This window comes from Aulonocara sp. 'chitande type north' Nkhata Bay, linkage group LG6, assembly GCF_057382095.1.
Source record: "Aulonocara sp. 'chitande type north' Nkhata Bay isolate Kocher_YH1m ecotype deep benthic linkage group LG6, A_spYH_male_GT1.1, whole genome shotgun sequence".
NCBI lineage: Eukaryota > Metazoa > Chordata > Actinopteri > Cichliformes > Cichlidae > Aulonocara > Aulonocara sp. 'chitande type north' Nkhata Bay.
In genome coordinates this window covers 9,883,681-9,955,769 of record NC_141349.1, presented here as the reverse complement: position 1 = coordinate 9,955,769, position 72,089 = coordinate 9,883,681, and the positions used below count along the sequence as shown (strand labels likewise).

Here is a 72,089-nt window from a genome sequence, read left to right as displayed (position 1 = left end):
GTTCAAGCTACAAACCTATCACGTACATTCATGATAAAGTAAATACCACAACACAACATGGACAGTAAGAAGTAAACTGAATTGTCTTAGAACTTATTATATTCTTTAAGCTTAAAAGCAACACCCAGGATTAGACTGTTTGTGTTTTAAGCCTTTTATTCAAAGCTAGTATGTGTCAACACTTCTTTCTGCCAGCAGCATTATTGAAGTGACACTTTAACGACACTTTACCTGCTGATGCTTCACATCACAATCTTTATGACGAAAAAGCTCAGATGTCTGTGCTGTCACTTGTTATGAAAATGGACAGAACCTGGGCTCAGGCTTCCTCTTCTTCTTTCCTTCTTCTTTAATAATAACCATAGATCAGTAAAACAGCCATATTTTTAAACAATGATTGTGATGAAGAGAATTTTTTTTTTCCAGTGTGCATGAACTCAAAATCTTTTGAGTTTAAATCTTTTTTGTTTATCAACAACTGGGCAAATCCAAACTTGATGTACCAGGTCAACTCAGCTCCTGTCTTGACCTCCCCTCTGCCGAGCGTACACACACACACACACACACACACACACTGTATCATCATAAATGCCATGATATCTTTCTTGTTCAAATAGTTTATTCACTTAACAAAGAGGTAGCTCGGAAACTCAGTAAGAAGGAGGAAAAATAGTTTAAGGACACTTTCTCAAATAAAGAGGATTTCATCATCTTTCTGTTCATAATACAGGCTAAATAAAAGAAGAGATACATCAGAAACAAATCAGTAGATCCAGAAATTATAGAGGCTAACTCTTTTCAGCTGTAGAGGTACACTTCATGTACTCATTAGCCTACAGTTCAAATGCCTGTGTTAGGGTGCATTGTTTCAGTTTCATTACGTCTTCTTGCAGTTACATGATAATTATTATGCTGGAGTGATCAAAGCTCATAAACATCTGAGTTACACAATGAGTCTTTCAAATGTGTGGAATATCCCAGCTGTAACCTTTGCTTTCAGTTTGGTTAAATTCATCATTCAGATTACAGACTAAACAACAAGTACAGTAGGTCTTCCACTCAGCAATTAAAAATAGCAACACTCATGTAAGGCTTTATTCTCCATAGAGTCAACATTAAGCAACATTAAATAACGGATCTTTCATCTGAAATAATTACAGTTTGTATAAATTTACACTGAAGACCAAAATACACACACATACATAAAACCCATAAATCACTTAAACCTATTAAAACACATGGAAAATTATCTCATTTGTTGTGCTATTCAAAGATGTGTATGTGTGTGTATTCAGGCCAAGTCATAAAGAAAACAATAGAGGTCAATATACTTTATGTTCTACAGTCGCTGCAGATTAATGAAATATAGTGGAAACCTGAAGATCCTAGGTATAGTAGTTTGTGGGAAATAAATACAGTGAAGTGACCATTTAGCTCTTGTGGCATGAAACTGCTTAGTGCATTATTATTTGATTTTCTACAATATGATATTTGTTTAATAATTGATTTAGTGCATAAAATAGTTGATAAATAAAATGTTAAATATCTAATCATCATATCAAAAATCATATATTTGGAGGGAGTGTCTTTGACACATGCTGACTGCATTCTTCTTATAACCAGAACAGGAAGTGAGATCAGAGGAGAACAAGAGTGAGCAGTTTGGTGAAAGGAACAGGAAGGATGAAGAAGAGGTGAACATCCACACAGTTTAAAAGGAGACATCATGGCACAATAAGAGCACAAGCTCTAAGATGAAGACTAGTAATGATTAAAAACTGCACTAAATAGTATCATTCTGTGACTTCACACTTTAGGTAGTGCATAACATTTACCACTTTATATTAATTTTACTATATGTTTAAATAAATAAAAACAAATAACTTTAAAAGGTGCTGTTATTGAGTGAAAACTCAAAAGACTTCAGGGCTGTTGTAAGCCCTGTATGCTTCAAGATCCTAGCAACACCCTCGCCAGCAGCAGCAAACTGATATTACATATGCCCACATTCATCTATGGTGATCGCTCATAACTAAGCAGGGTGCTATGCTCTTATCAAACGACGCCTTTAAAATAATTATTACAAGAATATATTTTTCGTTATTGTTTTAGTTGAATATAAAATGTTTGTGTGTGATTGTCAGTACAAAGAGGAAGCGCGGACAGAGAGACTGGAACTAACAGAGATCAGGTGGATTTTTCACAAAATCTACATGCATTAAATGGATGCGTTGTGTGCTTTTCAGTAGCACTCTGCTATTAATGTGAATAATAGCATTTAGCAGCATTCACATCACTGTAAACTTGAACAGGATGAATGCTACTATACTGATGTGACAGACTACAAATCTGTTCTCCACTCTCTGAATTGGTGTACACGAGTCTCTGTGCTGAGTCTGCTCAACAAAGTGTTTGGGTTTGCATGAATTCAAAAGCTGCCATTTAAAACCAGCTCTATTACCAGTTTGCTTCTTGTGCAGGTGGAGTCGCAGGGGGATTTTGAACTGTCTGTATTGTATAATGGTACTTTAAATACTTGATGATTTGGTGGACTGGCCTCTATGTGGTTAAGAGACTGAAACAATGCCGTGCAGGTTTCTCCTCTGATCTGCTTTTTCTTAAACTGTTTTTGAAATTTACTGGTCAACATGACTGTGCCATTGCATCGGCACAGTGACCACCGTAAAGCTGATGTATTATATTAAAATCTGTTATTCTTAGACACTGCTGTAGGTCATCCAAAAATTACATTTCTTTTGAAGGCAACACTAAAAGCATGACATTAAGACTGAGCTGAGCCCTCCTAAAGGTTTGATGCTGGAGTCGCCCCTGATTGAGTGCTTCTCACACATTTATGATTTTGAACAATTTACAGAAAATAATATCAACAGTAAGTACTTTTAAAGATTAAACATATAATAATAGTTGCTAAATTCATGCAAGTCAAATAACTGATTGATCAACTACAGAAACAAAATTGTACTTCATGTGTTTCATGAGCACAAATCTTCATCTGTAAAATAACAACTAAAGATGTCAGATATTTGTAGTGAAGTTAAATGTACCAATTTCCACTTAGAAGCAGCGGAGAAGAAGCCACAAATGTGATGGAAAGACCAAATAAAATAAAATAAAGTACAAATTCCTTACATTTGTACTTTACTGTAGTAATTGTACTTAATATCATCTGGCAAAAAGGACCCAACAACCTTCATGCAAACTTCACAGTTTCTGAACAACTGAATGATCTACTTGACGCCTGAAACTACATTGAAAACACACATGACATATTTATATTTTAACAATCGAAAGTTCACATGTAGAAACAATTCACACCGAAGCAGCTTCTTGCAGAGCGGACTGTTTATTTTGAATGTTATTTTAATTTTATTATTTTCCATTACTCCGTGTAATGACTTGATTTATCCAACCAATGTAAGAGCAGACCTTCAGAGAAATAGTTGGTCTGGTACAGGCAGGTTCACAACCACCAACAAGCACACCATGAATCTTGTTGTTTTTGGCCATCACTCCACCACCAGAATCACCCTGAGAGAGAAAACATAAATATTTTGTACCAAAACATCTGATAATGATACAGATAAAATGTTGGCAGCATGGTAACTCACCTTACATATGTCCACTCGAGGTTCTTTGTAACACATCGTGTTTCCATTTGGCCATAAGAATGCTGAATTACATGGATGGAGGTTAAGCCCACAGTTAACAACATGCATCTTTGCACACTGGAGATGAGGCGGTGTGCCAGAGACTAGAGAAAAAAATGTAAAAAACAAAAGCTACTGCATGTTTCATGCAAGGAAATCAGATATTGAAAGAAACATGATTTGCCTCATTTCTGGAACAAAATGTGTTCTTTAAAAGAAGCTGAGCAGCATTTAAAAAGGAGGGAAATTGACAGTATATCCACAAAAAAATGAAATAAATACTTTATGTCATCACAGTTTTCAAATAAAATGAAAAAGTAACTATAACAGGCACACAAGACAAAATCAAAGTATAATATAAACTAAAAAATTGTGAAATAATCAAAACAATACTGGTCTTACGTTTGTTGTAGTTTACATCAACCGTATAGCCACCATGGCCTGCAATCTGAATGACATCCATCCTACAAATTAAAAAATAAATAAAATTCCATCTCCATGTCTGCAGGCTGAGTATTTCCAGTTCACTCTAAGTCAGCTAATCTTTTCAGATTCAAACATTTTATTAAAACATTACATTTCCTTCCATTTCCTCATGCTCGTGTTTTATTGTCAGTTATTATAGATCATGGATGTAGCTCCTAAGCAGGTACCTAAAATCAAAACCAGAACCCTCTGCTCAATATTCAAGTCTCAGTTACATTATTGTTAATAAAGAAGCTCTGCAGTCACTAATGGGGGTTTGTAACTTCAAAAGCATGATGTCATTTTGTTCATAGACTACAGATGTTGCTACATTTTTTTGCTCTTCCTGGAAGTTTAAAAACTAAACAAGAAAAATACATATTATGTCAACATATTCCAGAATTCAAACTTTACACTTAAAAGGTTACTCAAAACTCACTTTTTGCGACGTGTACATTTAGGGAAGACAACAGGCTTAATCTTATTCTCTGGTGGGTCGATTTTCAGAAGCATGATGTCATGTTTTCCTGTTTGGTCCTCAAAGATTTTGTGATCAATAATTGTCACCATTCTTCCTGGACCTGGATGAATTCCTACATATGCAGACATAGTCCTAAACAATGGAAATGGTAAAAGAACAAAATACCAGTAATGATTTTTGTCTCTGGACTGGTTTTTTTAAAATATGTGAAACAGTCATTTCTCACCATCCAGGTTGATCTTTCCAGCAGTGAGCTGCAGTTAGAACCCACTGGCTGTGGATCAGAGAGGATGTACTTCCTGAGGCAGCTGAAGAAATTCAACCTGCCAACACGGACGATGACGCAATTCTACACTGCAATCATCGAGTCCATCCTCACCTCCTCCATCACTGTGTGGTACGCTGGAGCCACTATCAGGGACAAACAGAGACTGCAGCGTGTTGTGCGCTCTGCTGAGAAGGTGATTGGCTGCAGACTCCCATCTCTGCAGGACCTGTACACCTCCAGGACACTGGGGCGTGCAGCTCGGATCACAGCTGACCCTTCTCACCCTGGACACAGTCTGTTTGACCTGCTCCCCTCAGGCAGGAGGCTCCGGTCCATTCGCACCAAAACCTCTCGCCATAAGAACAGTTTCTTCCCCTCTGCTGTCGGACACATGAACAATAACCGTATGACTGTTCCCACCATTAACACATGACCCTACGCTGTGTTCACTGCATCATTCCATGTTTGGCACTGATCACCACCTGCACTCATGTATATATCATGTATATATCTATCTACTTAGCACTTTTAATTCTTACTCTTATTTTTATTTTCATGTCTATTTAAACGTAATTTATAACAGTATGTTTGCACTGAAGCACCGCAGCAATTTCCTAATGTTGTAAACCTGCTCAACATTTGGCAATAAAACCCTTTCTGATTTCTGAACTAGCTTGTAGCAGTATTTCTCTCTTTCTCTTTCTTTCCCACACATGCATGAGCGCGCAGTGGCGTGTGAGCACCTACAGAGTTAGTTTTTTGAATATATTTCAAATATGGACCCAAATGCAGAACTCAGGAGACAAAGGATGAACTCAAAGATCAGCTTCAATGCAGTAGCAAAAAATACAAAAACACAGTGGCAGGGCAGCAGCAGGGAAACTGGATACTAGCAAAACCAGGGAAACACTGAGGAAGGAAACAATACAGAGAGGGAGGACACAGCAACCAATTAAGACAAACTGAGGGAGTAAATACACAAGGAGCTCAGGACAAACAGCTGGGAGGGCAGCTGAAGCTAAATAAGAAAACGAGACAAGCGACGTAAAACAAAATAAAAACCACAAGAGACAACAGACTAACACAATAAGTAACTTGGTGTGCAAGAACAGAAACACAGACGTGACACAGAACGCAGGACAATGGAGGAAAATAAACTCACTGAACTATTTTTACAAATTACAAAAGGAGATAGTCTGAGAAATAAGCTCGAGGCTACAAAATTCAAAGTAACCAGAACAAACTAAGCATAAAGATGAAAGGTGAAAATTTAAATCACAAATAAACTAAGAAACAAATTGAAACTATTTAATAATAACAGCAGTATCTTGGGCTACGTCCACACGTACCCGGGTACTTTTGAAAACGCAGATCTTTCTATGCGTTTGCACCTTTCGTCCACACGTAAACGGCGTTTTCGGTCACTGAAAACAGAGACTTTTAAAAGCTCCAACCAGGGTGGATATTTTTGAAAACTCAGTTTTTGCGTTTACGTGTGGACGAGAAAAACGGAGAAAACGCAGCGTCAAAGGTGTGCGCATTTTTTGACGTCACACTGTGCGCCAGGTTATTGTTTCGGTGAAATGAATTTCTACAATGGCGGACTTACACAAAATACCATTACTGTTCATTTTACTCTCTGCAGTGTTTAAATGCTTACACAGTTACTGTCCCTCCACACATAGGACTCAGTTCTGCTTCTATGCGCCATCTTTGTTTACTCTTTCCCACCAAGGCTGACTTCTGATTGGCCAACATTTCTACACGGATAGGAATATAGCGCCATCTGCTGCTTTGGCATGTTCCTAGCAGCATTTTCCTTCGTTTTTGTGGACGGGATTTTTTTTAAAAACGAAAAATCTCCGTTTTCAAAAACACCCGTGTACGTGTGGACGTAGCCTTGTTTTGTGTTTCTAGCTTCTAGGGATTCTAGAAATGGAAAAATGTACTTGATGGAAGGGAAGAGCAGTCATGCTGTCAAAATGTAAAGTAAAACATGAGTTGAATCTATTAATTTACACACTTTTCTTATTTGCCTTTCCATCATACTGTATCATAATGTGCTATTTCTTCACTGCTGTGCTGAATTTCACAATAGAAGACGACCATTTGGCAGCCACTGTGCAGAGCTGTGGCCCAACTCCAAATGTGACCAGAGCTCTTATCCATCCATTTAGTGGGTTTATCAGCAGTGATCAGTCCCATAGATATGGGCTAGTCGGGCTTTCTACACCTGCTAGTCAGTTCAGAAGGTTGTTATCATCCATTCAGATGGAGGATCACTAACAGGAGGATGGGAAGACTCCAGAATCCATTCTCACTGATCTCCGGTGGATACGGCAGTGTTTACAAGTGAGATGATTTAAAGCATTTATAGAGTGACTATAAAAAGTCAGCGAGTGTCAGTAATCACTCAGTCAGTGTTGGGAAAGTTACCTTTAAAATGTATTCCACTACAAATGACAGAATGCATGCCCCAAGCTGTAGTTTGTAATGTATCCCATTAAGTTACTCAATGTGAGTAACGTATTCTGAATACTTTCAATTACTTAATATATTAAAAGTCTAAAGAGCTCGGAAAGAAAAGCGTCTGGACTTCTTTAAGCTGCTTGAAAACGTTTCACCTCTCATCCGAGAACATCTTCAAGTAACTTAAAGAGGTCCAGACGCTTTTCTTTCCAAGCTTGTTAGACTACGATGACCTGATGACTGAGAACCTTCACAGACTTAATATAAGAGCTTTGAGATGCATTTGTAGATATTATTACGTGTTTTACAGTCTTTATGGTGCTAGCTTAAAGTTACGATGTAAAGGTTAGGTTATATTGTGGTAAAGCTGTTACTATTTAAATGGTGTCTAGACAGAAATATTAACTCCTGTTATAACTAAGTTGCTAAGTTACTAGTTAATGAAGTTACCAGTAACATGGTTAATCGCATCCACAGATTCACAGTAAAGATCCCGATTAGCTTCAATGGATCTATAATAAATTTCTGCTAGTTCTAGCGCTTCATTTAAACCGTATGATACTCATACTTACCCAGAGTCAGTGTAAAATAAAATTCTACCTAAGTCTGACTCCTTTAATCCTGCATGACAAACTTCAGGATGCAGGTTTATTGACCCTCTTTCCTGCTGGCACACCTGTGACACCTGAGAGTCAGCTAGAAACTTACAGGAATGTTTACATCATGCAAAGACTGATAGACTCTGTAATACTGTAAATGATCAGTAACTTAGGTTAATACTAAACATTTGTGCCTCTCTGTCTGTGCTGAACCATTTAGAATCAGGTTTTGAGTCAGGCTGCATTGAGTGTGGGACTTAAAAGCATTAGGCTTGAAGATGGTATGAAAATCTCTACTTACCTTCTACGCTATATTTTTGTTACTGATTTATTAATACATTTTACATTGTTTCTTTTGTTTATCAGTAGAGAGAACACAGATTTCAGAGGCGCAAAGAGAAGCACTGTTGCTTCATACTTAATACTTTAAAGCTGCATTAGGGGAAGACAAGAAGCAGAAGTACTTCCAGGCACAGCCACAGTGAGGGAGCAGACACCTTACACTGAGTTCAGAGAAGTCAGAATTTCAAGAAGCGTCTGAAACAGTGTCTTTTGACCCAGCGTTTTAAGTTTTAGTTTATTTTTTATGTTTATGGTTTATTTTTAAGTTCATTAGGTTATCTAAGCTCATTTGTTTATTTAGTGTCTTCTACCCCTGTGTTTTAGTCTCCCTTTGCCCTCTTATGTTATCAAGTTTATATTGTCTTGTCTGCGTCTCATGTTTCCTGTTTTACTTTGAAGGTCTGTGTCCTATGTCAGTGTAGTCAGCGTTGCTTCCTTTGTCTCGTTATGTCAGACTAGTGTCAGCTGTTTCCCCATGTGTTTCCACTCCCCCCTAATCATGTGTATTTATTCTGTGTGTTTCTGTTCATTCTTTGTCAGGTTGTCTGTTGTTCCATGTCTCCAGGAGTGTCCATGTTTATGTTTTTGCAACGTTCAAGGTTTTGTTCTTTGCATTTAGTTTTCCCAGTTTACTTCTAGTTAGGTTCTTTCTTGTGTGCATCTGCCTTTTGTTTTTGTACTCTTTTATCAGCCACATTAAACAGCTCGCTTTTAACCTGACCGTGTTTTACCCAGCAGACATTTATTTCAGTGACTTTTTTGGATTTAACGGACTTTGGATTATTTCCTGTGCAGGAGGAGGAGAAGGAGGCTATTCGGGCTCAGATGACCCGGATAGCCACGGCTAACCCAAGGTTTCTGGATTTTCTTGCCTGATGATTTAAAGAACTTTGTTACTGCCTCAACCTCAGTAGTAATATAAAGGCACTTTTTTAACTAGTTTAGGAGCATTTCACTTTTCTTTTGTGCTCTGAAAGACACAGAGGCTAATAGTTTTTAAAACAGAGTACCACAAACAACATGTATCCCTTTAGAAATAAACTTTTCTTGCGATACTTCTAAAAACCACATTCTTAACTAGCCACAATAGCACTGTATCGACCCCCCAATGTTCCTTTAATACAACCTATAATTGTCTAGTAGCCACACAAACGCACTGCAACAGTAAGACTTGATGATTAGACAGAGGGGGTTACAGGTAGGGCCCCAACAGTCAGCAAAACAAGTCATAAAACAATAAAAGCTGCACACTTATCAAGAGCATCCCAGCACACACATCCCAACTGTAGTTCCATAGTTTCCACCTTTTTCTTTACAAACTGCTCTTTTCATCTCTCCATGTCAGAGGTCAACTGAAACCAAGTCCAGCTATATAAAAACACCCCATCAGACACACAGTATTTTCCTCAGCACTTCACAACTTTCGCAAGGTATATCGTTTTAACTTTTTTTTTCGGACCCCGGACACAGCGCTGTGAGGTAGTTAGCACACAATTTGGCCATGTAGAAAGCATCGTTTGTTTGGAACGCGTCATCACTGTTCATAAGAGTTTAATTTAATCAAACCTCATTTTAGGATCTACGTGGCTCCTCATCACTCGCCGATTCATCATTTTATTTAAATATCTGAATTTTCAGAATGGTGATCCAAGCGGGACACAGAGGCTGCTAGTTTTAACGCACCAGAATGCCGCAAATATAAATAAAAGCCTGACTATCCCGAGAGCCTAGCCGCAGCGACACTTTTCTTTCAAATGGATGCCTGCAGGTGCGTTGGAGCCGACTTTGCTACCCGCACAGAGCGTTTCTGACAGTCGGGCGCTGCTTATGCAATAAAGAAAAACAACAATACAGCATGTTTCTCTGCTCCAAGACATCCGCGGTCCTTTCACACGGTGAGCATGTCTGTTATACCCAGCGCATAAATGTCTGTATGTCAGCGCTGATTAAACCCTGTTTAAAATGTGACACGTTTGTTGTCCAAAAACATTTCCTCTAAATTTGCAAAGTTACTGATTTAAAATCTGCTCTAAGAAATATTTCCTGTGATCTAAAATTTGGCACATTTATATTTGTGTCTGGTAACAACAGCAGCTAATGTGCTGTACAGCTGATTCTTTTGAGGGTGTAGCGCCTTCAAAGGTTGACGTAGGCACCATGTAGAGTTATAAAACTGGGTTTATTCTGGTCTCGACGACCCGGGAGAACTGCTCAAAGAAGAAAACTATTTTTTTAAAACATCACATCAAAATGCATTCTTCTACTTTGTGTAAATCAATCACAACGTAATTAATCACAGAAAATAAAACATTTAAAGAACACAAACAAAGTAAGCTGACCTCCAGGAGGGGCTAAATAGTCCTTTGTGGCCTTACTATCTTTTTCTAACTTATTTCTTGCACTTATTTAATTTTGAACATTACTTTTTCCATGTGTGGAGCTAACCATGTGTGCTAGCAAAAAAGGGGTTGGGTGGAGACCCAAAAATGCAACCAACTCTACATTCCACTGTTCATCACCAGATGGTGCAAAAGCGCAAGATCCAGACATAAAGCATCAAATCCACACAGAGGGTTTTTATCATTATTATTATTTATTTAACTAACTTTTTAAATGTTTCACACATTAAACATTAATGCATGAATGGATGTGTATTTTAAAATGAAATACTTACAGAAGACATTGTTAATTATTAACAGCTTAATTATTGTGCTTTGTATATGCTACATGTATATATAGTACATGCAGTATGACAGGAACACAGAGGTTTAGTGCCAGACTTCACATAAAAAGTATCAACTATGTTAGGATCCATGATTATCATGTGTGGTGCTAGTTTACATTAGTGGCTCCTCTCATGAAGGTGTGTGGATCTCTCACCTCTCTCCAAATTGTGGTTGTGTGTTTGATGCTGAAACAGATGAAGACTGCTGATTGGCTGAAGTAGGGTACAATATATATTTTTGGTTTTTGGTTTGGGCAGTGCTCACCGCTACATTAAATAAACTGCTGCTCGTGTGTGTTTGTAGGTTCTCAGTCATCAAGCTCATGGTTGTCTAAGGAGCCTGGAAACACTTCAGCCACCTGGAAATACCCAGCCTGCAGAGTACATCATACGATTTATTGATTTATTTTGTGTTCATGTCACATGGATGGATGTGAAATTAATTTATGATTGTTTTGTTTTTTGTCTGTTTCTAGAGGAGACGTCGTTCAGGTTGCAGGACTTGGTGGTTATAGAGTAAATGCCACCGGCCACACATGTAAGACCAGATTTTGTTTGATTATTTCACAGTTAATGCTAGAATCTGATTTCGGTTTCTGTGACTGTTTTATTCTTACATTTATGTTTTTGTTTAATACTGAATGAAGAACAAGTTTTTTTCTTTTTGTAAATTTTGGAGTAGATATACTGTGCGCCAAGTTCCTTGTTTAAAAATCATTTGGAAACATAACAAAAGATGAAACATCATTCTACTCACAATTTTAGCTTTTGAAAGATTATGAATAACCTTTGTTCTTTTCCTTTTTCTCTAGTCCCTGATGAACCACCTAATCTTCAGTGTGCAGACATGTGTGTTGCTGACTGTGAGCCTACCAGATACTCTCAGTGTACTGCATATGTGCCATATAACAACAGGCTGTGTCTGGAAGAACATCAAGTAGATGCACGTGGGATTAGTTGACTGCTAATATTACTGTATATCATCTGTGTATGTTTTAGATATTTTGGGGAGCACAAACTACATTTCTCTTCTCTCGGGGTGATTCTGGTGGTGGAGTGATTTACAACAACATGATTTATGGTGTAATCAGTTCTGGTTTTGAACGTGTCTGTACTGGACCAACTGTTACTGTGAATGTTTGTTCTGACATGAACTGGATAAATCAGAAAATTGCTCAAAATAATGGAAAATAACTGAATGAAAATAACATCCAGAATAAACAATCATCTCTACATGAAACTTGTGTGCTGTGTGTTGTTTCTACTCTAGAATATCTTCATGTTAACTGCAAATTGTGAACCTTTTTCTTTGGTCTAAAATATTGTGTCAGATTTGCAGCTTGTGTGTGTTTGAATGTGGTGTCAGGTGTGTAGCAGCTCATCCTGTTGTTCAGAAACTCTCAGACTCACACTGTGAAGATGCAGAAAGGCTTTCTGATCAGACATGCCACCAACCAGCTGCAGGGCCTGAACATGATAAACTTCATAAATCAGAGCTGATTGTTGGGGGTGGAAATGTTTACATGGAGGCTGTTGGCCTCCGTGCACTGAGGGCATTAGAATAAATACAGTAACCATGAAAATAAGTTTTGTTGATAAAATACATTTCTTGAAACCGTCCATTGTTTTGTCCGAACTCTAAACACTGAATCCAATTTTCAAACTAAAAGCAGTGCTTTCAAAATTTTCACTAAAACAAAAAACCTACAAGAACAAAAAATAAACAAAATAAAATTATAGTACATAGCGACATATGTGTTTTATTTCTCATAACACATCATTTCCATCTTGTCTTCAGTCCTGCATTTTTATACTTCTAAGACCAAACTGAAAACTAAACTCTTCATATTCACAAACACTATTTGTTTCAGGATTTCATCATGATTCATTTTCCATATGAGGCAGTGCTTTCAAATTACTTTTGAAGTAGTACAGAGAAATTACTCTTCTCCTCTTCTTTTAAATTGCATCAATATTTTCCAACTGAGCAGTAAAAGGACACGGAAGTCAAACATGAAGCATCAACGTGATGTTTAGATGTCGATTAATATTACAATAAGAGACTAAAGTAACTCGCTTTGAACACTTCAGTTTTCTCTCTTGATGCTGCTGTTTGTTTCCTCCTCCACTTGTATTTTTCTGCACTTCAGTGAATGTGCATAGCGCCCTCTGTTGTATGTTTGGGAGAACTGCACTGCACTGTCATCAAATGAAACTGTGCAGAGGTGGAAAATGAGCAAAGGAAGCACATCAACTGAAGAAGCTTCTTGGATCAGAAGTTAAACATCATCCAGAACCTTAAAGAAGTAAAGTCGCTTTCTTTCCAGGCTCCTTAGACAACCATGACCTGGATGACTGAGAACCTACAAACACACATGAGCAGCAGTTTATTTAATGTGGACCTGAGCAGTGCCCAAAACAACAACCAAACAATTTTTATTGAACCCTACTTCAGCCAATCAGCAGTCTTTATCTGTTTCAGCATCAAACACAAACCACACCTTGAAGAGAGGTGACAAATCCACAAACACCTTCAAATGTAAACACACATCACACATGATGAACATGGATCCTAACATAGTTGATACTTTTTTTTTGTAAAGCCTGATACTAAATGTATGCAGGCCACCTGAACTGCTTCGTCTCGAGTGCCGCCCACTGGGTTGGTCACTAGAACTGTGTGTTGCCATCACTGGAGCCGTGGTTGGTCTTTTAGATTATTTAGACTGGGACTGTTTTTTGTTGATTAGGCGGCATGGTGTCCTGACGGCTGCCTCTGTTGTTTTTTTTCCCAGGAGGAGGAGAGTGGAGCACAGGTGGACAGCAGCCACGGAGCAGAGAGCACGGAGTTTTGGGTGAAGACATGACACAGGAGTCGAGGGAGCTCAAGGGATTATTGTGTTGTCTTATTTACTCCACTGTAAATAAAGAGCACTGTCCATCGCACGAGTCCTGCTTTTGGGTCCTCCTTCCCCACTTCACAAACACTGAAACTAATTATACAGGTAATAATAAAGGAACCAAAAGTTCACATCTATAGCTTTAAATTTGGACAAATCTGTCAACACAACCATCAAGAATAGAATAAAATACAAACAAACACTGAAACTAATGAAAAATTACACATGATATATGAACTGTGGAAACTAACTGAACAATAAAACTCAGAATAAACAAATTCAAACATTATATGAAAGGTATAAACTGATTTGCATCTTATTGATTTGCAGGCTCACTTTGCTCCAGGACTTGACGACTGGCCCAACCCGTACAGTCTTTGTCTCTTAATACTGAATGTTGAAAACTGATACTCATGGACACCTTATTTCAGCCTCTTTACTTTGCATAAGAGACCCAAAGCTTTACATCAACATGATGTTGTCTAGTGGACCAGCACGTCCATTACATGTTTTGCCGTTATTGCTGTTTGTTACGAGTTCAAATATTGAGGGTGAGCACAAAACAATAATGGTCCAGAAGAGCTTCGGTCAAACAATGATTTTAATGAACACGTGCGTGGGGAGATGAACACTGCCCACAGACAGCATCGATCTCCGCCCAACGATACACAAGCAGTTGTTTTATACCATCAGGGTTTACTTTTATGACGCCCCCTCATGCGTCAAGCAGATACAACACAGGCATAAGTTTCAAAACCACAAATGTTCTGTTGACGACTTTTGACACATTTAAAAGGACATCTTCTCCGTCTCGAGGCCAGGTGCTTCCTATTAATCTTCTAACTCTCGCTTATCTCCTGGAACAAACTGTCCCTTAGGCAGACACAATTTTGCAGTCACAAGCTTTTGCAAACTATTATTTGAACTCTTACACCAACAACGCCGTTAAACTCGCCCTCCCAGAAGCCATCGTCCTCGTGGGTCTCTCTGCTCAGGATGGGGATGATGGCGCCTTCTGGGAACGACAGCTCATCTTCCGTTTGTCCCGCGTAGTCGTACAAAGCCTTTGCGAATGAAACTGCAACACAGACAGTGGCAACGAGGGTATTAAACAAAGCAGGAAATCAAAACTCCGATATTATCTGGTGGAGGCGGATCTCACTCCTCGAGTCTCCGTTGACGGAGCCGGTTGGGAGTTCGGTTTCAGGTTCGGTGGAGTTGCTGGAGGACTGGGATCGGGCGTCCAGCGCGGCCAGCGACTGCAGCATGCTCAGCAGGCTGTTGGAGGAGGGCAGCTGCAGGTATTTCTCCGGGACGTAGCCCACCTGTCCGCTACGGTTTCTGGCCTGGAAACACAGACAATGCACACAGACGATGACAACAGCCAAAAATGTTTCAACAGGAAAACTCCTAATGAGAAAAAATAAAGTCAGATGTAAAGAGTAGGGCTGTAACAATATCACTGCATCGTCGCCAGAATTTAATAACAGCCACAAAGAGAATAATAGGAGAGCTTTTGTTCTCTCTTCCTGAATTAACGAGAAATCTAAAATCCTAAACAAGCCTCTGCTGAATTCATGAAGCTTGATTTCATGAACACCGGTGGCCTCCCCTGCCGCTGCTTACTTATTTTCATTCAGATTGAAAACACTCAGAGGTATTGGGATCTCTGTTGGGGCATGCTGTGGGGAATCACAGCACTAAAACAGATCTATATAAATGATATTGCTCACATTTTTATGTATGATTATATTCATTAAAATAAATACCCCATTAAAACACTATATCTGTATATGAAAAGATAATCACCTAAGTAAATATACATAAAATATTGGCTCAACACGTGGAGATGGTCTGTGCCTCCTGAGCCACTGCTCATAAAGGCTAACAGGGACAAAAACAAATACAGTAGCCGTGTTAAGTTCAAGCATTGAGTGCAAATGTACGGTTTTCTGTGTTTTTTTGTTTTGTTTTTTTTCATAGAAATGTTTTTGTTTTGTTTTTGTTTGTTTTTTTTGTTGTCCGGTTTGGATCTTTAGCAATCAGAATTGTTGTCTGAAGGCCAAGAAAGATGCCAAGTGGATTTACTTTACCAAGTGGATCATCATGGCCTTGCCATATTGGTCCATTTGATTGACCTTTATTATAATTATGTATTTATTTTATTTTTGTTTTTTAAAGACGGGACAGACATGACTGGGGGATAGGACAGGGAGAAAGAATGACACAATAAATAAACAATAAACTAGCTAACAATAGATACTTTTTAAATTTCACCTGCTGAGAATGAAAAAAGAAAACAAGCAGAAGAAAACGAGAGCAATAGAATAAACAACATCACGATGATATATGGGAATATAACTGTAAATACTAAATATTAAACATTACTGTGCAGCACGTAAGATCGACAGCGCACAGTGTGCTTTGAGGTAGGAGCCAAAAAGGGTGTAAAACACCAGTCAGTGTCACGCCGCCGGGTATATCAACTTCTCTTTTAAGCTGTGCTTTCTGCTTCACGCTCCGTGCCCACACATGTAACAAGGGCTGCTACAAGGCCCTTTAAAACAGGAAGTAGCATGTGCTGCAGTGAGCTTGAATGGTGTCCCAATGCGCTGAGCAAGCACAGTCCAAGCATGCTAGCCAGGTGTGGTGCGTGATGATAAAGTGGTGACTAAAACTCTATAAAGGACATAACTAATATAACAGCAGGTCAGGGTTACTCTTACAATTTTCTCTGGTAAGAAGTCAAAATCCTTCATATAGAACTCTGAAGTTACCTGGAGAGATGAGATCCTGCTTCATAGTACAGGCCTCAGGGCAACATTTCAAAGTTAACGTGCAAAACAATCAATATATGTATTTGTATGTAACTGACAAAAAAAGGAGAGAAAAGCGTCCAAACACTTCTTGTGTCATTCCAGAGTTGAGGTCGCAGGTTATGGTGCCACCACTGGACTAGCTAATGAGAAAAGAAGGAAGATGATTTTTAACAAATTTGTTGTATTAAGAAAAAAGAAAACAAACCATCCAAACTGTTACTTTATTAGTAAAGAGATGTTGCAGATATTTGTACTGAAATTGTATTTTTCTTCATTTCTAATGTGTTCAAAGCAAAAACAAGCTTTTCCTGTGAGCTCAGACCATTTTATTTCTTTCTGCTGCATTTCTGCATAAAATACAAATCTGCATCATTTTTTAAAAAGTGCTTTAAGCTGAACTAATTGTCCCTTTATTTCTAGAACCTGGTGAATCACCCTCTCTTCACTGTGCAGAGACTGAGGTTGTCAGCTGTACAGAGCTCAATGATATTTTACAGAAATAATTCCCCGAGGTCCACCGAGTCAGGAGCTATCAGCACTGGTTCTGTGGACAAAGTCCTGGGAAAGATATATGTCGAGTGAGTTTGCATGATCCCTCAGCTCACAGCTGCATTTATTAAAAATTCAAAATACAGAAAGATTTTATAAAACTGGGAAACTGTATTTCTGTCTTGCAGGGAGACTCTGGTGGAGGAGTGGTTCATAATGGCAGGATTTATGGGGTCTCTTCTTTTGTGGGAGATCCAGACTTTGTATGCAGAGCACCGGCTGCCTTCATGGACCTCTGTGATCCTGAGTATGCAGATTGGATCAGGAAAACTATCAACCCATAAAAAGCTGTGAGGTGTGGATAACTGTAAACAAGCTGAAATAAATAATCTTTTAGAGTTTAGCTTTGGTTTCTTTTATTCTGTTTGATATAAGCAGTAGAGGATTTCAGAATTTCTGTTTTATTTGCCAAAAGACGTTTTTTCAGCTGCACCCACACACAGTTTCTTTAGATAACTTCAACTGCAGAAAGTAAAAACTCAGCATTAAGTTTCAAATGCAGTTTTAAAGATAATGATAATATGGTGGCCCTGAAGAAAACACCCGTCAATAGAAAAAGCTGCAAAATCCTGCAAAATGTAACAGAAGTTGAATAAAACACAACGGAAATAGAAAAAAATGCAACAGGGCTGAAAAACTGAACAAACAACAAACACAAATTACAACAGAAATAATAACGAGAGCTATCTTTCTATTAAAAATAAAATAAAGTAGAAAAAAAACATTCTCATCCTAAAACTTGGTGACAAAGTGGAACATGGTAAGGAAACACTCACTTAAGTGCTGTCATTACTCAAAGGTTCCTGATAATCATGCATGAAGTGATTTCTGGAGGGGAATGAAACTTAACTGAACTGCTCCCTGTGACATTTTGACCTGTCAAACGCAGGCGTAACTCCTGTTATTCATTGTTGTATTGCAGGTCTGCTGTGCACGACGTCTGTGAATCTGAGTAATTTGGTACAGATGAAGGAATAAGACTGCTCAGATGCTTTGGGTGTCACGTAATGATCCCTCAGGTTTGGGTGTCTTTGGTGCCCGTTGATTTCAATCTACCTGCACATTGAACAGAAATCCTGCCATGACAGAACACACTAATGCCTTTTCAAGGGAGAACCGATCCGAATCTGAGCTGTCAGCCCCAAGTTCTCTGCAGTCATCAAATCAAGCATAATCTGGTTTGAACAGGCTCCCTGCCTCACTGCAAAAGCCTTTTTACCAGCTGCTGTTTGACAAATTGCAAAGCCTCTGAAGAGACTTTAGAAAGGGGGAAAAAGGATACGAAGAAAAAGCTGAACAAAAAGCTATCCATGCACTGTTTAACATTTCACTTGGAGCTTATTGACTGTATTCTATCTGTGGATTGCATTATAGCTTCTCTGAGAGCTTTGCTCCCTGAAGATTTTATGATCTGTGAACACTGAGTCTCTCTTGTGGCTGTAAACCAGTCTGCTCAGCATGGCACTGCATGGCAGAGTTTCTCTCCATTTTTTTGGAATCACCTTTGCTCAGCTGTGCTCCTAACTGATCTCCTGAGTTTGGCTGTATTGGCATTGAATTTGTTGGCTTTTTCAAAAGGTACAAATCAAATATTGTTTATAGACCTGCCCCCTTTTTTATCTACAAAATACAACATTAAGTCTTGAACTGTGCTGTTGTTCTTCTTTTTTTAAAAACATTTTATAGCCTTCCAGTGTTCTAAAAATTAAAAACACAAATATAAGATTATGTAGAATTTTTAATATACAAATACTTAACACTGGAAAATACTAAAACTGTTAACTATAGTACAGAACTTAACAAAATGTCATAAAAAATTATAAATACTGATAAAAAGAATGAATTTTGTTTCCTAAGTTATAAAATACAATCTGTCACATTTTAGAACAAAGTGAACAAAGGAACTTTATATTTTCCTTAAATTATTCGCACTGATATTTTTGAATATGTACAATATGCTTTCCCTGAATTTTAACAGTAACTTTGATTGCTGCCTCCTCCAGTTCCTTATCAAAGAGACTCCACAGGCCAGTTTGAATGAACAGGCTCTTTCCATCCTCCAGCAACACCTCCAGCTGGTTTGGCATTTCTGCCGTGGCCACACCAATGAGGATGTCAGCTCTCTCCTCGACTTTTGTCTGTTGACACAGCATAGGCACACATTTAGCCCAGAAAACGTTGTTTTTTTTTATTATCCAACAAGAAAAAAGAAAACCTATGGTCATCACGTGGTTTCACTAAGTCACCAAGACACATACATACACACATTATGTCTTGATGCATGCTGAATCATCCAGGTAAGTCAATTCCAAAATGGTTAATCATGTTCACCTGGAGAAACAAAAAAAAAAAAAAAAAAACCCTACTCGCCCCTGCGGGCGGTCAATCCTTCAAGCTCGGGTCCTCTACCAGAGGCCTGGGAGCTTGAGGGTTCTGCGCAATATCTTAGTGGTGCGCAGTCCTGGGAACAGCTAACCAACCGGACATAGTGGTGCGGGATCTCTGTCCAGAAGTAGGGTTGCCAACCGTCCCTTAAAATACGGAATCGTCCCGTATTTCGAAACAAAAGTACACGTCCCGTATTGAGCTAATAAGGGACGCACTTTGTCCCGTAATACAGTGAGAATCAAAAGTAGTCTATAAATGTTAATGGAATTAACGCTTTGTTTGAAAACATAATTCCCAGCCCCTCTCCTGCTTTGTGACCAATGAGCTGACAGCACACTTATTCAATTCAATTCAATTTTATTTATATAGCGCCAAATCACAACAAAAGTCGCCTCAAGGCGCTTCATAGATACAGAGAAAAACCCAACAATCATATGACCCCCTATGAGCAAGCACTTTGGCGACAGTGGGAAGGAAAAACTCCCTTTTAACAGGAAGAAACCTCCGGCAGAACCAGGCTCAGGGAGGGGCGGCCATCTGCTGCGACCGGTTGGGGTGAGAGAAGGAAGACAGGATAAAGACATGCTGTGGAAGAGAGACAGAGGTTAATAACAGATATGATTCAATGCAGAGAGGTCTATTAATACATAGTGAGTGAGAAAGGTGACTGGAAAGGAAAAACTTATGACAATTCGAGTATGACAATTCAGATTACCGCTCATCTCACTGGTCGAGGAAAGGTCGCTTGCGGAGAAAATACCGGAAGACAACAGATGACCACAACAAGAAGCATGGCCAACAGGGAAACAAACACCGACACTGCGGTGCAAGTCTCGGACGACAGTACACCTAAAGCTGGGCAGACACTGTGCAATTTTTTTCAGTCACGTTATTCAGCTCCTGCTCAAACTGCACGATTGACTCGCAGGGGTTAGAAGTTGGTAGGTCACGATGCAGGGTCTCACACTATACCGCCCGATGCTCTGATGCGACCTGAGTGCTCACACTGTGCGTCCATAAAATGAAGGTTATAACAGAAAATCTGTCGCTCGCTCTCTCTGTCTTTCACTCACACAGACACACCACCACCATCAACTTTGCTAAATTGCTAATGAAAAACATGATCAGGCAGCTGTGATTGAGCAGCAGTGTAAATCCAACTATTTCCACGGTTGTTGTGGTCGTGATAATTTTGTGATGCCACATCGAAAAGGCTCGGATGAGCTTTCCAAAGTTCTACAAGTTGTGCCTCCATCGCTTGTGTCCAGATCACACGCTGCACAGCTGTGCTGCTCCGTCTTTTTCACCGACGTTTACGTGTTTGCGCGTGAGCAGTGTGAGCGCCTGTGGTGACACCCTCACGAGCGATTGATGATCGGGAGCTGCTCGAGGTGTTAATCGCTTCTCGTTACCCCACGTATACTACACGACGCACGATGAAGGCCAAAATCGGTCCGATCACCAAATCGGTCGCACGACTCAAAAATCGGCTCAAAATAGGCCTAAAACCGCACAGTGTGAGCCCAGCATTAGCGCAGCAATGTTTGTTTCCCCCAGAGAAAGGGAAGAATGGGAAAAGGAAAACACCTGGCTGGAAAAAGTTAATATGGGCATGTGCAGTGAATATCAGCGCTATGTGGCCAGAAGTGTGATAATATAACTTATTTAGTGTAATAAACAACTGCAAGGATAGATGATTACAACAAATAGATGACTAATACATAAAAGTAAAACATAGATGAATAATGATGATGAGTTATGATGCGTATTCATGGGAACAAGCGGGTTTACAAACAGGAGCAGCTGATTAGCTTTAGAAAAGCTGAAATAATACCTCAACTGAAGCCAATTGTACTAAATGCACTAAATGTGCACTGTTACAAGAATATTTTTCCTTCTATTGTTTTCTATAATTTTAAGTTAAGCAGGACAGAGTTCTTTTAAAGAAAGATTTACTTATATTCTCAAAAGTTAAGCATGACAGGCTTCTGTTTAAGAAAGAGACCTGTTTTATTGTGTTAATGTCATTTTGAGCTAAAAATAAATGGCTAAATGATCATTTGTTTCACATGTGTTCATATCACAAAGAATAGAATATGCATCTACTTAAATCAACTTCAAGTCAAATGGTTAAAAAAATAATTTCACACACAAAAAAAGAGCTAGAAAATTCACCAAACTGGGAAGGGTGAAGACAACTGGGTCGCCCGGCCCTGGCCACGAGGTGTCCCTTATTTATTTTTCAGGGAGTTGGCAACCCTATCCAGAAGAGATCTCTGTCCAGAAGAGCGCAGTCCTAGGAACAGCTAAGATACTGCGCAGGACCCACAAGCTCCCAGGCCTCTGGTAGAGGACCCGAGCTTGAAGGATTGACCGCCCGCAGGGGCGAGGGGGGAACTTTTCTATCTATCTATATGTAGTGTTTGTGTGTGTGTGTGTGTAAGATAATATAATATATAATGTTATGTCAAATTTGAAAACATAGTTTTAAACATTTGTTGATAAGACAAACAAAGCTTCTTCATACCTCAATCTGTGTAAAGGCTGTACGCCATATGAGGACTGTCTCTGCTTAACGTGAGAGAGGCTGATGTGGTCTCCCACGTTGAAGTTGTTAGCAGCTGCCTCCCTCCAGAGGCAGATTGTCATGGTAAAACCATCCTGAAATCACAAACATGACAGAATTAAAGATTCATTAATTAAATAACAACAAGTCCAGTAACTAGAAAAAAAAAAGCTCACAGCCTCATACATTCTGTACCAGCAATGTCACATTTGTCACATTAGTTTAACCATTTTCAATATAAAACTTAAATTGCACCATTACCTCCTTCAGCTGGAGGTTTTTAAGGGGAACATGTTGTTTTCCCAACAGCACCTTCTTTACAGCAGAAAACTGAAAAGAAAATTGAAATTTAATGTCAGTAATAGTCAGTGTAGTTATCTGTGATAGGATTTTATTTCTTCAGTAATCTGTTTAGATTATGTTATGGTTGTTGTTAAGTATTCTGCACATGCCATTTATCTTATCAGAAGCAGTTTTATCTGTATCGGTTATTAGGATGTTTTTCATATACTGTGATTATGAAACAGGTTGTAGGAAATCCTTCTGTAAACAATACATTTTGCAACTTAAATGAAAAGTTTGCCAGTTTCAGGTATACAAAATCTATTTGTTTTCCATTATGCCCAATTCAGGGTACTTTTTGACCATTTCTGTTGTATCTGCTTTTATTTTTATTATAAAGGATATATTTAGATGAAGCCTTGTGTGAATTTATATACAGCAGTGTATAAAATAATTATTCTGTTTGTTTTTATTATCAAGTAGAGACTGTTCATTAAAATCTAGCCCTTACAACACAAATGTACGCAGGCACAATGCAAACTGGCTGCAAAAATATCAGAAATGGTCTGAGGTAAATATTTTTTAAAAATTGTGCTTAACAATCTTAACAGAATTTAGTCTCTGCTTGACAGCAAAAACCAAAATTTTAACTGTAAAAAATACTGGCAATAATGGGTTATTTGGAAACCTAAATCCATGTAAATTCTGATGGAACCACAAGTACTTACCTCCACCACCTCCCCTTGAACTGTCATGAGTCCCTCATGTGTGGAGCTCATCTTGAGTGGGGTGAGAGGAACAAGAGGATGCAGAAGATCCTCTGCTTCTTTTACAAGACCTTCCCTCACACTTAGGGTCGGTGCCCTAAAAAAATAAAAAAAAATAAAAAATTGTGTCCTGGCTGTGATACTGATGTTGTAAGGGGGGCCTGTGCCACTGAGTTCATGGCCTCTCATAATGTATGACCCCCCGAGCTGGACTTTAGAGGCATATTCTTCAAACATTGTGATCTTTGTCACAGTCTGGCCATTGGTGATCGCCGCAATGGTGTTCTTCTTTGTCATTAGAGGTGTTGGTGTTCCATCTTTGAAGTCCCAGCTTGTGACCCTTAGCTGGTCACAGGACTTTAAAATTTTCATGTGCAGTGGGGGTGGCCGGGAATATGGCGTGTCAGGGCGGTTGTTCAGAAGCTTTGTCAAAGCCATTCTGAAAAAAAAAAGCAACACAAAAAATATTAAGGGGTTAATACATTTCTGTTATAGCAAGGGTCATATAATATGGTAACACGTGTAGCTTTTGTGCAGTCTTTTTACTTTCTGATGTCAAACAAAACTCATAAATACCTTTCTGAGGTTCCTGCTTAAAAATGACAGGCCAAAAACACAGGCCTGTCTAAAAGTATTTTTTGATATTATACAATGTTGGTTTTAAAATAAAGCTAACAGTTCTAAGACTTCATTGAATTAATCCAAATATTACAGCAGAGACAAGTTGGTGAAAGTAACTTGGGACTGAACTCAAACTCAATATTTTTCTCACCAAACTGTTATTCATTTATTTTTTGTATTTTCTAGCATATAATCTCCTTTGACAATAAACATGAAATCCTCATATGAAGATTATCTGTGCAAAGATTGATGCTGCTGAAGTGAAACAGTGAAATTACAGTTCTATTCACAATTTGGTCTGTGGCTTTGAACTTGTAAAGAGCAGAGATAATGTAACTTTATTGAAATGCCTAAATTGTTTGTTGTTTCAGTATACTTTGAACCCCACCCCACACACACATTAATAATGGATTGGATTTATATAGTGCTTTTCAAGGCACCCAAAGCGCTTTACAATGCCACAATTCATTCACTCTCACATTCACACACTGGTGGAGGCAGCTACAGTTGTAGCCACAGCTGCCCTGGGGCAGACTGACAGAAGCGAGGCTGCCATATCGCGCCATCGGCCCCTCTGGCCAACACCAGTAGGCGGTAGGGTCAAGTGTCTTGCTGTTCATTGAAAGGGTGTTGTTTAGGGTCTGTTAAAAACACATTATGTAGTTGCATCACCAGACCAATGAAATGGTGAAAGCTTGTTAGCATTATTGGAGTTTTGGCTACGTGAGCTTACAACCTCGTAAAATCTGTTGGAATTATGTACAGACAGAAAGTTTTCAATTCATATAAAAATATATGTCAAAGTTAGTATGACTTGTAAATGTAAAGCCTGCTTTACATTTCTCAATAACTTTATCCCTTCATGGTGTTGTTGCTCCCAATATTCTCTTAGACAACCTCTGAGGCCGTCACAGAGCAGCTGTATTTGTACTGACATTAGATTACACACACGTGCACTCTATTTACTCATTAGCACTCATCAGGCAATGTCTGTGGGCAACTGACTGCACTCAGACCAAAGCGGGCTGAATAATTACGCACACCCCACTTTGCAGTCATTTATTTGTAAAAACTGTTTGGAATCATGTATGATTTTCGTTCCACTTCTCACGTGTACACCACTTTGTGTTGGTCTTTCACGTGGAATTCCAATAAAATTGATTCATGTTTGTGGCTGTAATGTGACAAAATGTGGGAAAGTTCAAGGGGGCCGAATACTTTTGCAAGCCACTGTATACAAGATGAGGATGTTTAATAAAAAAATTAAAGATTAAGGACATAAATGTACTTAACATGAATCAAATACAGGAATTGCTGTTAGCTAAAGTCAGCGAGCAGCAGCAACATTCTGAGAAAATCATGACTTAGCACTAATATCCTTAGCTATGCTCATTTTTTTCCAAGTCATATAAATTATTCAAAGCACTTGAACCATTTTTTTAAAGTAATACTGAGAAGTCGAACTTTGAGGTGGATCCACCTTTTTTACACCACCACGTCGTGCCGACATGTATACTCAGCACAGTGATGCATTTAGGCTACGTTCACACTGCAGGTCTTAATGCTCAATTCTGATATTTTGATCAAATCTGATTTTTTTGTCTTCTTGTTCACACTACAAATAAAATGTGACAGCAAATGCGCTCCCGTGTGAACCCTCAAAGCGGCCCGCATTCGCAAAACAAGACGTCACACACAACGCGCTCTGTTTAGACCAATGACTGTAGAAAACAGTATGGTTTGACTGATGGCCCTTAATATAAAGACTTGTTTCGGACTTTACGTTTCCCAATTTTTGCTTTAAGTTATTTACATAATGTAAATGACAAAATAATTATCCTTATTGCTGTTTTAGAGAGCATCGGTGCTTCAAATGATAGTTGCAGATTTCTGTCAGAATCTGCAGATTATACATTATAAATAAAAATGTTCACGTTTCTCCAACGTTGTCTTCCAAACAGTTTCACTAACATCTACACTGGATGGCCAGGTAGTGTTCGCGATGTCTTATTGGGCGCTTCTCCAGCGCTGATAATTGGCATCTGTCTTGTGTCAGTGACGTAAAAGACTGATTTAATGCGACATGACCGTTCAAACAGCAGTCGCTTTCTAAAACATCAGATATGTATCGGATTCAGTACCACATACGAAAGTGACCCAGATCGGATTTGAAAATATTGCATTTGTGCTGTTCACACTGTCATGCCATGATCGGATAAGTGTCGCATAGGGTCAAAAAAGTCGTATTTGATGCGCTTTCACGTGCAGTGTTTTCCGAGCCTACCGAGCCTGAGGACAACTCAGGCTACTCCCCACCCGCGGAGTAGTTACGGGCGCAGAGGCTAGCGGAGCCTCAGCTGGCCTGGAAACTGGAGCAGGGACAAACTGGGCCCTGCTGGGCCGCCGCCGCCCCCCCCCCCCTCACCCGAGGAACAGATACAGGTGCAGGAGACTGCTGGACTACAGCCGCCCTGGGCGGAGGAGCACAGGAAGGCAAAGGAGCAGGCTCAATGAAAACCGGACCATCAAAAATAGGTGACGACCCTTTCCCACCACGTTTAACAGTCTGTGTAGTCTTAGGTTTAGCAGTGTTCACAGTCTCAGAAAAAAACAGACTCGGCAAACTTGGGTTTTAGCTTGTTCCCACCCCAACGAGCAGACCTCGAACTAAAAATCCCAGACGAATGCTTATTGTGATGAACTAGCGTGGGAGGATTCAAACCAAAACTGGCCTCCCAATCCAAATCCTCGTCGAGAAAAGAAATCCCGAAAGTGTCTGAGGTAAGTTCATAGTCTTTACTGTTTAACAGCTCAGGTGGAGTGTGGAAAGTGTAGTCCTTTTGACTCACCACCGGAGGTTGCTCAGACATGTCCATATGACGGTGACGTGAGCGCCGTTTCCTTTGAGCAGAGGTAGCTGGCGGCGTGAGCAACTGAACCTCCGGTGCACAGAACGGTGACGCTGAGGATGAAGCGTGAGCGCCTGAAGCCACGCGGAGGACTCCCAACTGAAGCGGCCGCATCTTGAGTGCCAGCGGAGCAACAGGTGGAGACTTCCGGCAGCTCCGGGGACCGCCGAGAGCCAGCCGAGTGCCATGGAAAATGCGCCCGATGTCAGGGGTGAGCCATGGCTTCCAGCGGAGTTCCTCCTCCAGCTGGGCAAAGGCTGCTCGGCGTCACTCCTGAAGTTCAATGTCTGCTGGGTCCATAGTATGGTCGCGATCTTCTGTTATGAGCGGCTGTGTGCAGACAGGAATAGGACTAGTGATGTGTCCTGTGTGTCGAAGCTTCGAATCGCGCATCGGGTAATCGCGGGGGCGTTTTTCTGAAGCGCGTATCGAGGCTTGCGTTGATTACGTATGCAGTGACGTTCGAGGCCTCGCGGGCAGTCCGTACCACATGACTGATTCGGGAACTGGTTCACCGGTTTGCGCCAGATTCGAAATAAAATGGGCAGCAAAACACAGCTGATTCCCTCATCACATCGTGTTGTGGAATTGGATTACGTACGTGTTACATAGCTACTGGAGTACTGGACACAAATTTCTTTATCCAAACTTGTATAAACTTGCTGTGGTTTTTCTTGCAACCCCTGCTTCATCTGTGCCCTGTGAGAGGATATTTTCAAAAGCAGGAGAAATCCTCTCAAAAAAGAGGAACCGTCTTAAGCCCAGCACTGTGGGAAAGCTGCTATTTTTGAATAAAAACAAATGAAAACTTTTCCCTAGTGTCATGAGCACTGTTATACAAGCACATTCACATCACAACTCCCTCCCTTTTTGTTTCCATGTACATTCCTGTGTTAAGCTGCCAATTTATTATACACAAATATTAAATTAATATAATATAAAATTAGTATAATATTAAATATAACTAATATTTAGAGTTCAGTTATTGGTGTCATGAACAATAGTAATTCCTTTATTCATTCAACTTGAAGTGCCACACACTAGTTTGTGTCATTATTGAGATGTACATAAGAATGATTACGCAGTTACACAATCATCCCAAAAACTGTGTACTGATAGTTTCCACTTTCTCTTTTGTATCAGACATACTGAGACAATATTCAGGATAAATAACCATGAAAAACAATTTATTTATTCGGTTTAGCGGTTTACACATCACATCATTATAATCATTGAGCCCGTTTCACTTGAATTGTCCACTTGATGGCGCAGTAGAGCAAATGAATCATCACAATGCTTCGAACCATGAGTCGACCAGTTGGATGGGAAGCTTCAGTTCATCATGAGGCTTCATCTCACCATCACTAAATAGGACCCAAGGTGCAGACTCCGGAGACAGATATGAACTCAAAACAGCTTTAATGTTAAACTCAAATATAACATAACTGGAAAATATCAAAATACCCTTACACCAGAGGACTGACAGAACACACAGCTAGGTAAACGGTAGATCACGACACAGACACAAAGAAACACAGGGCTTAAATACACTGAGGGAGCAATCAGGGAATGGGTAACAGGAGGGAAACACAGCTGGGGCAAATCAGGCCTAATGAGACAAGGGGAAGCGAAACCACATACATTAACCTCAGACAAGGACCTTCAAAATAAAAAAGGAAACATGACACAGACTGAACTAAAGACACAGACTCGCATGCACTGCAACAGAGGGAACAGAGATGTGGGACCAGGAAATTACAAAATAATATAATAAACTCAAAAACCCTGGGTCAACGACATAAGCAAAAATGACAATCATCAATATAAACCTGACACCGGCTCTAAGAGCCATTTCGTTCATGACCGACACATCACTAAGGAAAATGAACAAGAAGCTGTTCTGAAAATAATTTACCAGAACAGCTGTAAATAATCCCCCAAACTAAAAATTCTAATAATAAACAAAACCACTAAGGCACAGAAGCCTGGAACCATGACAGCAAGACTTAATAAAAGATTGTTTAACTTGGCTTGGTTACACAGATATGTGATTACCTGAAGAATAGTTTAAAAAGAACACACGCAAACACACACATATGGAATAAGTGCAATAGTTGACTCACCAACCCACAGAAGGAGAAGGAGGAACAGACGAGCCATTACTGTCATTCTGCTTGCAGTGAATGCTGTGCTGGGACCTTTTTAAACCTCTTCTCACTGTGCTGGTGGCCATGGAGCCACCAATCACAGAGAATAATTTTATCAACAAAACCCCATTGGCTGGAACGGTCTTCATGCAAATATGCAATATGGGTTTTTTTTATTAAGAAAAATGTTTTGCTTCTCATTAATTTCTTTTTTCAATTCAATTCAATTTTATTTATATAGCGCCAAATCACAACAAAAGTTGCCTCAAGGCGCTTCATAGATACAGAGAAAAACCCAACAATCATATGACCCCCTATGAGCAAGCACTTTGGCGACAGTGGGAAGGAAAAACTCCCTTTTAACAGGAAGAAACCTCCGGCAGAACCAGGCTCAGGGAGGGGCGGCCATCTGCTGCGACCGGTTGGGGTGAGAGAAGGAAGACAGGATAAAAGACATGCTGTGGAAGAGAGACAGAGGTTAATAACAGATATGATTCAATGCAGAGAGGTCTGTTAATACATAGTGAGTGAGAAAGGTGACTGGAAAGGAAAAACTCAATGCATCATGGGAATCCCCCGGCAGCCTACGTCTATTGCAGCATAACTAAGGGAGGATTCAGGATCACCTGGTCCAGCCCTAATTATATGCTTTAGCAAAAAGGAAAGTTTTAAGCCTAATCTTGAAAGTAGAGATAGTGTCTGTCTCCCGAATCCAAACTGGAAGCTGGTTCCACAGAAGAGGGGCCTGAAAACTTCTTCCATGTACTGACAAAGGGAAAGACCCTACAGTATAAGGAGAAGTTACTTTTTTAATACAGTTTGATCACAGCTGGACTGGCCATCAGGTGTACAGGGTGCACCGAAAAAGTGAACGTGTTGGATTTACTTAATTCAGTACTGTACATTGGTTGCACACAATTTTTTTTGCTTTGGGAGAAACGTAAACAACTGTGTTATATCGACACAACTTATTCATATTCATAAACCTGTGCATTTTGTGTTTATAAAACGTGATTGAAACATGTTTAGATGAAGCAAGTTAAGCTCTTGGAATATTTCAATCATTCACAATTTTGTCATTTTATTCCAACACTATTCAGTAACTTTTACCCAATTCTACTTGGTCACTTAAACACTGCATGTTGTCTTCATATTACATAATATTCAGCAAAGTCTAGATTTTGGTTAACATACAAAATTCAATGGATTTACAGGTTGCAGGAGGGCTGGGGCATAACGCAGAAGTTATAGGGTACACCCTGGTTAGGGTGCCAGTCTATCACATAATAGTGATTTCCGGCTCTTTTTAGAGATTTTCGGTTCGGCTCACTAAAAAGAGCCGGCTCTTTCGGCTCCGAACCGGCTCTTCAGATTGTTTTGTTGCTTTAATTAATTTATTATTAACAATAATATAAAATTATGCACAAAAGGAATTACTAACGTAAAAAAAGTGGTTTTATTTATATATGTTTATATATAAATATATGCGGTGTCACCTAGAGACAAAACACGTACAAACTCCAACACACATTTCTAGCATGAACTGAATTTCCAAAGCAAAGCTACTAGATCACTTAAATTACACAATTGAAAGCATGTGTGTATTGTTTGTGTATTTATACACAGGCACTCATATATATATTCAAATAATTTAAAAAAAAAGTTCATTTACCTGTTATTACCACACACCAAATCCGGTCGTTGGTACTTGCTGGCTTGTGTAGCCACAAGATAACAAAGGCTCAACACTGCGCCTAGCATCCTGGAGCACTTCTGTTGTCTTTTGTACGTGTTTTGAGTTTTTATGTGCTTCTGAGTTTTTACGTGCTTCGGAGTTTGTACGTGTTTTGGAGTTTTTACGTGTTTTGGAGTTTGTACATGCTTCAGAGTTCGTACGTGATTTGAAGTTTGTATGTGCTTTGTCTCTAGGGGCCACCGTAAATATACTTTTATTTATTCACTCCACATAAAATGTAATAAATAAATCATATAATACAAAAATCAAACTATTCACATTTCAACTTTTAACTATTTAAATTTTCAGCTTTTTCCTTTTACAAATTTAAAGTGAAAACAACACAAAACACTGCAAACCACAACACAATTAAATATAAATTATAATATGAAAACAAAAAGAACATGCATATTCTCTGCCATATGTACCTACATGAATAAACTTTTTGAATCCTTTATCATCTGCAACCGAAAATAGTTGTGGATGATTACTATACCTTTCTAATGTGATGTTGTTGTCCCTGGCTCTCTTTCTCTCTCTCTCCCTCTGGCTCTGTTCGTGTGCTACTGAGTGTAACTACCGCCCCTCCCCCCTCTGTATAAAGCACAAGGCTCGCGTGCAGAGTGAAGCGGAAAAAAAGTGCGAGAGAGAGAGAGGGTGAGAGAAGAAAAAAAAATACAACCCACGTGACGGCTCGCGATAAGGAGCCGGCTCGCGTCGTTCACGTCAAAGAGCCGGCTCTAAGAGCCATTTCGTTCGCATCACTACTGTGCAAGCCTTTTACCACAAACTTAGTCACTGCTCGTGACATTCGTCTATCATGGCCTGAAAGGAGACGCGACCGGTAGACTGCAGCAAGAACTGCTACCATCTGAGCCAGCCAGACTCTGTCTGTCTCTCTCATCATGGTCACCTAAATGCACAGTAATGGCAGGTTTTGTAATAAGGCAGATCGCGCTAACATAATATGCAATGTTAGTTGATTATTTACCTGCCGCATTAACGGGAGAGGACGTGCTGGGTTGAGATTCACGAATCCGGAGCGGAATTAAAAACATGACATTCATTTAAGGTCATTGCGTGTTTTGTGAGCAAATGCTTTTGCATATTCGTAGTGTTTCCTCCCTTAAATGAAATATCTACTTTCCCAGATAGCAAGGAAACATTGAAACAATGTTGAGTCAATATCAGGCTGTGTCATTGATTCAACGTTGAAGTGTGACGTTGACCTAACGTCACTCTTGCACCCTTTTTTAACGTTGAAACAACGTCAGGTTTTGATGTTGAATCAATGTTGAAACCTGACGTTGATTCAACGTTGTATTTTCTAATACTGTTGACATTGAAACAATGTCAGATTCTGATATTGAAACACTGTTGAGCTATGGTGTTGATTTTCCACCTCTTTCGCATATTTGCTTTTTATTAAAACAACAGTTAAATCATGACTGGAAATCTACCTTTCTTTATAGGTATTTTAACCAATACTAAACTACTGCATGTTTCCATCAATACTTCAACCACCTAAACACATAATTGTACTTATTCCTTAAATTGGACACCCTTTATAAAAAAAACCCAAATGTCTCACAATGTATCATGTCAATACTATTATCCTAAAATAAGAAAGCATTGCATGTGATGTAACAGAGAAAAAAAATAAACAAAAAAAGGTCAATAGGCATGTTTCGTTTGCTAAATACTTTATTAAAAGACAGTTTCCTATTTACGTTTATATGATTCACAGAAGTTTGTAATTTTTTGCATGATGTGCGTCCTGCACCACCCAAACAATCTGGGGCGTATCGGAGCCATTTCTGCACTGCTTGTGCAAAGACTAACTCGGACATAGAGTTTGCCCCTAACTGCTGCGTCAGGCTCCAATCAAGGCAAAGCGTCTCACCTATAGACACATTTTAAGAGATGGAATTAGCGTGTCTCATGTCTTAAATGTGTATGCAAGTGCTTGTGTGTTTAACCAACAGGCCGTTGTTATGTATTTAAATCACATCTGACAGCTACTACACTTTATAGTTACAAAGTGTACATAACCTTTATATACTTACCATTGCCTTATTTGCCTCTTGTGATTGAAGAGCTGGCTCTGCATTGTTTAGCTCCTCAATGTTGTGCAAGGGCAAATCCAGAGGCAGTACCCCAGCATCTACCGATTCATTGCAGCCGGTATTGCGGATGGCTCTGACCTCCTCACGGAGTTCGTTAACAGCTCTCGTCAGGTCTGACAGAAAAAGATACATTTTTTTTAAGTATTTAAGAATACAGACAACTTATCAAAAGTTTCCTTGTGTCACACACAGATATGTACAAAGACACTAGACAGTATTTTATTACCTGGTATTTTCACTCGAGGGGCCCGGGGAAACCATTTCTTTGTGGGCTGCTCATCCTCTGAGTCACTATATGTGTACAGGGGATTTGGTCTAAAGAAAAAAAAGTTGAAAACAGTCATAAGTAATTACAAATGTGCTTTTGGAATATTTTTTCCTAAAGTTACAGTTTGATTTATAACAACACACACAGGAAACGGAGATGTGCAAGAAGGTACAGTATACAAGGGATTTTTGAAGTGCACAAGTGTACACGGCTTTGCATTTATAAAAAAGTTTACAAGCTTCCACTTTTTGGACTATATTATGTGGTGATATTGCAGTATGCAAGCACCACAGATATGTATAAAAGACAAGATCATAAATTCTTAGCAATCAAAGATATGTTTGTGAAATAAAAAAAGTTTTGCTTGTGCTTTCTTTTATGACTGGTCTGAGTTTCAGCTTCGGACTGAAGGTCAGACATATCACAGTGTTCACTTAGATATTTCTGAAGACTGCGTTCTGCTTCGTGAAATGTGTCTGGAAGTACAAACACAATGTATGGCCAGACATAAATTAGGACACGAAAAACTTGTTATTGTTACATTTATACAACACCAATCCAGATGATACCCACCATGGCTTATTAGAAGTCGGACTGGTGCATAGGTGAGCCATGTTGCACCAGGATGAACTCTCCTCTTTACTGCGTCGTGGATCCTGAATGTGTCTCACGGAGGATATGGAGGCCATGACAATTTCTCCCCATTTATCCATGAACTAGGGACTATTTCTGTACCACCAGTGCTAAACTGCACAATGCACCAGTCTTTCATTTTTATCTTTTTTTAATTTGGAGTCCTTTTTTGCCCTGTCTAGGATAAACAGGAAACAGATAATTACAATATATTTCATAGTCACTACAAAACTTGATCTATTGATTGAACTAAATAATAAATAATAGCTTAAAATGTATATAGGCAACAATTACAAGCAAACCCGTATATGTAAGCATTTAAACACTGAAGATAATAAAATTAACAGTATTTTGTCTAAGTCTGCCATTGTAGGAATTCATGGCACCGAGACAAAAACTTGGCGCACAGTGTGGCGTCAAAATAGGCGCACACCTTTGACGCTGCGTTTTCTCCGTCTTCCTCGTCCACACGTAAATGCTAAACGCAGTTTACGTGTGGACAAAAGGTGCAAACGCAAGTTAGGTGAGCGTGCAGCGTAAAGTTTGAATTGAGTGCGAATCGAAGCGGGTGCTCTCCAATCATTAAAAGTAACAAAGTCATTGAACACCTTTATACAGTTACCTTTACGTTTATCAATCATATATCACAGATTTACAATTTTTTGTAGTACTATGCTAAAAAGCAACTACAGAGCGAAAGTCTGGGTCAAGCGCCGAGGCGACGGCAAGAACAAAGGAACCCTCGAAGCGTTAAAGCTAGCTTTGTAAGGGAATATAACGGAAAAGTATGAAACAAAAATGTTTTCTTTGTTGATAGACTTTGTTTGCAGTGCAATGTTGCCGGATTGTAAGATGAAAGTAGACGCAATTTCGGGCTCCCACATTTTATCCGAAACTTTACATTAACAAGTTTGTTTGTTTGTTTTTTACTGTTATTCAAATGCAACCGTGGAAATAACGAATAGAACAAAAGTCATTCATTCTTACCTTATACTAATCGTGGTGCAGGCCAGTGCAGCGCATGAACTGATGCCTTCTCCGGTCAATTCCGCTGAGAGTAAATCTAATGTCCCGCTCTACTGTACAAGACAATGGTTACCTGGAGGGATGTACCAATGTGATAGGGGTGCTGCGGAATAGTCCAAGTGGTAGCAGCTTTAATTTCCCGCTCAACCATAAATTGATGGTTTTTCAACGTGATTGTTGTCACCTTGTCAACTATAAATAGATCAACAATCAACGATGACAGAACAACAGTGAATCAATGTTATTTCAATGTCAGTGTCAGGTTTCATCAGTATTTCAATGTTGTTTCAACATTGGTTTTGTGTTGACATTTCAATCCTGACGATTCTGATGGTTCAGATGGAAAATCAACATCTGTTCAATGTCTCCTTGCTATCTGGGTTGCAAGTATTGCAAGTTGCCCTGTTGTCATCCGTTCTCGTAAAGTATAATCAAACTTTTGAGCATTTGAGCCACCATGTTTCCTGTCAGGTAAGCGACGCTCCGCAACGTGGTGACGTCATTCGGGGCGACTGGAATCGATAAGGGAATCGTTTGCAAAAATGGCACACAATTCCAAGGAATTGAAACAGTGGGAACCAGTTCTCAACAAGAACCGGGTTTCGATACCCATCCCTACCTACCTCAAAGCACACTGTGCGCTGTTGATCTTACGTGCTGCACAATAATGTTTAATATTTAGTATTTACTGTTATATTCCCATAGATCAGACCTTCCCAAAGTGTGGGGCCCGCCCCCTAGGGGGTGCGCAGAGCCATGGTGGGGGGGGGGGGAAACAATGCTTGGACACTGCTAGCAGGGGCACCTACAGAAACGCAAAGCAGGAGATGAAGCATAGCTGAATATGTTTCCAAACCAACTTCATTCTAAGCCAGAAACTAGAGAATATGGTAAAGCATATCTTCCCTTTGGCTTCACCTGCACAAGTGCCAAGGTAGGTCTCCTCAGCAGAATTGCTTTTTCCCTTCGTCGGGAGCAGCGCTGGGGTGTTTAAATCACGGACAAACAGTATCCCATATTCGTGATTTTTAGTTCACAAACACTTGTTGTAATGACTAACTATTCCTGACATTTTGGAGATATACATACTATACTATACTTTATACAGTAAAGTTACAGTTGGATACAAATAATATCAGGCTGATCCTGCCACGATTTGTTCCCCCAATTCAAATCACGGACAAACAGTATCCCACAGTTGTTTATGTTTTTAAACCTATTTTGCACAGAGAGGCATTTTTTGAAAAATGTATTGATAACAATGTTGAATATTATTACAGAGGAAAAAAAACAACTACACGTAAATTAATCACATCGTGACGCCTCTGCCTTTGTAAATGGAGGGACAGTAACTGCGTGTAAAACCTGCATAGTCAGATTAACAGTATTTCGTCTCTATCTACCATTCTGCAATTCATCTCATGTAAACAACGTGGCGCACAGCGTGACGTGAAAAAAGGCACATACCTTTGATGTTGCGTGACGAACTCTGTATTCCTCGTCCACACGTAAACGCAAAAAAAGAAGTTTTAAAAGAATCTCAGTTTTGGTGATTCGAAACGCCGTTTACATGTGGACGAAACGGCTGCGTTTTCAAAAATACCCATGTAGGTGCATAAATTAGTTGGTAGTTTATTTTCTTACTACCTGTAATTTATTGCTGATTACTTGTATTTGCTTAATTGTTTACTAAATGTTTGAGGTGTGAAATAAACCGCAATGGGGCAAAATATGGGTGTGTGTGGTTGGAGGATGTGTTAGTGCGTGTGCGTGCACGCGGGGGAGCGTGAACATTTTTCTTGTAAAACAAAAGGGGGCCCAGCAAAAAAAGTTTGGGAACCACTGCCATTTTTCTTTCTCAACAGGTGATCCATGTGATTGATATATGTATTTTTTTTTGTCTGCTTATTTTGTTGGTTTTTGTTTTTTGCCCTTTATCACCATTCCTCTTCCCCGCTATTTTTCTTTCCCTCTTTCTTTCTCCCCTTTCTTTTCCCCAGTAAAGTCTGTCCCGTATTTAGCAAGTGAAAATAAAATAAAATAAACAATAAAAGGTGAATCAAATAGACCATTACGGCAAGGCTGGGATGGTCCATTCGGTAAAGTAAATCCGTTGGGCAGCTTTCTTCACCTTCAGACAATAACTCTGATGGCAAAAGAGCCAAACGGGACAGGCAATATGATATATTTAACTGAGAATTTTTTATTGTAACAAACAACGATTTATACAGGAAAATAATAACTATTAACAAGGTTGCTCAAACTTTTGCATCCCACTCTAATCCCAACAACAGTGTCCTGAAGGGGGTTTATACTGTAAGGTAGGGCTGCCACGACTTGTCGACTAGTCACGATTACGTCAACTATCAAATCAAATGGTAAATGGTCTGTATTTGTATAGCGCTTTACTAGTCCCTAAGGACCCCAAAGCGCTTTACACATCCAGTCATCCACACATTCACACACTGGGGATGGCAAGCTACATTGTAGCCACAGCCACCCTGGGGCACACTGACAGAGGCGAGGCTGCCGGACACTGGCGCCACCGGGCCCTCTGACCACCACCAGTAGGCAATGGGTGAAGTGTCTCGCCTAAGGACACAACGGCCGAGACTGTCCAAGCCGGGGCTCGAACCAGCAACCTTCCGATTACAAGGCAAACTCCCAACTCTTGAGCCACGAAATCAAATCCTTCAAAGGCTGCATTTGTAGGCCGATTGCGGTACAGCGACTCGACGAAGGCTGTCCAAATTCAAAGACTCCTCCAAATGCGGCCGACAAACGTGTCCTTCATTTCCAGATTTGAAGGATGGGTCGGGTGTATCCTTCGCTGCCCAACCTATCCCAGGATTCATAGTGTGGCCCAGCCAATTCCAGTTTCCAACAATGGCAGCAGCTTCTTAGTTTTAATATTACCTTTATTACTCCTTCTGAAGCTCAATAAGGATAAAACTAAAATCCTCCTTATTGGCACCAAATCCAACCTTTTGAAGGCAAACCACTTCTGACTCACCATCGATAACTCCACAGTTTTCCCTTCTCCTCAGGTTAAGAGCCTTGGTGTCATCCTAGACTGTTCACTTTCCTATAAATCTCACATCAATAATCTCACCTGTTCTGCCTATTTCCATCTACGCAACATTAACAGATTTCGTCCTTCTCTTGTCACCCAGTCTACATCCATTCTTGCCCAGTCTTGTTACTTCCCGCATTGACTACTGCAACTCTCTCTTGCATGGTCTCCCCCAAAAATCCCTCCATAAGATTCAACTGGTTCAGAACTCTGCTGCTCGCATTATCACCAGAACTCCCTCCTACCAGCACATCACTTCAGTTCTTCAGGAACTTCACTGACTCCCAGTGAAATTCTGGATATTCCACAAGCTTCTTCTGCTCACCTTCAAGGCCATTCATAACCTCGCACCTCCTTACCTTTCTGACCTGTTACGCACTACCTTTTCTGTCCGCGCACTTCGATCTTCTTCTTCTATCCAGCTTTCTGTGCCTTCCTTCCGCCTCACCACGATGGGAAGCAGAGCTTTTAGCTGTTCTGCTCCCAGGCTGTGGAACTCTATACCCAGAGGTATAAGAAAGATCTGTTCTCTCACCCAGTTTAAATCTCAATGAGCCTAATCAGGGCCACCTGATCCAGCCATAAATGTATGCTTTATCAAAAATGAAAATTTTAAGCCCAATATTTTTTTTTCTTTTTCTTTTTAAAGAGAGAGTGTTTGTTTTCCGAATCCAAACTGGCAGCTTTTTCCACAGAAGAGGGACCTGACAGCTGAAGGCTCTACCTCCCATTCTCCCCAACTTTAAGGCAATGAATAGTTAATCTAAACAATAAATAAATAAATCCTGAAGTGAGTGTCCTGTAAAGTTTTTGAATAATTTTAAGTGAACTTTTAAATGTTTTGTGCACTTTGATAACAAAATTTAAGAGATACCACTTTGTGCTTTTGTTTGATTATATATCGTCTTTATTTTCTCATCCTAGATAATCTGTTTATATTATTTGTAGAATTTGTAAATGAGCAGCCAAAATGGTTTTCACATAAGCAGCAAAACTGTTTCTCCCCACAACATGCCTTCATAGGTATATCTAAGCCATATGCTTACCATGTAGAGACCTGCTAATGGTTAAGCTTACCTTGTAATTTCTCAAATGTATGTTTTTTTGATATGTCCCTTCAGATTTTCCACAACATGACTGTAAGGACGAGGATGGGCTCACAAATCAGCAGGTCTGTAACCAGGAGAAGAATTCCAGTCTACACCAGGAGGATCCTTCACAGATTAAAGAGGAAGAGGAGGAATTCCGTACCACTGAAGTGGAAAAAACGGTTGTTCTAAAGCAGGAGACTGAAACTTTTCCTGCTCGTGAAGAAAGTGACCACAGTGAACCAGAACCAAGCAATGACCAGCTCCATTCTCACAACTCTCCTGACACAGATCAGGACGAAAGAAAGGATGATAATTCACACAGTATAAACTCAGCGCAAATCGTATCAGGCCTGAGTGTTCAAAATTCCGAGACAGCACATTTATGTAGCACCTGTGGGAAAAGATTTTACAGGTCAGAAACACTGAGTCGACATATGCAAATTCACACACGTGACAAGCCACGTTCTTGCAGAACCTTTCGCAAAAGATTTTTTTGGAAGTCAAAGTTGACTAGACACATGCGAATTCACACAGGTGAGAAACCACATTGTTGTGGCACCTGTGGGAAAAGATTTACTCAGAGGGGTCAGTTAAACAGACACATTCGAATTCACACAGGTGAGAAGCCACATTGTTGTGGCACCTGTGGGAAAAGATTTACTCAGAGGAATCAGTTGAAGATACACATGCAAATTCACACAGGTGATAAGCCACATTGTTGTGGCACCTGTGGGAAAAGATTTACTCAGAGGGGTCAGTTAAAGGCATAAAAATATCTGTAGTATTAATTGCTTCTTACTATAAGGTTGGCATAACAGTCATTATTCCTGACCCTATGGGCTGACCTTGTGCCCCCCCCCCCAAAAAAAGAACAATGAAAAGGTAATTGAAAGAAAGTCCAGAAAGTTATGCAAGACAAATGTTGAATATCATAGAGGAATGCAAAGTTGTGCAAATTGATAGACTGGTCAAAGTGGCACATTAATAAACACATTTAATAGATAAATGTTTTTAAGAAAATGATTTTGACAAAATTGGGGAAATCAATCTAGTTTAAGATGGAATTAAATCAGTTTAAAGATAAAATATGGATAATTATATAATAAAGGAGGAGGAGCTCCTCTCCATTAAAGGAGCTCAGAAGTGCCCCGAGAGTCTTCATCTTTATTCATTTTTGTTGGCTTTTGGCCTCCATGTGCTTAAGGCGAACACGCTAGAGGTCTTTCCTTTCTTTTAAGTTTCTGATTAAGTTGTATGTTCAATAAAACTGTTGGCATCACACTTCACATCATCTCCTGTAAATTGTGTGTTTTTGTTTAAATTGTGTTCCAAAAGCCTGAACCAACATCTTTCCGGCCTGAAGAAATTCTGCAAAGCCTTTAAAATTTGCAACCCCACAATCCTGCTACTCTTTGAAAAACTAACAGTACTTCTAAACGAGATGTTAAACAGGGCTTCGTGTGATCTAGTGATGGGTCGTTCGCGAACGAAATGGCTCTTAGAGCCGGCTCTTTGACGTGAACGACGCGAGCCGGCTCCTTATTGCGAGCCGTCACGTGGGTTGTATTTTTTTTTCTTCTCTCACCCTCTCTCTCTCTCGCACTTTTTTTCCGCTTCACTCAGCACGCGAGCCTTGTGCTTTACGCTGGGCAGAGGGGGGAGGGGCGGTAGTTACACTCAGTAGCACACGAACAGAGCCAGAGGGAGAGAGAGAGAAAGAGAGCCAGGGACAACAACATCACATTAGAAAGGTATAGTAATCATCCACAACTATTTTCGGTTGCAGATGATAAAGGATTCAAAAAGTTTATTCATGTAGGTACATATGGCAGAGAATATGCATGTTCTTTTTGTTTTCATATTATAATTTATATTTAATTGTGTTGTGGTTTGCAGTGTTTTGTGTTGTTTTCACTTTAAATTTGTAAAAGGAAAAAGCTGAAAATTTAAATAGTTAAAAGTTGAAATGTGAATAGTTTGATTTTTGTATTATATGATTTAATTATTACATTTTATGTGGAGTGAATAAATAAAAGTATATTTACGGTGGCCCCTAGAGACAAAGCACATACAAACTTCAAATCACGTACGACCTCTGAAGCATGTACAAACTCCAAAACACGTAAAAACTCCAAAACACGTACAAACTCCGAAGCACGTAAAAACTCAGAAGCACATAAAAACTCAAAACATGTACAAAAGACAACAGAAGTGCCCCAGGATGCTAGGCGCAGTGTTGAGCCTTTGTTATCTTGTGGCTACACAAGCCAGCAAGTACCAACGACCGGATTTGGTGTGTGGTAATAACAGGTAAATGAACTTTTTTTTTTAAATTATTTGAATATATATATGAGTGCCTGTGTATAAATACACATACAATACACACATGCTTTCAATTGTGTAATTTAAGTGATCTAGTAGCTTTGCTTTGGAAGTTCAGTTCATGCTAGAAATGTGTGTTGGAGTTTGTACGTGTTTTGTCTCTAGGTGCCACCGCATATATTTATATATAAACATATATAAATAAAACCACTTTTTTTACGTTAGTAATTCCTTTTGTGCATAATTTTATATTATTGTTAATAATAAATTAATTAAAGCAACAAAACAATCTGAAGAGCCGGTTCGGAGCCGAAAGAGCCGGCTTTTTAGTGAGCCGGCTCACTAAAAAGAGCCGGAAATCCCATCACTAGTTCACACCGCTGTCGGCCACTGTCTTTTTCTTTTCTTTTTTCACTTAAATGACCTCTGACAAGAAAGCCTAATTTCTGCTGTTCAACACTGAAGAAATTAAAACTTTTTAAAATTATTCAAAATTGCAGAATATTGTAGAATATTTTTAAGGTTATCTGCTATAAAAAGCCAGACCAGGAAAATCTCCTTCATGTTTTTCTGTGTTTTATTCTCAGTTACTTTGATGTTCACAATTCTGATGAAGTCTCACATGTATCAGTACTGATAAAGTATCAGAATTATAATATTTCTGACTGTCTGAGGCTAAATTGAATCGAATCAGGACTTTGAGAAACCGGAATCAAATGGATTATTGAAATCACTGATGATACGCAGCCCTAGTGAGCAGCCTAGGCCCAACAGAGTGGATGTAGCTGTGGGTAATAAGAAAAGATGAAAAGAACTATTGATAACTTTTGTGTTAAGTTAAGGCCTGATTCGTCTGAAATTCATAGCCAGTGCTCTGACACGGTGCCATCAATCTTTGAATGCTGAAAAAGCACAATGTATCCAGAAAACACATTGTATGCTGCAATAAATGCACTGCCCAAGCGTCCCCTCTCCCCACTGCCTTTCAGCAGCATGCAACAGCAAACAGGTTGTCAGGCCAAGATGATGATTAAGTTTAACATCTTCTACAATATTGACAAAGCAATTTAAGCACAAGTTTGTTAGTTAATAATTTAGAAATGAATATTGTCTGTATGGACTACCCCCCCCAAAGAAAGTGCACATGTAAAACTGCGGTGTTAAACGATGCGGTTGAAAAATTTGAGTGCGCCTAACTTTTGTGCCGGTACGCCGTACCAGTACGCCCATGTCAAAAAGTTAGTCTAGAGCCCTGCTTTAAGCTGGGCAGAGGGGGGAGGGGCGGTAGTTACACTCAGTAGCACACGAACAGAGCCAGAGGGAGAGACAGAGCCAGGGACAACAACATCACATTAGAAAGGTATAGTAATCATCCACAACTATTTTCAGTTGCAGATGATAAAGGATTCGGAAAGTTTATTCATGCAGGTCCATATGACAGAGAATGTGCATCTTCTTTTTGTTTTCATATTATAATTTATATTTAATTGTGTTGTGGCTTGCAGTGTTTTGTGTTGTTTCACTTTAAATTTGTAAAAGGAAAAAGCTGAAAATTTAAATAGTTAAAAGTTGAAATGTGAATAGTTGGTTTTTGTATTATATGATTTATTTATTACATTTTATGTGGAGTGAATAAATAAAAGTATATTTACGGTGGCCCCTATAGACAAAGCACATACAAACTCCAAAACACGTACAAACTCCAAATCACGTACAAACTCCAAAACATGTAAAAACACGTACAAACTCCAAAACACGTAAAAACACGTACAAACTCCAAAACATGTAAAAACACGTACAAACTCCAAAACACGTAAAAACTCCAAAACACGTAAAAACACGTACAAACTCCAAATCACGTACAAACTCCAAAGCATGTAAAAACTAAAAAACACGTAAAAACTCCAAAACACGTAAAAACACGTACAAACTCCGAAGCACATAAAAACTCAAAACACGTACAAAACACAACAGAAGTGCTCCAGGATGCTAGGGCGCAGTGTTGAACTTTTGTTACCTAGTGGCTACACAAGCCAGCAAGTACCAACGACCGGATTTGGTGTGTGGTAGTAACAGGTAAATGAACTTTTTTTTTAAAAATTATTTGACTATGAATGCTTGTGTATAAATACACAAACAATACACATATGGTTTCATGCTTTCAATTGTGTAATTTAAGTGATCTAGGTAGCTCTGTTTTGGAAGTTCAGTTCATGCTAGAAATGTGTTTGGAGTTTGTACGTGTTTTGTCTCTGGGGGCCACCGCATATATTTATATATAAACATATAAAAATAAAACCACTTTTTTTTTTTTACATTAGTAATTCCTTTTGTGCATAATTTTATATTGTTGTTAATAATAAATTAATTAAAGCAACAAAACAACCTGAAGAGCCTTTTTGGAGCCGAAAGAGCCGGCTCTCTTTAGTGAGCCGAACCGAAAGAGCCGGTTCTCTAAAAAGAGCCGGAAATCCCATCACTGTCAGCTACACAAGCTTTAGTGGAGAGTCTACAGCTAGTGTGTGAGCATTAAACACACACCACATACTCTCCCTGCCTCTCTGTAGAGTCACGTTTACAAAGACACAGGGACAGATCATAGATTTCACAGACAGTGGGGGAAAAGAAGATTTTTCCTTTAACAGTTAATGTTGCTGTGTCTCTGAGATGCTGACAGTGGTGGAATAAATCTGTACATTTACTTCACTCCTGCATTTAACTAAGGACAGGTTTCTAGAATTTAACATATCAGGATGTAAATCATATAATCTAGTCCTTGTCAGGCTTTAAAATGAGGTAAATACCAATGATGTATTACACAAATTACACTAGAATGTTTTTATTAAGATGCAAAATCCTAACATCTGTAAAACTGTATAACAGCTGTATAACCTGTAATAACAGGTAACAAGTGTTGGTTAATGTTTTACTGAAAATAACATCAGCCAGGGAAGAAAAGTCTGTTTAGTTAGTTAGTCAATTGATAGTTTTATATATTTTTTGTATTTGTAAACTTGATTCAAAGCTTCCCTGACATGATGATAAAAAAGTACTTTAAGATTACTTTCAGCAACAAGTACTGAGGTCAAAGTTCAGGAAATGATCAATGTTCAGAACCTGTTGCGTTTTGGTGTGATCATAGTGCTGCATAAATGTAAGAATGTATTACTCAACATCTCCTCTTTTTAAATATATAATAAAGAAAACAAGTGACTAGAACTTATATTGTCTCATATTGTTATTAATTGTCAGGTTGCTTGTTAATCTTTTGTCTGTCAGTTTGTCCAGATAAACTTTGTTTCTCGTGGTTTAGTTCATACAAACCGTCTCCTCTCAGATCTCAGAGAACTGAAGCCTTATTATGAGTGCCTGTACAGTATGATAGTGTCTGTGGCACTGAGAAATCAACTGTTTCATTTTAATAAAATGAAAGACTGATTAACGGCTGATGTTTTCTGCTCCCCACAGATTTTACAACAACCAGCTAAAGTGGCCGCTGACAATAAGCCAGTTAACCTGAGTCTCTTTCTCATAGTAGGCCAGGCACGTTTGGATAACTTTATTCCATTAATAAATGAATTCATCATTTAAAAACTGCTGGATTGTCTTGCAAAATACTACACAAGATATTTTCTAAGTCCTTCTTATATAAACTTTCAGGATTTTATTGGTGATGACAGATTATATTGACTGATTCTTCTGGAAGGAAAGAAAAATAAAAACTGGAGGATGCTGAGTAGAGAGGGTGGATGTGAGACGAGTCAGTAAGAATGTAGATGGATAATAGAAACTGATAATGAGATCATTAAGAATGATGAAATGTGATTATTTGTATTTTAGTTTTTTGTTTTTAGTGAAGGGATAATTCAAATTACACTTTCAGCAGCGCCTAGTGAGGAAAAGAAAATGAGAAGCTGTTGTGTTTCGTTGTGACCACACGGGGGCAGTGCAGCATAGTGAGCCTGCAAATCAGTTTATACCTTTCATATAATGTGTGAGTTTGTTTATTCTGAATTTTATTTTTCAGTTAGGTTCCACAGTTCATATATCATGTATAATTTTTCATTAGTTTCAGTGTTTGTTTGTATTTTATTCTATTCATGATGGTTGTGTTGACAGATTTGTCCAAATTTAAAGCTATAGATGTGAACTTTTGGTTCCTTTATGTATAAACACTAAGCTGTTTATAAATAATCCATATTTGTGGATTTGTACAGTCCTGAAAGATGCCCATACATTCAGCTACACTCAGCATTAGTCCAGCTGAAGATCCTAATTTCATGTAGCAACTTCTTTTCCCTGATCCCGCCTCCACAGACAGATGTGCACAGAGGTTCAACAAGGCACAGGCCTCGATCACTGAAGACAGACCGCATCAAGAGTGTGACCTCCAAAGTGATTTAGTTATTCACTTCAGCCAGCCTCTTTTGTCTCCATTTATTTAAAATCTGCTCTAAGAAATTCACATTCTATGGAAGCCCGTTTCCGCCACTAAAAAAAAAAAAAAGGATCCATAACTCAAAATTTCGAGTTATTTTCTCGAAATTTCGACATATTAACTCAAAATTTTGAGAAAAGCAACTCGAAATTTCGAGTTAGTGCTGCCAATCAGTAATCTACGTGAATGACGTCATTTCCATGTTACCCGGAAGCTGAAGCCCTCAGCTACAAATGCTACAGCTAAGCTACCGGTATTACATCCAGTCGTGAATGCACAGATTGCTGAGTGTTTTCAGCCTGGCTTCACAAATGATGAAATCCCTGTGTTATTAGCTGAATCACATGGTGTTACTATCAGCAAACATACTTTAATTTTTTGGGATCCGTTTTTGAGTGCGCGGTCCTGCGTAATATGCTTCCGGGTAACAAGAAAGCGACCGCATTCACGTATATTTTTGATTGGCAGAGCTAACTCGAAATTTCGAGTTATATTTCTCGAAATTTTGAGAAAATAACTCGAAATTTCGAGTTATGGATACTAGCTTTTTTTTTTTTTTTTTTTAGTGGCGGAAACGGGCTTCCATACATTTCTCACCTTTTAAATTGAGATGTTTTTTTCTAGGAGACATTTGAGAAGGACTTGACAGGTATAAAACAACTGGGAGAAGTTAAGAATATTGTTGAAATAAAGAAAATGTGGATGATGAAGTCACAAAGGATGTCATTGACTAGGGCCTGAAAGACTCCTGGTGTGTTTGCTGAAAATGCTATTTTCAAATAACCGAAACGACCCATTTGGGTTTAAAAATTATACTGATTACTGGAAGGTGAAGGAGGACCAGTAAGCGAGTCAATGGAGCAGTCATAAGGACGATGAGGTGTGAGATAAAGAGCTAAACCTCCTCTCACTTTGGTTAAGGGTAAACAGCCTATTGCCCGCAGCATCAGCTAAATCCTTTGTCATAAACACTTTGCAATGAAATTTGGGTTTGGTTTCAGCATGGCTTCGGCCCATCTCAGAGCTCACCCTCGCAGCAGGATAACCATGAAAGCAAATTTTGCACAGTCTGAAGAATAAGTTCTACTTTGTTGATGAAACACTAGGAAACACTGTTTGAGGAACCCTCTGTTCTTTTCTAACTCGCTGGTGAAAACTTCAGGTGGCCTTTCCAGAGGTACAAGCTCTCTGAGCTGTGCTGCTGACCATGTCCATCGTTTTATGACCACAGTATACTCATAACGGATGTCAATCCAGCAGATTATCTTTGGCATGTGGTGGATCAGAAGATTTGCAACATGGATGCACAGCCGACAAACCTGAAGCAACTGTGTGATGCTATCATATCAATATGAAACTAAATCTGTGAGGAATGTTTCCAGGTCTTTGTTGAATCTGTGCCACAAAGAATTAAGGCAGTTCTGAAGGTGAAAGAAGGTCCAAAACAGTACTGGCAGGTGTAACTAATGAAGTGGACAGTGACTGTATTTAGTGTCTAGATGTTTTTTTCAGTATTTTATTCACTTAATAGCAGGACAGAATACCACATGACTGTGGCCTTGTGTTATACCCTCTCTGCTGCAGTGATGCTGCAGACAAACACAAACATCGTGATTAGACATTCAAGAAGAGCCTCTTAAAGATGAAGGTCTGTGTCTCTTGACCTAAACACATAATCCAGTTAAATCTGATTTATGTTCATTAATGCCCCTCACACTGTAACTTAAAGTAATAAATCGGTCACTGATTAATTACAGAAGTACGTCTGTGAGCATAAAGATGTAAGCCTTGGACCATCAGGATAAAATGTGGTTGGGAAACTTAACAAGCTTTGATAAAACTTCATCAGTAGCTCAAGCAAGACCTCAAAACCTTCGATCACCACGGGTGGTTAGCAGACTGTGGTTGTACCATGCAGCCTAACAACATGCAGTAAATTGCAGGTTAAAGCAGTCTGCTTACACATTGTTAAACGAGGGAAGGGAACTAATGTGGCTGTCACATTACCCTTTTGTCCCATTTCATCCCAGGACTTGATTCAATTGCTGCTCACTTTCTACAATACTTAAAACTGATCAGTAGGACCTGAAACTGCAAACATTCAAACATTCAGGCCAACAATCAGTTGGTGAACATATTAATCTACTACAATTAGCAAAAATGAATAAATAAACAGAAGAAAGTTAGAGTGATATCAGAGTCATGCAAGTTTTTGACCAGCAGGTTAAACTCATGCAAATTAGCTTCATCCAGGCTCATGAAAACACTGTCCTGCTTATAAACAGCAGATCATTTGTGTCAGTGTCAGGATGGTTTATATTTGAGCTTTTAGTTCACACAGAACAATTTTTATTAATTGTTTTTAGCGATTACGAAAGTCTGTGAATCCCCAAATTGTTCAGTTGTTCTCTTTGCTCCCCATGAGGTCACTTTCACCATGTGACAAAAACAACACCCCACTCTACACACTCGGGCCACCAGCAACTTTCTAAATCCTCAATAAAAAGCTGACAGGTTGCAATGATGTTCCAAATAACTTATTAAGAAAACAACTAAATACACAGAAAATGTTATGAAAATTGGTTTATTTTATATCTCATAGTTTTAAATGATGCAATAAAAATATGTATAAAACATCACAAACTGTAATATTTTACAAATGCTTACGTCCTGCTGATGCAATGGAGACATCTTCCAGTGACAGTCTTCATCAGTGTGAGTGTGAGGAGGATCCTAAACCCACCAACACAGAAGTGCATGTTCACAACTCCCTCTGTGCAGGCGGGGTGGCCAGTCAGGTATGAAGTGCTGAGAGTGGATCTTTGGTCCTCTGTGCAGCTCTGTCCACTCTCAGCTTCCCTGCAAAGTAATAACACAAGAAAGACGTCATTTTAACACAAAACAGCATTTTCATTGTTGGTAGCTGCAGTATGTTGTTAAAAAGCAATTTTAAACCCAACGTATACACATGAAAAATATAAATAAAGCTAAACCTACAGTGCTGCTGACATAGGATGATGATTTATACCAACTATTGGAAGAATTTTGTCTTCAATACAGTTTGTTGTCAATGTGAGGTGATAACTTACATAGTTGGAACACAGCACCACTCTCCCGTTTTTCACTTGGTCATCCATCCTTCTCATCGGGTTGGTCGGGGTAAGGCTGTCTTCTGGGTGGGGTGTTTGCTCCATCTTGGATGTTGAGTGTCTGAAGTGTTGAATTCTTAGCCACAGGCTATACCTTATGTAAAAACAAGAGACTACAGTCAGTTCACTGCATCATTTTTAAACCTTTTCTACTTATTTGTGTTGAGATTAAGTACAGACTTACCTTTGTCCTGCATGGTGAATTAGGGCTTGGGAAAAACATATATTATTCAAGAAAAAAAAACAATACATTTCACATGTGCAAGTCAGATGTTCTTATATCTGTAAAAACACAAAGGCAAAGTTTAAAAACACATTCTAACATAAACTAATCAGAGTCACTGTCATCAAGGGAAAGGTTAAAAAGCCTCTCCCAGAAACATCTGACTCCAAAACTACCTGAGGATGTTGAAGGGGCATCAAACTGGTCACTCACCTTGCACCTCTTTGCACTTACCTCTTCGGTGCAGATGTCTTCTCTGCTTCTCTTTTCTGAGGAAGGAGCAGCAGAGAGATCAGCTGAGGAAGAAGCAGCAGAGGGAGCAGCTGAGGGAGGAGCAGCTGAGGAAGAAGCAGCAGAGAGAGCAGCAGAGGAAGAAGCAGCAGAGGGAGCAGCTGAGGGAGGAGCAGCAGAGGGAGCAGCTGAGGAAGGAGCAGCAGAGGGAGCAGCAGAGAGAGCAACAGAGGGAGCAGCTGAGGAAGAAGCAGCAGAGGGAGCAGCTGAGGGAGGAGCAGCTGAGGAAGGAGCAGCAGAGGGAGCAGCAGAGGGAGCAGCTGAGGGAGGAGCAGCTGGCGGATCACCAACTGGGGCAACAACTCGAGGGAAGAGTGGGGCATTGGCCTGGCCGAAAGGCGGCATGGTGATGGGGGCAGCACCTGGAGCAATAGGACGTTGCCAATCGTGCCAAAACGGCTCTGGAGGGTGCTCCCAGATGAGAGGGGAATCATCTCTCTCATCCATGGTGTCATACCCAGAGTCATCGCTAAGCCAATCCCCCCACTCTTCTGAGTCGTTCCAGTCAGATGAATTGTCAGTCTGTTCACTAAACTCTTCATCGTCTACAGGTAGGTAGGGGGGGTACTCACCATACTCACCTTGCTGTTCACCGTCATCTGCATCTGGTGCTTCATGAGAAGAGGGTGAGGGTGAGAGAGGGATAAAATACCTACTATACTCACCTTGCTGTTCACCGTCATCAGCATCTGGTGCTTCATCAGAAGAGGGTGAGGGTGAGAGAGGGATAAAATACTCACCATACTCACCTTCGCTGATACGCTGGGTATCAGCGTCCTGACCTTCACCAGAAGAGGTGGAGCTCTGGAGACTGTCATCCAGGATCCTGATGACTTCAGGAAGGCCTTCTTCTGCAGGGCGTTCAACCACATAGTCAAGACGCCCTGTGAGGAAACAATTTTTAAAATAACATTAGGAATGTAATAGACACCCAGTGTTAAAGCAACAGACCTACATCTGTTAGTTTGAGCAGAGGATGAGAGAAAAGCATTTTATGTCAGACTGAATGACAATACGAGGTTAGTCATTCATATACTGCTGCATGGGCTGGGCTGTAGTTACATACTAAGGTTTTAAAAACTGAGCTTAAATAAATGATTAGCGGTAATAAAAGCCGAGGGAGGTCAACAGTGATCACTGACTGTTTTAGGAGCTTTTTGAGATCAAATAGAAGAAAATACATAACATTAAACATGTTAACAATACAAAAGCCATATTAAACGCAGACTACTTTAGACCCGGAAGTAGGATTCGTGCGTCACCACTGAACAGCTAAATTCGTAGGAATGTTTTAGCTTATTATTTGGATAACCACCGTCATTACAATAAATTAAATTTGTAGTCATTTAAAACTCACAGGCCTACAATCAGCTGGCCTATATAAAAAACAAAATTTGAACACAGTGCTGAGCTGCATCTCAAATGAATCTTCCAGCTCTCAGCTGACATGTACCAGAGCCCGATTGAAAATGCCATCAGGAGCATTTGTGAGGAGTTCAAGGTGAAAATGTGAGTAAAATTGGACACCTACCAATATGGTTGCAAATTTTGTGAATTTTCCTTAATGGATGTTTAAAAACGTGAGCAGACTCTTAATATTAAATCAGAAGATCCCTATTATAGTCATGGTGGGTTTTGTTGTTGTGTCTTACAGGTTGAGTCCTGCAGAAGTTGCATTCCTTAGGGAGTACTGTACCACCATGAAGCCACTGGTGAAAGCTTCAAACATTCTTCAGTCTGAGTCCACTTCCTTTATGGGATGGCTCCTGCCAGTAATCCAACAACTACTGTCCAAACTTAGCAGGCTGGAGACATCAAGCAAGACATGCGTGCCACTCATCAGAGCCCTGCAAAATGGCCTTCAAAAGCGTTTTGGAGCGATGATGGAGGATCCAGAGTTGGCTGCAGCTGCAGTCCTCTTATCCAAGTTCAAGACTTCCTGGACTGACAGAGCAGATGTAACAGAGGCTGGTAAGGATTCATGTGATCCCATTTTTGTGTATTTTTACATTTGAACAGATGCTTAAGTGAGTATTTCACCTAATACATTGTAAGTTATTGATGGTCTGTCCTGAATACTAAACGACAGAGCATGAGAGTGAGGATCAGCAAAGAGAGTCATCTGATGAAGATGAATTCTTCTCCAGACCAATCTCCAGAAGGCTGCAAAGTGCAGTTGAGCTTGATGGTTACCTTGCTTGTGCCACAGACACCATGGAGCTGCTGCACTCCTTCTCAGGTATCAAAAACCTCTCTCTTAAACTGAACACAGCTCTGCCTGCTTTTCTCTTGTTTGTTTATCACACATTTCGAGCCAGAAAGAGGAAACCAGCGGTGGTCGCTCTAAACAACAGCAGCAGGTTAAAGCTTGATCAGCTGCTGCTAGAATTAATTTAATATTGCTTTCTAGTATCAGCTGATGTTGGCTGGAGCCACAGCTGTAACAGCTGCTGGTCATTGATATCGGTTTGGATATGTGGTGAGAGGGAAACGTGAAGATGAAACCAGCAGATGTCCTTACTGAATCATCAGAGCTGAACAGGTGATGGAGAAACAGGTTTACCTTTTAGGTGACATGGATGAGTTGAAGGGAAGTTATGAACTGTTTCTAAGAGACAAATAACATCAGGATCCTTTTCTACTGACAGCTGGTAACTGTGCAGGGACGGGTCTAGCAAAGTTTTGCAAGGGGACAGGTAACCATATACATGCACTGTTCATACAGGGAGTGCAGAATTATTAGGCAAGTTGTATTTTTGAGGAATAATTTTATTATTGAACAACAACCATGTTCTCAATGAACCCAAAAAACTCATTAATATCAAAGCTGAATGTTTTTGGAAGTAGTTTTTAGTTTGTTTTTAGTTTTAGCTATTTTAGGGGGATATCTGTGTGTGCAGGTGACTATTACTGTGCATAATTATTAGGCAACTTAACAAAAAACAAATATATACCCATTTCAATTATTTATTTTTACCAGTGACACCAATATAACATTTCCACATTCACAAATATACATTTCTGACATTCAAAAACAAAAACAAATCAGCGACCAATATAGCCACCTTTCTTTGCAAGGACACTCAAAAGCCTGCCATCCATGGATTCTGTCAGTGTTTTGATCTGTTCACCATCAACATTGCGTGCAGCAGCAACCACAGCCTCCCAGACACTGTTCAGAGAGGTGTACTGTTTTCCCTCCTTGTAAATCTCACATTTGATGATGGACCACAGGTTCTCAATGGGGTTCAGATCAGGTGAACAAGGTGGCCATGTCATTAGTTTTTCTTCTTTTATACCCTTTCTTGCCAGCCACGCTGTGGAGTACTTGGACGCGTGTGATGGAGCATTGTCCTGCATGAAAATCATGTTTTTCTTGAAGGATGCAGACTTCTTCCTGTACCACTGCTTGAAGAAGGTGTCTTCCAGAAACTGGCAGTAGGACTGGGAGTTGAGCTTGACTCCATCCTCAACCCGAAAAGGCCCCACAAGCTCATCTTTGATGATACCAGCCCAAACCAGTACTCCACCTCCACCTTGCTGGCGTTTGAGTCGGACTGGAGCTCTCTGCCCTTTACCAATCCAGCCACGGGCCCATCCATCTGGCCCATCAAGACTCACTCTCATTTCATCAGTCCATAAAACCTTAGAAAAATCAGTCTTGAGATATTTCTTGGCCCAGTCTTGACGTTTCAGCTTGTGTGTCTTGTTCAGTGGTGGTCGTCTTTCAGCCTTTCTTACCTTGGCCATGTCTCTGAGTATTGCACACCTTGTGCTTTTGGGCACTCCAGTGATGTTGCAGCTCTGAAATATGGCCAAACTGGTGGCAAGTGGCATCTTGGCAGCTGCACGCTTGACTTTTCTCAGTTCATGGGCAGTTATTTTGCGCCTTGGTTTTTCCACACGCTTCTTGCGACCCTGTTGACTACTTTGAATGAAACGCTTGATTGTTCGATGATCACGCTTCAGAAGCTTTGCAATTTTGAGACTGCTGCATCCCTCTGCAAGATATCTCACTATTTTTGACTTTTCTGAGCCTGTCAAGTCCTTCTTTTGACCCATTTTGCCAAAGGAAAGGACGTTGCCTAATAATTATGCACACCTGATATAGGGTGTTGATGTCATTAGACCACACCCCTTCTCATTACAGAGATGCACATCACCTAATATGCTTAATTGGTAGTAGGCTTTCGAGCCTATACAGCTTGGAGTAAGACAACATGCATGAAGAGGATGATGTGGACAAAATACTCATTTGCCTAATAATTCTGCACTCCCTGTAAGATTGGGGAAACCTGCAGTCAGCTGAGACTGAAGAAGTCAATTGGATGAGTGACGAAACGTTTATCCCACAAAACGTAAAGTCCAGATGAACAGAATCAACTTTTGGAGATACTATATAGCTCATGCTAACATCACATCTTCACATTTTTCTTTTTAGAGGTAACAATAACTTTGCATTCTCGCTACTCAGCATGCTCTAAAACAGGTATATGTTAGCAATGACAACATTTAACAAATGTTTTTAAAATTCTAGCCGTGCTAATTAGCCTTAGGATTGGTTGAGGTCTGTGAAAGCCTTTGGAACAAAATCAGTCTTGTAAAGCTCACTATTTTCCAGCTGAGCCTATAGCACATTTGTTAAAGTCAGTCCGGATTGTACAGCTTCTAATCAGAAACAATTAAAGTTTGTTTCTTTTTTTCTGCTCATCAATCTTTTTCTGTAACCAGGATACCTGGAAAGTCTTAAATAACTCATGTTAAAATGTTGCAGTGCTGTAGAGTGGGGTCATGTTAACAATCCATTCAAACTTGTGGTCTTCGAGGTCAACTTTATGATTTATTGGTTGAAAATTGACAAAAAGCTTTAGAACTTAGAAACTATCATTCCTACAACTGTGCTGTGTATATGTCACAACATATAGCAGGAACCTATAAAGGTAACTGACCTTTGACCTCTCCTTTAAGAAGGTACATGTAATGTCCACAGTGATTAGACATACTTAATAAAACAGTGTGGGGCACAGAGTATTGTTGTGCATCAGTGTGGAACATGTCAGTAACACTGAGGGTTACACACACTTTGCCAGGTACACCTGTTCACCTGCTCGTTAAACACAAATGTCTAGTGAACCAATCAGACGTCAGCAAATTAAAGTATTTAAGCATACAGACATGTTCATGATGACCTGCTGAAGGTCAAAGCAAGTATCAGAATGGGGGAAAGAGATTGCGTGGTTGTTGGTGCCAGATGGGCTGGTCTGAGTATTTCAGAAACTGCTCATCCAATGAGCTCACAAAATTACCTCTACAGTTTACAGACTGTAGTGGCAATCCAACCAGCAAAAGGCCACCTGAGGGAATTTGAGTTATTTCCAACTCATCCTGGTGATGAGGTCAAACACAACCAGTACTTTTAACATTTTATCAATTATTTACCAAATTAAAAAACAACTTGTGGTAACTTATTTTTAATTTTGCTGCAGACAAGTTGAATGAATGCTTACTGGATCTAGAACACCATTTAGATCATAACAGCTCCTGATCAGGATGAATTTCATTTTCAAATCAAATTTCATGTCGCAGTTTCACAATTTTGTAACATATTATTTCAAAGCTTGCTTATGGGCTTGTTTTGGAGCAGACCAACAGTCAGGCTCGTCTTCACCCTTACTGTCAGACTCTGAATTGATGGTTCCGCTATATCTCACCTGGCTGAGTGGGGACACATGTACTAAACGTTAGAGTTCCCACTGCAGGAGCTTGGGTTTGAGTCTGCCCTCGACCGTTTCCTGTGTGCCATACCGCCTCACTCTCTCCCCACCTTCCTGCCTCATGTTCTGAAATCTCTTCCTCTCCATCATCTTTGAGTTTCTTTGAGTGGAGCTTCTTTTGCAGCTGTGACAAAATATAGAACGGTTTCTGTAACCAGGGGAGTAAAATGTGCTGCAGTGTGAGGGCGCACAGGTGTAGGTGTGGAATTTTACATATAAATATTATAGTTTACTTCATGCACAAGAAATGTAAACATTTAATCTAACCCACTTTTCATCAACTACATAACCTTTATTGGAGAGTACATTCATAAATTCTTTTTTCTTTACAAACTGCTCTTTTCATCTCTCCATGTCAGAGGTCAACTGAAACCAAGTCCACCTATATAAAAACACCCCATCAGACACACAGTATTTTCCTCAGCACTTCACAACTTTTGCAAGGTATATCGTTTTAACTTTTTTTTTCGGACCCCGGACACAGCGCTGTGAGGTAGTTTGCACACAATTTGGCCATGTAGAAAGCATCGTTTGTTTGGAACGCGTCATCACTGTTCATAAGAGTTTAATTTAATCAAACCTCATTTCAGGATCTACGTGGCTCCTCATCACTCGCCGATTCATCATTTTATTTAAATATCTGAATTTTCAGAATGGTGATCCAAGCGGGACACAGAGGCTGCTAGTTTTAACGCACCAGAATGCCGCAAATATAAATAAAAGTCTGACTATCCCGAGAGCCTAGCCGCAGCGACACCTTTCTTTCAAATGGATGCCTGCAGGTGCATTGGAGCCGACTTTGCTACCCGCACAGAGCGTTTCTGACAGTCGGGCGCTGCTTATGCAATAAAGAAAAACAACAATACAGCATGTTTCTCTGCTCCAAGACATCCGCGGTCCTTTCACACGGTAAGCATGTCTGTTATACCCAGCGCATAAATGTCTGTATGTCAGCGCTGATTAAACCCTGTTTAAAAAAAAGAAAGAAAAAAAGAAATGTTTACGTGGAGGCTGTTGGCTCATTGGTGTCAGATGAACTTTTTTTCAATCACTGCACTGAGGGCATTAAAATAAATACAGTAACCATCAAAATAAGTTTTGTTGATAAAATACATTTCTTGAAACCGTCCATTGTTTTGTCCGAACTCTAAACACTGAATCCAATTTTCAAACTAAAAGCAGTGCTTTCAAAATTTACACTAAAGCAAAAAACCTACAAGAACAAAAAATAAACAAAATAAAATTATAGTACATAGTGACATATGTGTTTTATTTCTCATAACACATCATTTCCATCTTGTCTTCAGTCCTGCATTTTTATACTTCTAAGACCAAAATGAAAACTAAACTCTTCATATTCACAAACACTATTTGTTTCAGGATTTCATCATGATTCATTTTCCATATGAGGCAGTGCTTTCAAATTACTTTTGAAGTAGTACAGAGAAATTACTCTTCTCCTCTTCTTTTAAATTGCATCAATATTTTCCAACTGAGCAGTAAAAGGACACGGAAGTCAAACATGAAGCATCAACGTGATGTTTAGATGTCGATTAATATTACAATAAGAGACTAAAGTAACTCGCTTTGAACACTTCAGTTTTCTCTCTTGATGCTGCTGTTTGTTTCCTCCTCCACTTGTATTTTTCTGCACTTCAGTGAATGTGCATAGCGCCCTCTGTTGTATGTTTGGGAGAACTGCACTGCACTGTCATCAAATGAAACTGTGCAGAGGTGGAAAATGAGCAAAGGAAGCACATCAACTGAAGAAGCTTCTTGGATCAGAAGTTAAACATCATCCAGAACCTTAAAGAAGTAAAGTCGCTTTCTTTCCAGGCTCCTTAGACAACCATGACCTGGATGACTGAGAACCTACAAACACACATGAGCAGCAGTTTATTTAATGTGGACCTGAGCAGTGCCCAAACCAACAACCAAACAATTTTTATTGGACCCTACTTCAGCCAATCAGCAGTCTTTATCTGTTTCAGCATCAAACACAAACCACACCTTGAAGAGAGGTGACAAATCCACAAACACCTTCAAATGTAAACACACATCACACATGATGAACATGGATCCTAACATAGTTGATACTTTTTTTTGTAAAGCCTGATACTAAATGTATGCAGGCCACCTGAACTGCTTTGTCTCGAGTGCCGCCCACTGGGTTGGTCACTAGAACTGTGTGTTGCCATCACTGGAGCCGTGGTTGGTCTTTTAGATTATTTAGACTGGGACTGTTTTTTGTTGATTAGGCGGCATGGTGTCCTGACGGCTGCCTCTGTTGTTTTTTTTCCCAGGAGGAGGAGAGTGGAGCACAGGTGGACAGCAGCCACGGAGCAGAGAGCACGGAGTTTTGGGTGAAGACATGACACAGGAGTCGAGGGAGCTCAAGAGATTATTGTGTTGTCTTATTTACTCCACTGTAAATAAAGAGCACTCTCCATCGCACGAGTCCTGCTTTTGGGTCCTCCTTCCCCACTTCACAAAGACTGAAACTAATTATACAGGTAATAATAAAGGAACCAAAAGTTCACATCTATAGCTTTAAATTTGGACAAATCTGTCAACACAACCATCATGAATAGAATAAAATACAAACAAACACTAAAACTAATGAAAAATTACACATGATATATGAACTGTGGAAACTAACTGAACAATAAAACTCAGAATAAACAAATTCAAACATTATATGAAAGGTATAAACTGATTTGCATCTTATTGATTTGCAGGCTCACTTTGCTCCAGGACTTGACGACTGGCCCAACCCGTACAGTCTTTGTCTCTTAATACTGAATGTTGAAAACTGATACTCATGGACACCTTATTTCAGCCTCTTTACTTTGCATAAGAGACCCAAAGCTTTACATCAACATGATGTTGTCTAGTGGACCAGCACGTCCATTACATGTTTTGCCGTTATTGCTGTTTGTTACGAGTTCAAATATTGAGGGTGAGCACAAAACAATAATGGTCCAGAAGAGCTTCGGTCAAACAATGATTTTAATGAACACGCGCGTGGGGAGATGAACACTGCCCACAGACAGCATCGATCTCCGCCCAATGATACACAAGCAGTTGTTTTATACCATCAGGGTTTACTTTTATGACGCCCCCTCATGCGTCAAGCAGATACAACACAGGCATAAGTTTCAAAACCACAAATGTTCTGTTGACGACTTTGGACACATTTAAAAGGACATCTTCTCCGTCTCGAGGCCAGGTGCTTCCTATTAATCTTCTCGCTTATCTCCTGGAACAAACTGTCCCTTAGGCAGACACAATTTTGCAGTCACAAGCTTTTGCAAACTATTATTTGAACTCTTACACCAACAACGCCGTTAAACTCGCCCTCCCAGAAGCCATCGTCCTCGTGGGTCTCTCTGCTCAGGATGGGGATGATGGCGCCTTCTGGGAACGACAGCTCATCTTCCGTTTGTCCCGCGTAGTCGTACAAAGCCTTTGCGAATGAAACTGCAACACAGACAGTGGCAACGAGGGTATTAAACAAAGCAGGAAATCAAAACTCCGATATTATCTGGTGGAGGCGGATCTCACTCCTCGAGTCTCCGTTGACGGAGCCGGTTGGGAGTTCGGTTTCAGGTTCGGTGGAGTTGCTGGAGGACTGGGATCGGGCGTCCAGCGCGGCCAGCGACTGCAGCATGCTCAGCAGGCTGTTGGAGGAGGGCAGCTGCAGGTATTTCTCCGGGACGTAGCCCACCTGTCCGCTACGGTTTCTGGCCTGGAAACACAGACAATGCACACAGACGATGACAACAGCCAAAAATGTTTCAACAGGAAAACTCCTAATGAGAAAAAATAAAGTCAGATGTAAAGAGTAGGGCTGTAACAATATCACTGCATCGTCGCCAGAATTTAATAACAGCCACAAAGAGAATAATAGGAGAGCTTTTGTTCTCTCTTCCTGAATTAACGAGAAATCTAAAATCCTAAACAAGCCTCTGCTGAATTCATGAAGCTTGATTTCATGAACACCGGTGGCCTCCCCTGCCGCTGCTTACTTATTTTCATTCAGATTGAAAACACTCAGAGGTATTGGGATCTCTGTTGGGGCATGCTGTGGGGAATCACAGCACTAAAACAGATCTATATAAATGATATTGCTCACATTTTTATGTATGATTATATTCATTAAAATAAATACCCCATTAAAACACTATATCTGTATATGAAAAGATAATCACCTAAGTAAATATACATAAAATATTGGCTCAACACGTGGAACATTTGCACAATGGCTCACAGGAAAGCCAGACTTACACAATAAACAAAAGTAAAACAGCAACAATGCACAATGTTCCTTCAGGGAAATGATCTGAAAACAACCACACACAAAGTACACAATGACTACACACCAGCAGCTCTGCAGAGGCGTTTATAAAAGAATGACTTCACACAATGATGGGAGCATCCACAGCTGACATTTCTACATTTAAGTAGACACCACTGACCACCCGAAAAATGTCCTCAAAGACTTCTCAAATTTTCTCCCAAAGGTCCAGGAGCAACTTTGTAACAGTCTGTGACAAACAAAGTGAAAATGACAACTAAGTAGCTGGGAGATCATCAAATTAACATTTTATATCCATGACCAGGTCACTCCGCAGATCTCAAACTGATCAAGAGTCCACGAACCGCTGTTAAAAAGCAGAAGCTGACAAACTGTGATCAAACCGGAGCGCTGCTGAGGCAGGATTGGATCACCATCAATCAGGATTTGGTCCAGATTTTCAGTAGCTGCACTTAAGGTATGAATTTAAAAACTGCCTCATTCATGAATTATTGCATTCACAAACTTGGGTGCCATGCCCGCTCACCTGCCTGCCCGGCTGGGTGACGAGAATCTCCCATCAGCCCTTTACGGCTGCAGGGCCAAAAAAGAAGCAGAGAACTGTGTATTTGTACATTTTTTGATTTGTCTGTATGTTCAGCAGAGCTTCTACCACCCAGGCCAACCTGACCTGCCTCAATGCACCGCAGGCATTTTAGTTGAATTATTCTAATTCCTGAAGCCACATCAGTTCAACTGATCCCAGAGAAACACTAAAACGTCCAGTAGATAGTCTGTACCGGTGCGAGGTCTTATAAAAACTGAAACTAAATGTTTGTCAAACAGTCTAAGAGCCAGAGAGTGAACTAATACACAAAACAACCAACCCTCAAACATGAGAGTGCATCTGCTACATAACTGTGTTTGTGTTATTTTTGTACCTTGACCCAGTCCTCCATGTCGCCATCATCGATGACCTCCAAGATTTCCTGCTCCTCGATGGTCAGCTCGTCTGGCTGAGAAGCCTGCAGACAGACAAACACGTTCATTCAAATTAAAGCTGCGATGTAACAGTTTAACCATCTTCATTTCACCCGTGATGTATATTTTTCAAATACCGCCACACTGGTGAACGGACAAAAATGCTCACTGTGGCTTCAATAACATCAGCCAGAACACTGAAGAAAACACTGAGACCATGCCTGCATTTATACCACACTTTACTCAGGACTCAGGTAATATAAAACAACTAATACTCCAAAGCAGCACAAAACTCAGACTTAAACTAGAATTTCTGTACAAACTCAAAGAGCAGGTGTTTTAAACCTGGACACAGAATCATTAGTGCCACAAAGTTTGGGAAAGTAAATCTAAATGGGGGTTAAACACGACTGGAACTGATTAAAAACAGCCAAAACAAAAAGTGGCTTCACTTCAAAGTCAGAATTATAACTGGTATCCCAGTATTCGCTGCCTGTCTGTTGTCAGACGCATTTGTGTGACCATAAATACCACTTAAGTGGGAAAAGGAACTTCTGGTCATCTCTGCTTGGACTGCTGACTCAAGTGTCAAAAAATGATTTGATAGAGGAACTTGTATTGGAAAAAAGAGGAGCAGGGTATTGATCCCTGTTGATTTACCCGTCAGTCTACAGTCATAACTTTACCTATGACTAAAATCTGACACAAATGAGCATCTTCTGAAGGATGTCACCAGTCCTTCACCTGGTGACATGTTAAAGATCCACGTCCAATCCAAATATTTAATTAAAAGTGGAGGTTGTGCATTTATTTAGGAAGATAAACAGTCTGATAAAGTCGGAACAAACACGAGCTGGAAATAGTCCCACGGTGAGGAAATGAGACGACACATCTGTAAATAAAAACTAAAAATGGGAAATAATCTAAGTTCCTGTGCAGGGCAAGGAGTACAGTACAAAGTTCACTGTTCTGCCTTCAGGCTCATAGTTCAGACTAACAAAGATAAAGACCAATCACGCAGGACTTATTATGTTTCCTGCTTTGACTTCTTACCCAGACTGTTCCATAATGTGTGTGCAGCACTTTTGTGATTAAAATCTATTTAAATTAGTTGTTTATTTCAGTGCAGACAGATTATTGACACTCAAACAATGGAGCTACTTTGTCTGTTACTTACAATTTTTTAGAAAATTAGAACATTTTTTCCTGCTTGTGTATCAATTTAGAGGAAAGGTCATCACCCAGCTTCTCAAGCTTCATACTCCAGTGATCATGAATGTCTAAAAAAAAAAAAAATCTTTTCTGCATCTGGTATTGTTGAGATGTTTAACTCTGGACCAAAAAGGTGGATCTGCTCTGCCTAAAGCCGCTTTGAGCATCAAGGTCCTGAGCCGAGTCCAGTCCGGGCTTTTGTGGCCACGGCCAGCTCAGCTTTCAGGATGCCCGTGAGCTGCTTGTTCCACTCGTCTGATTTTGTATTGATTGTTGTCTAAACAAATTAATCTGTCATCTGTTGAGCTTTGTTCCACTTCTCAACAATCTCCTCTGATCTGTGTTCATTACAGCATTTTACCTGTGGTTTCCAACCTGTGCAGTTCAAACCTGAAGGATCCACATTTCACTTCACTTTTCTGTAGAAATTGATTTTCCGGTAAACTGATTAACACCTCCTGCCAACTAAATTAGTCAAACACGAACCTTATTTTATGCTACAAAATTTGTATTAAAAGCAACCCAAACACTTTGAGATTTGGATTTTAATAGTTTCAAAAATTATTCTTCAAGTTTTACTTGAACATTTTAGAGAAATCATGTTAAGTTCTAAATTTTTAAGGTTGGGGATTTCATTCCATGCATAATAAATACGAGTTTATTTTCCCCAATAATCACTAAAAGCAATCGCATGTGATATTTTATGCATTTAATAATGAATAAAAAGAGAAAAACATCAGTATTTACCGTATCTGAGTCGACAGGCTGGAACATGAAGTCTGGTGCTTGCTGGAACGCCATGTTCTTCTGCACAAACAGCTGCTGTTGAAACTCCTGCAGAACCTGCATGCGTTTCAAGGGAACAGACAAAAATATACATATATACTTATTTAAGGTTTATCACAAGCTTACAAATCAGCCCATGTCTAAACCTGCATAATTAACACTTAGTAAAGCCTTTAGGGTTCAGGCTTGCTCCCTATTTAGTTTTAATTTCTTGCCCACATTTATTTCTATTTAAAATTAACTTTGAAAAAAAAAAAGACCTCCAGCTGAATGAATTGTGGCCAGTGATCCGTGTAGCTTTGGGCCACATTTATAATTTTTTATTTTCCATTACTCTGTCAGTTTATTTCTGTTGTATTAAGTTATGTGATTTGCTTATAAAATGAACCCAAATCAGCTTTTTATTATTTTAAACAAGTCAAATAAAAGAAAACGCCAATAACAATTAAGAGAATGACCATAAAGCCGTTTCTGGTTACTATCAGCTGATCTGAATGCTGATGACCACTCTGGTGTTTGTGGTCACAGCCTGACATTAAAAACGTATCACAGGCTCGAGTTCACCGCCTGCCTATTTTCACACAGACTATTTTTAACTCTCCAGCTGCTGAAAGCTTAAAGAGACAGTTAACAAATTACATAACATATCACTGTAAGTAACACAGGTGAAGGTACAAACAGTTTTAATTCTAATTTCAGGTTTTTTCTAAAGCCAGCTAAAGCAGCCGGGGACTGGACCACAACCTGGACCACAAAGCTCTCTGCCCACCCGAGGGAGGACGAAGTACCTGTGTGGATATTTTAAGCTGAACTCATGGGGCACAGCTATTAGCTGTTCTGGAAAACAAAGAAACCTCCCCAGTACTGGTCCCAGGCTAGTAACTTTGGTCTTTTGAATTGTACTTAAGTTTGGCCCCTCATCAAGAACCAGTTGCCTTGGGGAGACCATACCAGGGGACAGCATAGCTTCTCCTCCTCAACTGCGATCATTCACAGAAAGGAAAGGAGCCAGTGTAGGTGGTTTGACTGGCATCTGAAATAGGAGGCCTCCAGAATGTCTCCTAGACGAGCTGGTAAGGGCAGACCAAACACACACTGGACACATTATGTATCTCGGCCGGCTCGCCGTGGTATCCCAGTATTCGCTGCCTGTCTGTTGTCAGACGCATTTGTGTGACCATAAATACCACTTAAGTGGGAAAAGGAACTTCTGGACATCTCTGCTTGGACTGCTGACTCAAGTGTCAAAAAATGATTTGATAGAGGAACTTGTATTGGAAAAAAGAGGAGCAGGGTATTGATCCCTGTTGATTTACCCGTCAGTCTACAGTCATACCTTTACCTATGACTAAAATCTGACACAAATGAGCATCTTCTGAAGGATGTCTGACCTCTGCCTTAGAAACACGATGAAGAGCTGAGTTATTTGGAAAGCTACTCGTTTACACCGAAAGGCACCAGAGTGGCGGCTCACTGTTCTCCAGGAAGAGCAGGAGTAGGTGGCTGGGGAGGGGGACGTCTGGGCATCATGACCGGACTCAGATAAGCAGCAGAAAATAGATGGAAGGAAATCAGGTTTAGTAATATCAGTTTTATATTCTTTAATCTTGTACACCGTATAAATGCCTAACATTTTAATCAGGCTTCCTGTAGAAACAAGATGCTGCTGCGTCTCTGCTCACATGGAGAGGCAGAGGTTGAGGTTGTGTGTGAGAAATATATTACTATGAATTACTAGGCTAACAATTACACCAAACTGCCAGGCTTGACACCATCTGAAAAGTAAAATGAGCATAAAATGAGCAGCTTACCCAAGCCAAGTTAAATAGTATCCCACAAGTAGCTCATTTTACTTTTGCTCCCCCAACTTATTTAATCAACCAGCCACAGTGTGGAGCTGACATTCCAATCAAGCTTAATCAAACAATTAAGCTCTCTCTTTCATAGATATAAATAACTGCTGCTAGCTATGACGTTTAAGGAGTGAATAGTGAACTTCTTTTAATGGTGTGTTTAATTAATTTTATTTAATAACTTGTGACCTTTGAGTCCCTTCCTTGCAAGAATTATGGCCAATGACGGAAATGTATGTATTACATTTAAGATTGGAAAACAATATCAATGCCACAAACGTGAGTTGTCATATACATCTGTGAGTTAATCTGCACAACCGTGTGCACATGTGCTCTGTGCATGTACACACACAAAGAATTGACCTTCGTTCCTTAAATTTGTAGCATTGCCTCTGTGCTGACTGATGGTGCTCAGTGGCTTTTGCTTCTTGCTTTTAAATCAGATGTCACTCTCAACATAAACACAAGCTACAGCAGCCAAGCAGTCTTAGCTGAGGAAACAAAGATACATTTCCTCATTTAATGTAAAATATTGTGGTGATGTTATGTTATATTAGGCAGGCAGCTGCCCAAATAACACTGTGACAATCAAAAGTATATCTATTTTGAACGCCTCAGCTGGAAAAATTCAAAATGGTTTGTAAAGTTGGCCACAGGTCTGTATGTAAATGGGAGTTAAAACATTGCTTCATATTTGGATATGTATGATGTTAGTGTTTCTAAAATACTAAAAAATGTGTTTATTAAAAAAGTAAACTAAAAATAGACATTATTAAACTTTATACTTTTAAGTACTGAATTGAACATAATATGAAATAATGTGTTTCCACTGTGGGAATGATGGATCCAATGACAAATAACTTTCAGATTAGTAAAGCTATATTTTTAATCTTTCTAGTTTTCCATTTCTATTTAGATGATTTATATTTATATTTAAAAGGAACAGGATCATAACAAAATAACACCACTGCAAGTGTAACAAAAATATGTTGAAATCAAATGGTATGTTATTTGAAATCAATATGAAACAATGACACATGCATTTTATCCAATTTTTTTATTTATTTAATTTTTCCCAATTGTCCAAATTAGTCTGTGATTTGCCTTATTGTCCAACAAATCATATTTATATACAAATATATGTGACTCTCAAATATGATTTAAATGGATCATTCCTCACTTGATGACGAATTATCCATTTAAATATTTGCAGAGTCCTAAACTTGATGCCAGTGAACTTATCAGCGGTTGGTTTTAAGAAAAAAAGCCCAAAAAATCCCCTATGAGCAAGCACTTGGCGACGGTGGGGAGGAAAAACTCCCTTTTAACAGGGAGAAACCTCCGACAGAACCAGGCTCAGGAAGGGGTGGCCATCTGTCGCTGCCGAGTGGGCTTAAAATGTTCACTGTCCATCCTCCTTCTGACAGGAACTTCCTACAGACCAGGTATGAAGGATGCCTGAGTGGATATACAAAACTCACAAGTTCCTGGCTCTCACGGCTCCTCTGCAGAGGGTTAGTCGAAGAAGGAGGGGCATCGCGAGGGGCGTCGGGGGACGGGGGACTGTGCCTCACTGCCCTCCCCTTCTCCAAGAAACCCGTCTTCAACCGAGCCGAGAGAGCCGGGAACTTGTGAGGTGTGCATGTCCTGGTGAGCCTCCACCGTTTTATGGGTGGGTGCAGCCTCGACTGTACAGAGACAGACCAGACCAGCTGCACCACACAGACACTTCAAACCTGATCTGTGGACAATAAACAGACAGACACACACACACACACACACACACACACACACACACACACACACACACACACACACACACACAGACAGACACACATATATACACACACACACACACACACACACACACACACACACACACACACAGACAGACACACATATACACACACACACACACACACACACACACAGACAGACACACATATATACACACACACACACACACACACACACACACATACATACATACATCTTACTATTAAAAAAATAAATAAAGTTAGGTAGTTCCTAACAATTAGCAATACAAGACATACATACACACATAAACATTACAAGACATAAAAACAAGTGAAAGATATTTGCAACAAACAGACCTCAGTGCAAGAAAGTTACTTACCAGCAATACAAGACATAAATACACACATAAACATTATAAAACATAAAAGCAAGTCAAAGATATTTGCAACAAACAGACCTCAGTGCAAGAAAGTTACTTACCAGCAATGCAACACATAAGTACAAATATAAACACTATAAGACATAAAAACAGGTCAAAGATATTTGCAACAAACAGACCTCAGTGCAAGAAAGTTACTTAAGAGCAATTGAAGACATACATACAGACATAAACATTATAAGACATAAAAACAAGTCAAAGATATTTGCAACAAACAGACCTCAGTGCAAGAAAGTTACTTACCAGCAATACAAGACATACGTACAAATATAAACATTATAAGACATAAAAACAGGTCAAAGATATTTGCAATAAACAGACCTCAGTGCAAGAAAGTTACTTACCAGCAATACAAGACATACGTACAAATATAAACATTATAAGACATAAAAACAGATCAAAGATATTTGCAACAAACAGACCTCAGTGCAAGAAAGTTACTTAACAGCAATTGAAGACATACATACAGACATAAACATTATAAGACATAAAAACAAGTCAAAGATATTTGCAACAAACAGACCTCAGTGCAAGAAAGTTACTTACCAGCAATACAAGAAATAAGTACAAATATAAACATTATAAGACATAAAAACAAGTCAAAGATATTCGCAATAAACAGACCTCAGTGCAAGAAAGTTACTTACCAGCAATACAAGACATAAATACACACATAAACATTATAAGACATAAAAGCAAGTCAAAGATATTTGCAACAAACAGACCTCAGTGCAAGAAAGTTACTTACCAGCAATACAAGACATAAATACAAATATAAACATTATAAGACATAAAAACAGGTCAAAGATATTTGCAACAAACAGACCTCAGTGCAAGAAAGTTACTTACCAGCAATACAAGACATAAGTACAAATATAAACATTATAAGACATAAAAACAGGTCAAAGATATTTGCAATAAACAGACCTCAGTGCAAGAAAGTTACTTACAAGCAATACAACACATAAGTACAAATATAAACATTATAAGACATAAAAACAGGTCAAAGATATTTGCAACAAACAGACCTCAGTGCAAGAAAGTTACTTACCAGCAATATAAGACAAAAATACACACATAAACATTACAAGACATAAAAACAAGTCAAAGATATTTGCAATAAACAGACCTCAGTGCAAGAAAGTTACTTACCAGCAATACAAGACATAAATACACACATAAACTTATAAGACATAAAAACAAGTCAAAGATATTTGCAACAAACAGACCTCAGTGCAAGAAAGTTACTTACCAGCAATATAAGACATAAATACACACATAAACATTACAAGACATAAAAACAGGTCAAAGATATTTGCAACAAACAGACCTCAGTGCAAGAAAGTTACTTACCAGCAATACAACACATAAGTACAAATATAAACATTATAAGACATAAAAACAGGTCAAAGATATTTGCAACAAACAGACCTCAGTGCAAGAAAGTTACTTAACAGCAATTGAAGACATACATACAGACATAAACATTAAAAGACATAAAAACAAGTCAAAGATATTCGCAATAAACAGACCTCAGTGCAAGAAAGTTACTTACCACCAATACAAGACATAAATACAGACATAAACATTACAAGACATAAAAACAGGTCAAAGATATTTGCAATAAACAGACCTCAGTGCAAGAAAGTTACTTACAAGCAATACAACACATAAGTACAAATATAAACATTATAAGACATAAAAACAGGTCAAAGATATTTGCAACAAACAGACCTCAGTGCAAGAAAGTTACTTAACAGCAATTGAAGACATACATACAGACATAAACATTAAAAGACATAAAAACAAGTCAAAGATATTCGCAATAAACAGACCTCAGTGCAAGAAAGTTACTTACCACCAATACAAGACATAAATACAGACATAAACATTACAAGACATAAAAACAGGTCAAAGATATTTGCAACAAACAGACCTCAGTGCAAGAAAGTTACTTAACAGCAATACAAAACATAAATACACACATAAACATTATAAAACATAAAAGCAAGTCAAAGATATTTGCAACAAACAGTCCTCAGTGCAAGAAAGTTACTTAACAGCAATTGAAGACATACATACAGACATAAACATTATAAGACATAAAAACAAGTCAAAGATATTTGCAACAAACAGACCTCAGTGCAAGAAAGTTACTTACCAGCAATATAAGACAAAAATACACACATAAACATTACAAGACATAAAAACAAGTCAAAGATATTTGCAATAAACAGACCTCAGTGCAAGAAAGTTACTTACCAGCAATACAAGACATAAATACACACATAAACATTATAAGACATAAAAACAAGTCAAAGATATTTGCAACAAACAGACCTCAGTGCAAGAAAGTTACTTACCAGCAATATAAGACATAAATACACACATAAACATTACAAGACATAAAAACAGGTCAAAGATATTTGCAACAAACAGACCTCAGTGCAAGAAAGTTACTTACCAGCAATACAAGACATAAATACACACATAAACATTATAAGACATAAAAACAGGTCAAAGATATTTGCAACAAACAGACCTCAGTGCAAGAAAGTTACTTACCAGCAATACAAGACATAAATACAAATATAAACATTATAAGACATAAAAACAGGTCAAAGATATTTGCAATAAACAGACCTCAGTGCAAGAAAGTTACTTACCAGCAATACAAGACATAAATACACACATAAACATTATAAGACATAAAAACAGGTCAAAGATATTTGCAACAAACAGACCTCAGTGCAAGAAAGTTACTTACCAGCAATACAAGACATAAATACACACATAAACATTATAAGACATAAAAACAGGTCAAAGATATTTGCAACAAACAGACCTCAGTGCAAGAAAGTTACTTACCAGCAATACAAGACATAAATACAAATATAAACATTATAAGACATAAAAACAGGTCAAAGATATTTGCAATAAACAGACCTAAGTGCAAGAAAGTTACTTACCAGCAATACAAGACATAAATACACACATAAACATTATAAGACATAAAAACAGGTCAAAGATATTTGCAACAAACAGACCTCAGTGCAAGAAAGTTACTTACCAGCAATACAAGACATAAATACACACATAAACATTATAAGACATAAAAACAGGTCAAAGATATTTGCAACAAACAGACCTCAGTGCAAGAAAGTTACTTACCAGCAATACAAGACATAAATACACACATAAACATTATAAGACATAAAAACAGGTCAAAGATATTTGCAACAAACAGACCTCAGTGCAAGAAAGTTACTTACCAGCAATACAAGACATAAATACACACATAAACATTATAAGACATAAAAATAGGTCAAAGATATTTGCAACAAACAGACCTCAGTGCAAGAAAGTTACTTACCAGCAATACAAGACATAAATACAAATATAAACATTATAAGACATAAAAACAGGTCAAAGATATTTGCAACAAACAGACCTCAGTGCAAGAAAGTTACTTACCAGCAATACAAGACATAAGTACAAATATAAACATTATAAGACATAAAAACAGGTCAAAGATATTTGCAACAAACAGACCTCAGTGCAAGAAAGTTACTTACCAGCAATACAAGACATAAATAGACACATAAACATTATAAAACATAAAAGCAAGTCAAAGATATTTGCAGCAAACAGACCTCAGTGCAAGAAAGTTACTTAACAGCAATACAAGACATAAATACACACATAAACATTATAAGACATAAAAACAGGTCAAAGATATTTGCAACAAACAGACCTCAGTGCAAGAAAGTTACTTACCAGCAATACAACACATAAGTACAAATATAAACATTATAAGACATAAAAACAGGTCAAAGATATTTGCAACAAACAGACCTCAGTGCAAGAAAGTTACTTAACAGCAATTGAAGACATACATACAGACATAAACATTAAAAGACATAAAAACAAGTCAAAGATATTCGCAATAAACAGACCTCAGTGCAAGAAAGTTACTTACCAGCAATACAAGACATAAATACAGACATAAACATTACAAGACATAAAAACAGGTCAAAGATATTTGCAATAAACAGACCTCAGTGCAAGAAAGTTACTTACCAGCAATACAAGACATAAGTACAAATATAAACATTATAAGACATAAAAACAGGTCAAAGATATTTGCAACAAACAGACCTCAGTGCAAGAAAGTTACTTAACAGCAATTGAAGACATACATACAGACATAAACATTATAAGACATAAAAACAAGTCAAAGATATTTGCAACAAACAGACCTCAGTGCAAGAAAGTTACTTACCAGCAATACAAGACATAAATACACACATAAACATTATAAGACATAAAAACAAGTCAAAGATATTTGCAACAAACAGACCTCAGTGCAAGAAAGTTACTTACCAGCAATACAAGACATAAATACACACAGAAACATTATAAGACATAAAAATAGGTCAAAGATATTTGCAACAAACAGACCTCAGTGCAAGAAAGTTACTTACCAGCAATACAAGACATAAATACAAATATAAACATTATAAGACATAAAAACAGGTCAAAGATATTTGCAACAAACAGACCTCAGTGCAAGAAAGTTACTTACCAGCAATACAAGACATAAGTACAAATATAAACATTATAAGACATAAAAACAGGTCAAAGATATTTGCAACAAACAGACCTCAGTGCAAGAAAGTTACTTACCACCAATACAAGACATAAATACAGACATAAACATTACAAGACATAAAAACAGGTCAAAGATATTTGCAACAAACAGACCTCAGTGCAAGAAAGTTACTTACCAGCAATACAAGACATAAATAGACACATAAACATTATAAAACATAAAAGCAAGTCAAAGATATTTGCAGCAAACAGACCTCAGTGCAAGAAAGTTACTTACCAGCAATACAAGACATAAATACACACATAAACATTATAAGACATAAAAACAGGTCAAAGATATTTGCAACAAACAGACCTCAGTGCAAGAAAGTTACTTACCAGCAATACAACACATAAGTACAAATATAAACATTATAAGACATAAAAACAGGTCAAAGATATTTGCAACAAACAGACCTCAGTGCAAGAAAGTTACTTACCAGCAATACAAGACATAAATACACACATAAACATTATAAGACATAAAAATAGGTCAAAGATATTTGCAACAAACAGACCTCAGTGCAAGAAAGTTACTTACCAGCAATACAAGACATAAATACAAATATAAACATTATAAGACATAAAAACAGGTCAAAGATATTTGCAACAAACAGACCTCAGTGCAAGAAAGTTACTTACCAGCAATACAAGACATAAGTACAAATATAAACATTATAAGACATAAAAACAGGTCAAAGATATTTGCAATAAACAGACCTCAGTGCAAGAAAGTTACTTACCAGCAATACAAGACATAAGTACAAATATAAACATTATAAGACATAAAAACAGGTCAAAGATATTCGCAATAAACAGACCTCAGTGCAAGAAAGTTACTTACCACCAATACAAGACATAAATACACACATAAACATTACAAGACATAAAAACAGGTCAAAGATATTTGCAACAAACAGACCTCAGTGCAAGAAAGTTACTTACCAGCAATACAAGACATAAATAGACACATAAACATTATAAAACATAAAAGCAAGT

At 39.0% G+C, this 72,089-nt stretch overlaps 5 protein-coding genes across 7 annotated transcripts; 1 reads left to right on the top strand and 4 right to left on the bottom strand.

Moving 5' to 3' along the window:
* Positions 1-3,390: 3,390 nt before the first annotated feature.
* LOC147327237 (serine protease 1-like) lies at positions 3,391-16,676 on the bottom strand. The gene is made up of 8 exons (XM_086297377.1): positions 16,644-16,676; positions 15,080-15,263; positions 14,852-14,995; positions 4,841-4,922; positions 4,573-4,746; positions 4,071-4,132; positions 3,630-3,772; positions 3,391-3,549 (listed from the first exon to the last, which is right to left on the bottom strand). The coding sequence occupies exons 1-8, from the start codon at positions 16,674-16,676 to the stop codon at positions 3,391-3,393; spliced, it is 981 nt and encodes a 326-aa protein (XP_086153503.1).
* A 2,528-nt stretch (positions 16,677-19,204) lies between these two features.
* Positions 19,205-26,261, bottom strand: LOC147327236 (uncharacterized). 2 transcript variants are annotated; one of them, XM_086294876.1, is made up of 4 exons: positions 23,250-23,753; positions 22,501-22,569; positions 22,182-22,334; positions 19,205-19,423 (listed from the first exon to the last, which is right to left on the bottom strand). In XM_086294876.1, the coding sequence occupies exons 1-4, from the start codon at positions 23,724-23,726 to the stop codon at positions 19,208-19,210; spliced, it is 915 nt and encodes a 304-aa protein (XP_086151002.1). In that variant the 5' UTR covers positions 23,727-23,753; the 3' UTR covers positions 19,205-19,207. The 2 variants fall into 2 exon arrangements, with proteins under 2 accessions (XP_086151002.1, XP_086151001.1); XM_086294875.1 differs by lacking the exon at positions 19,205-19,423 and adding an exon at positions 19,803-20,258 and having other exon boundaries at positions 22,201-22,334; positions 23,250-26,261.
* A 12,017-nt stretch (positions 26,262-38,278) lies between these two features.
* LOC147327235 (uncharacterized) lies at positions 38,279-39,687 on the top strand. Its single transcript, XM_086297376.1, has 2 exons — positions 38,279-38,336; positions 38,948-39,687. Exons 1-2 carry the CDS (start codon positions 38,279-38,281, stop codon positions 39,685-39,687), a joined length of 798 nt encoding a protein of 265 aa, XP_086153502.1.
* A 9,182-nt stretch (positions 39,688-48,869) lies between these two features.
* LOC147327234 (uncharacterized) lies at positions 48,870-50,331 on the bottom strand. Its single transcript, XM_086297375.1, has 2 exons — positions 50,292-50,331; positions 48,870-50,224 (listed from the first exon to the last, which is right to left on the bottom strand). The coding sequence occupies exons 1-2, from the start codon at positions 50,329-50,331 to the stop codon at positions 49,155-49,157; spliced, it is 1,110 nt and encodes a 369-aa protein (XP_086153501.1). The 3' UTR covers positions 48,870-49,154.
* Positions 50,332-57,193: 6,862 nt separating this feature from the next.
* On the bottom strand, positions 57,194-67,718 carry LOC147327233 (F-BAR and double SH3 domains protein 2-like). 2 transcript variants are annotated; one of them, XM_086294874.1, is made up of 4 exons: positions 63,782-67,718; positions 62,352-62,447; positions 60,353-60,436; positions 57,194-58,862 (listed from the first exon to the last, which is right to left on the bottom strand). In XM_086294874.1, the coding sequence occupies exons 2-4, from the start codon at positions 62,403-62,405 to the stop codon at positions 58,641-58,643; spliced, it is 360 nt and encodes a 119-aa protein (XP_086151000.1). In that variant the 5' UTR covers positions 62,406-62,447; positions 63,782-67,718; the 3' UTR covers positions 57,194-58,640. The 2 variants fall into 2 exon arrangements, with proteins under 2 accessions (XP_086151000.1, XP_086150999.1); XM_086294873.1 differs by having other exon boundaries at positions 62,352-67,718.
* Positions 67,719-72,089: the final 4,371 nt, after the last annotated feature.

Coding starts and splice junctions, on each gene's coding strand:
- LOC147327237 (XM_086297377.1), bottom strand. CDS start 16,676: ATGAAGGATTTTGACTTCTTACCAGAGAAAATT. Junction 15,264..16,643: donor ACTTCTTACCAGAGAAAATT/GTAAGAGTAACC, acceptor CTGTGTTTCCAG/GCCAGAAACCGTAGCGGACA. Junction 4,923..14,851: donor CGAGTTTAACGGCGTTGTTG/GTGTAAGAGTTC, acceptor GAATTTCTTCAG/CTGCCTCAGGAAGTACATCC.
- LOC147327236 (XM_086294875.1), bottom strand. CDS start 23,726: ATGGCTTTGACAAAGCTTCTGAACAACCGCCCTGACACGCCATATTCC. Junction 22,570..23,249: donor TTCAAGGGGAGGTGGTGGAG/GTAAGTACTTGT, acceptor TTTTCTTTTCAG/TTTTCTGCTGTAAAGAAGGT. Junction 20,259..22,200: donor CAGCCTTTACACAGATTGAG/GTATGAAGAAGC, acceptor TCTCTTCCACAG/CATGTCTTTATCCTGTCTTC.
- LOC147327235 (XM_086297376.1), top strand. CDS start 38,279: ATGGGAAGCAGAGCTTTTAGCTGTTCTGCTCCCAGGCTGTGGAACTCT. Junction 38,337..38,947: donor GTGGAACTCTATACCCAGAG/GTATAAGAAAGA, acceptor ATGTCCCTTCAG/ATTTTCCACAACATGACTGT.
- LOC147327234 (XM_086297375.1), bottom strand. CDS start 50,331: ATGCTTTTCTCTCATCCTCTGCTCAAACTAACAGATGTAG. Junction 50,225..50,291: donor GCTCAAACTAACAGATGTAG/GTCTGTTGCTTT, acceptor GTTTCCTCACAG/GGCGTCTTGACTATGTGGTT.
- LOC147327233 (XM_086294873.1), bottom strand. CDS start 62,453: ATGCAGGTTCTGCAGGAGTTTCAACAGCAGCTGTTTGTGCAGAAGAAC. Junction 60,437..62,351: donor AGCCTGTCGACTCAGATACG/GTAAATACTGAT, acceptor GTCTGTCTGCAG/GCTTCTCAGCCAGACGAGCT. Junction 58,863..60,352: donor ACATGGAGGACTGGGTCAAG/GTACAAAAATAA, acceptor CTGTGTTTCCAG/GCCAGAAACCGTAGCGGACA.